The following is a 60,948-nucleotide window of genomic DNA, read 5'->3' on the forward strand; positions in this document are numbered from 1 at the left end:
GGAAGCAAACCGCTCAGGTGCTCCATTTGTTTTGCAGCCGTGCCCCTGAAGCGAGCACGCAGAGAGCGCCTCCTGGGTACCTGTCCCACTCCGGACGGGACTGGGGGCTCGGGCCTACGTGAGCAGAGGCACCCGGGGAGGATCATCCTGCTAAGCACCAGCAACGCCCCGCTCTCCCTTCCCGCAACCGAGCCGGTGCAAGCAACCCCGGGCGCCAGCGCGCGCACGGGCCACTGGACACCCTCGGAGGCCCAGACCCGGAGGCGGCAGAGGGGCGTGGGCGAGGGGGCGTGGCTTGGGGCCGGGCCCACCCCATCGAACCCCGGGGCGGGTTCCTCCCCCGCCCGCCTCACTGCGCCTGCGCCCGACGGCGAGGGGCAGGCCGGCAGGTGTGTCGCCGTGGGGGTCGGTGGTTGGATGTCCCCAGGTGCCCTGCTGGGTTGTTTCCCGCGCTGCTCCTCTGAGCCCTGCAGCCTTCACGGCGCGCCTCCGCCCGCCTGCGTCGGGTCCCAGCGGTCAGACTGGCTCTACCTGCTGGTTCGGAGAACGCCCTGACGCCTACTCTCCTGTGTACCTGGCGCCGCACTGGTTACACGCATTGTGTCATTTACTCGCCTCTGCAACTGAGGCAGCGGGACGAAGAAGTTAAGGAACTTGCTTAAAGTCACAGATCCAAAATGCGCTAGAGCTGGAAGTTGACTGCAGGCCGCCTGCCGCCCTTCCGCCTCGCGTGGCCCTCCAAAATGGAACTGCTAGCCAAGTGCCATGGGCCTTACCTGAATTCTCACTGTCTTTTAAGCTCTGCGAGGGCGGTATTCTCTCTACAGAGAATTCGAAGTGACTTGCCCAAAAACAGTAGCCCGGCTTTGTCTGATGGTAAAACCTGGGCCATTTACAGCACTACATGTGGCCTCTGTGTTTCTCCACACCTTCTTTTTTAAGTGGCTTTATTGAGGTGACGTACAAAAACCCGTACATAAGGTGTACAATTTTATTTTTACATAAGTATGTATACGCCCCTGAAACCATCACCACAATCAAGAGAGTGAACGTATCCATCACCCCCAAAATTTTCTGCCCATTCGCAATCCCTCCTCCCAAAGTCTACCATGACTACTCCTCAGATAACCATAGATCTGCATTTGGTCACTATAGATCAGTTTGCATTTTATAGAATTGTATTATGAATATATACTATGTGCTTTTTTGGCAGGGGAAGCGTCAAGCTTAATTATTTTGAGATTCGTCCATATTGCCCAGTGTATCAATAGTTCATTCCTTTTTATCACTGAGTAGTGGTCCTTTACGTGGATGTACCACAAGTTGTTTATCCGTTCACACATTGTTGGACTTTTAGGTTGTTTCCAGTTTCTGGTTTTTAGGAACAAAGCAATTAACATCGATGTACAAGTCTTTGCATGGACTTATGCTTTTATTTGGATCAATACCTAAGAGTGAAATGGCTGTCATACAGTAGGTGTATATTTAATTTTTAAGAAACTGCCAAATTATTTTTCAAAGTGGTCGTTGCATTCTACATTCCCTCCAGCAGTGAATGAGAGTCCTAGATCCTCCATATTCTCACCAACACTCATTAGACTTTCTGAAAGATGTGCAGTGGTGTCTCATTGTAGGTTTAATTTGCATTTATCTAATGCTAACGATTTTGAGCATCATTTCTTGAGCTTATTTGTCATTCATATATCTTTTTTGGTGCAGTGGTAATTCAAATCTTTCACTCATTTTTTTAAGACTAGGTTCTTCATTCTCTTACTATTCAGTTTTGAAAGTTCTTTACATTATCTGGATATATCTTTTCAGACATCTGACTCAATATTTTCTTCCAGTCTGTGGTTTGTCCTTTCATTCTCTTAAAAGCATGCTTCAAAAGTAGACTTTTTAAATTTTGATAAAGTTTATCCGTTTTTATTTATAGATTGTGCTTTTGGTGTCATATCTAAGAGATCTTTTCCTAAACCAAGGCCCCAAAGATTTTGTGTGCTTTTTCTCAAGAAGTTTTATAGCTCTAAATTTTAAACTTGTGTCTGTAAACTATGCTACATTAACTTTTATATATTGTGTGAGATATGGGTAGAAGTAACTTTTTTGCATGTAGATATCCAGTTGTTTCAACTGTTTGTTGAAAAGATTATTCTTTCTCTACTGAATTGCCTTCGCCACTTTGTTGAATATCAACTGATCATATAAATGTGTGTTTATTTATGGGATCTCTATTCTGTTCATTGACTTATTTGTCCATCTTGGCATTGATACCACATGTGCTTGATTACCATAGCTTTACACTAAGTCTTGAAATCTGGTCATTTAAATCTTCCAATTTTGTTCTTTTTTCTCAAAGTTGTCTTGGCTATCCTTATGCCCTTTGCATTTCCAAATGAATTTTGGAATCAGTTTGTCAGTTTTAACAAAAAAATTGCAGGGATTTTGATTGGGATTGCAATGAATCCATAGATCAATCTAGGGCAAATTGACCCCTTAAAACTATTGTCTTCTGACCTATGAATAAGATATATATCTGCATTTACTTAAGTACTATGTAGTTTCTCTCAGAAATTTTTTGTAGTTTTCAGCGTACAGGCCTTGCACATTTATCCCTAAGTTTTTCATACTTTTTATGCTATTGCAAATAGCATTATTTCTAAATTTTTAATAGTTTATTGCTAATATAAATACAATTGATTTTTGTATATTGATCTTATATCCTGAAAACTCACTAAACTCACTTATTAGTTTGAGTAGCTTTTTATACATTCTATAGGATTTTCTTCATAAACAATCATGTTGTCAGTGAATAAAGACCATTTTCATCTTCCTATCCAATCTGGATGCCTTTTATTTCTTTTTCTCACCTTAATTGTACTGACTGGAACCTCCAGTACAATTCAGTGGGGAATTGATGGCCTTTCCAGTAAATGAGACTGGGTCAATTGCATATTCATATGAGAAAACACAAACCTTGACCCCCTACTTCACACCGTGCACAAAAATTAATTTGAGGGGCTGGCCCCGTGGCCAAGTGGTTAAGTTCTTGCGCTCCGCTGCAGGCGGCCCAGTGTTTCCTTGGTTCGAATCCTGGGTGCCGAGATGGTGATGAGGATTTTTAGGCTGCTTAATTTTAAAACGGTTTATGACAAGGATTTTTAGGCTGGTTACTTTTAAAACTACAGATAAGAAGCAGACTCCGAGGAGTGGAATTTGCTTGTCCTTTGATCAGAGACAGTTGCATTTGTGAAGGAAATCTCCATGCCTCCCTCTCTGCGCCAGGAGGAAGGGGGAATGGCCTTATCTCTGGAAACTCTTAATGGGGAAGGCAAGAACTTAAGTTGTTTACTGTCTGGCAACCTCATGTAACTGACCCCCCACCCCAAAATCCTCCTTTGTCTTTAGTTGAAGATAATATTTGAGTGGTGACTTCTGCCATTTACTCAATCCGGTTTGATTCTTATCTAAAAGTTGTGGGACCGCCCAATGGCCAGACCCTACCGGCACTGGTACCATTTTAACGTTTTTTTCTTTGTCTTGTAAAGAGATAACTCACATACCTACGCCTTAAATTTAGCCTTACTCTCCACCCAACTTTGCAGCAGAAGCAGCAGCGGCAGCAGAAGCAGCAGCAGGAGCTCTGACTGCCCGTGGGTCCTGTCCCCACGCACCAGCTCTGCCTGCCCATGGGTCCTGTCCCCATGGCAGCGGAGGCAGCAGAAGCGGCGGCAGCAGAAGCTCTGACTGCCCATGGGTCCTGTCCCCATGCTATTCTATACTCTTCTCTAAATAAAAGAGCACTACTGCCAGATCTTAAGAGTCTAAGAAAGCTTTCTTTCGACTCCTCGGCTCACCAACCCCGCATCAATGGCACTGCTCATCAAACCACACTGGGGCGGCGTCCCACATGCCACAGCTAGAAGGACCCACAACGAAGAATATACAACTATGTACTGGGGGATTTTGGGGAGAAAAAGGAAAAAAATAAAATCTTAAAAAAAAATTAATTTGAGAAGTTTCATAGACCTAAATGTGAATGGTAAGACAATAATACTATTAAAGAAAACATAAGACAATGTTAATGGGTCAGGGCAGGCAAAGAGTTCTCAAATGGGGCACAAATAACAGTAACTATAAAAGGTTAATAAATTAATTCAATTTAATTTATAAATTAAGATTAACATATATTAATTAAATTAATAAAATTTCTATTCATCAAGATACCATTAAGAAAGTTAAAAGATAAGTGACAGGCCAGGAGAAGATACTTCAAAACATATATCTGACAAAAGATTCTATTGATAAGAAAACGTGAATCAATTTTGCAGAGGAGGAGAGGGGCAGAAGACTTGCACTGACCTTTACGGAAGAGGATACCCAGATGGCCAAGGAGTGACGGAAGGCATTCAGCATCATTAGTCATCGATTAAAACCACAACTGAGATACCACTACAAAGCAACACTCTCTGCCCCACCGTGGTATAACCACTTTGGAAAACTGGCAGTGTCTACTACAGCAATATTATATATCCTCTGACCAAGCAGTGCCATTTCTCACTCATTTCAATATAAATCAGTGCTTATGTCCACCAAAAGACACACCTGTATGACAATATCCATAGCAGTTTTATTCGTAATGACCCCAAAATGAAAACAACCCCAATGTCCGTCAGCAATAGAATGGATAACTATGTTGGGTTATACTCACAGAATACTATTGTATGGAATGGAATACTACAACAGTGAAAAAGAACTACTGCTCCATGCAGGCGCTTAGATCAATGTCACAAACGTAATATTGACCAAAATAAGCCAACCACGAAAGATTACATCTGCATGATTCTATTTATATAAAGTTTGTAAACATGCAGAACTAACCCACGGAGGGCGTGATAATGACTGAGAAAGAGCACAAGCAAACCTATTGGGTTACCAGAAACAATCTATATCTTGATCTGTGTGGTGGCTAAGGAGATGTATACATGTGAAAAACTTCACTGCTGTCCACCTAAGGTTTATGTGTTCTATGTATGGACATTGTGTCAACATAAAAGAAAACTAAAATGTTTGTTTCTGAACATGATTATTCGATTTACTGATATATATACATATTTCTGAATCAAAGTTGCACACTTGATCACTATAACTTTCTAGTAGATTTGATATCTACAAAATAAGTTTACTTCTTTTCTTCCAAAATTTTCTTGTACATATATGCTTCCAAGGTAAACTGTAGGATCAGTTTTTCATATTCATTATAAAAATGCTATTGGGTTCTTTATTGGGATTATGCTGTATCTGTAGTTTATTTGGAGAGCACTTACATCTCTAAATACTGACTGTTTCCATCCAATTGACTTGGTTCATTTATTCAGAAATTTTCAATCAAGTTTTAAAGTATTCTTTATGAAAGTCTCGAACGTGTTCTGATATATCATGTATATTAAGTCATTATAGTTTATGTTCCTATTATAGAATAAATGGCTGTCCCGTTACTTCTCTAATCAGTGCTCATGTATAAAAAGGATTTTTTTTTTTTCTGTCTGGCCACCTTGCTGATCTCCTTCATTCATTTTAGGAGTTTTTCATTTGATTCTTTTCATTTCTAGGTTGTGGGTAAAGTATTAAAATCTTTTCTCCTCTATATGAGAATCTGACTTTTGATTAGTTTTCTAACTATATTTTCCTGGAAACCGATAAAGGTGGTATGTGTCAACTATGTTACTAGGCAACTTTGTTTATAATAAAAATGACTCCTGGTTTGCAACTTTTATATGCACTGGGAGTCACCATAGCATTGGGTTCCTTTCCTAACCTGCAAGATCCTTGCGGGGACCCTGGAAACCATGTCTATGGAGTTGTTACCAAAGATTTGCTGCTGGGCAGGGCGGGGGCAGGGCATGAAGTCTAAAACTCAGGACAACTTGTGCGCCTGCCCAACGTAGATCTTGCCTTCCTGCATCTGAGCCGTCTGCCGAGCAAACTGCAACAAAGATTGCCACTGCTCAGAACATCTGAGGCTGTCTTGCTAGCAGGTGCAGTTCCTGTCCTTTGGCTTTCCAAACAGGCCAGTATCGCACGTGGCCTGCAGTAGTCTTGTGAATCTGAATTAGTTGAATGAAAGAAGACCTGCCCTACTGTGGGCCTTGCAGAGTGGCGGAGCAGTAGGCTAGACTTTCAGACCTTGATGCAATTTGACCAATGGACTATGAGATAAAGGAATGGGGAAGGAAAGCTGACAAGACACTGAATGCCTGGGTGGGAGAGTCCATCCGCCCATTCTCTGAAGTCAAAAACTCTACGGCATATGACAAGGGAGTGGGGCAGATGTGGGTCGGAGTAAAACCAAATTCATACTGAGTGGAGAAACTGCTCACCATTGATGAAAGGAACCTGGTCCAAAACTCACTGCAGCTGGGCTACTGGGGTAGAGTAAGGTCTGGCTGGGAGGGTGAGGGAGGGGGTCCTCAAAGACGAGAGAATGAACTTGAAGACCCCATGATTGTGATGGGCCTGCCGCCTGATAAAGCAGGTGGAACTACCAAGTTAACTCCAATTCCATTCACACTTTAATCTACACAGAGAAATGTTTGAGAGCACCCAACCAGACAAATGGCTGTGTGGTGGCCAGCAGGTCCAAGCAGAGCTACAATGACAACAGTTTAATATGGTTTGCAGGCGTAGGGGAGGAAGACATATCCTCTACCCTCTGGGTCCTTCTGGCTGGGCTATGAATTAAATTCACATGAGACAGAATAACAGGAGAAAATCAAACAAAGCTTTATAACATGTGTACATGGGAGAGACCCAGGAAAACTGAGCAACTCACCAAAATGGCAGAGGCTCTCATCTTAAATGCCATCTTCAGCTAAAGACGAAGGAGGATGTTGGGGGCAGCAGTTTGGGACTTCAAAGGGGAGGAAGGCAATTCACATGGAAATGGAAAAGCAAATGTTTGGTAGATAGAACTTTGAGAAGAGTGGGCTTAGCAAGGACCCTCCCAGTCTACTGGCACCCAGAGTTATCTATGGTGACGGCCTGTCCTGGGGACAGGGATTTATCGTAAATTTCTTTTAGGCAGTTAGGGGGAAGGTCAAAGTTTCTTTCAGAGTCTTTTGTTCTTAAAGATAATCAAGGCAAGGCAAAGAGACACATTTTGGGGTGGCCACTTCTGACCCCCACAGAGTCACCAATAAAAAGTTAAAGAAAGCTCTCCGAGTGTGGGAGAGGGTAGCCCCAGGCCACCTAAACAGCATCCTGGAGTTTGAGAAAAGCTCAGGACTGAGCGTGCTTGAGTCAATTTAAGGCTACACTGGAGCCTGACCAGTGTCCTCTGCCGCCATCTAGTGAAAATTGATGGGAATGCAAACATTTTCTAAAGTGACAGACTAGATTTTTAAAGCAATTAATTGGTTCTTATAAAGGCTTAAGCTGTACTTTCAGACTGGATAAAACTCTTGATTTGCACTAAGTATACAGGAAAAAAAGATACTTTTTATAAAATGGTTAAATAAATTTCACTATAGTATGTTTGTTTTCTAGAAACCTTTGTGTGATATCATTTGACATAAAATGGCTAGAATTCCCAGAATAAAAGGGGTATTGTAGGCACTATAAAGACAGATGGCCAAAGACTATTCCAGTTGCACAGGACACAGAGGGGACATCCTTACCCCACTGAATAATACAAATCCTGATCACAAAATGTGCTAACTTGTCCTTTTCTGTGTTAAAAATGTTACCCAAAGTCGTGGAGGTGGACTGTGGGCAAAGGGTTAACAAACACTTCTGCAAGAGAATCTAACCTTAGGTGGTTTGTCTCCATGAAATTATGTGTCAGCTATGTTGCTAGGTAACATTGCTTATAGTAAAAACGATTATTAGTAAATTGCATCTGGACTGACAGAGCTGTAACTACTGATGGGGAAACCACTGTTTTGGGCTTCCTGAGTGGAACTCTTGTAACTGGGCACGTCCCTTGCAGCGACCCTGGAAGCTATGCCTATGGAATTGTCGTGAGATTCTCTTGTGAGGCATGGGGCTTTTAGATCAAAGCAGCTCTCACAAAGGCCCAATGTGGATCTCGCCTCCTTGCATCTACGGAATGAGCTGAAGCAAGAACACTCACTGCAAAGAACACGCGAAGCTGCCCTGCTCATGGTTCCTGCCCCGTAGCCTCCTCACTACACTGAGGGTGGCCTGGGTCATCCTGTGAACCTGAAAAGCCTAAGGAGATCACGGGTGCACCTTGCATAGGTAATTACATTAGCTGCCAAAAATGACTTTCTTTCCTTTTCCTTTCCATAGTTGTACTCATGTCCTTTTCATCTGCTATTTGTTATAATTTGTTGAATTATAATGAGCACATTGGTGGCAGGAGGAGTGCAGGGAGTGAAGAGGGGAGACAGAATGCCTTGTCCCTACATTTTATTTTCCACTTTTTATTATGAAATAATTTCAAACTTACAGAAAAGTTGCAAAACGAATATAAAGAACTAGAAAAACTTCACAGAGATTCACTAATTGTTAACATTTTGCCACACTTGCTTTATTTTCATTTTCTCTCTACATATATGTATTTTTATTACTATTATTTGAGAGTAAGTCTCAGCCATCATATCCCTTTATCCTTAATATTTTATTGTGTATTTCCTAAAAACCATCTACTTACATTATCACAGTAGAATTCTCAAATTGGGAATTAACATGAATCCAGTGCTCTTACCTAATTAACAAACCTGTGCGAATTTTACCGGTTGTCCCGATATTGTTTCTTAGAGCATATTTTTTTCCTGGTCCAGGTCCAATCTTTCAGTCGTCTGATTGCTTTTACTTGTCATGTCCCTTTAGTCTTCCTTCCTCAGGAATAGCTCTTTAGCTCTTTCTCGTCTGTGCTGACGTGGGCATTTTGAAGAGTCCAGGCCTATTGTTTTAGAAGAATGTCCTTCGATTTGGATTTGCCTGGTGTTTCCTCCTGGTCGGGTTCAGGTTTGGCCCTCCACACCTTACGGACTCCACTCTGGCCCCTCCTCTAGCTGCACCTCTCAAGTCTGGAGCCAAGGAGACAAGCCCACTGGAGCCGGCCCACTCCCCCTTCCAGACCAGAGGTTGGCAAACTTTTTCTTTAAAGGGCCAGAGAGTAAATATTTCAGGCTTTGCAGGCCATAGGATCTCAGTGCTGCCACTGTAGCAAGAAGGCTGCCATACATCATATGTAAATGAATGAGCACGGCTATATTCAAATAAAACTTTATTTATAAAAACAGGAGGAGGGCCCATATTTGGCCCATGAGGCAGTTTGCTGACCCCTGTTCTAATCCGTGCCCCAGCTACCAGGAACTCCAGAATTCCATGCCTGCACAGCCTGAAGCCCATCCCCAGGGTAGGCCTGTGTGGGCCTCTCTTCCCCACATCCACCATCCTGAGGCATTGCATACCACCACCAGGGTGTGCATTTCTCTAGGCTTGAGTGTGATCCGAAGGTGGCTATTTTGAGGAATGCAGACAGATTTGAACGCAGAGGTGGGGCCTTCACAGTGTGGGAAAGAGCTGAGAGTGAGAAGAAAAGGGGCCGATTCTCCTCATCTCGCCACATCTGGTGTGGAACTCCAAGGAATCTGAGAATTCTACATTTGAACCTGACCTTCCTGGTCAGTTTGAAGGTATAGTTTGTCCAGAAAAAAAAATAAATAACATATTTTATTTAACCGTTTATTGCTTGAATTATAATTTTTAAGCTTTTAGTGTGTGGTCTCTCTTTGTACTTTGCCCCAGCCCCATGATGCAAAGGTCTGCCTGTGTGAAAGCACAAACACTTCTCAGAACAGTCTCAGCCAGGCTGAACTGGTCCCCACAGTTGTTCATCTGCAAGCTGGCTCCTAGCTCCACCTGGCCCCTGGGAGGATCAGGAGCAATCTGTGGCACTGCCTCCCAGCCTCCCTTGCCTACAGCCACTTAACTTGGCAAAAGGCCCCAGGCTCAGTGCTCAGCTTCTAAACGGCAGAACAGGAAAGATCCCAAATGGGCCAATTCTTCATTCTTCCCACCTTCTACCTCTAGAATGTCTTGTCTTCCAAGTTTATCTAACTAATTTCTTTGAACCTCTTAATATTTGAACAACCAGTTCCCCTGTGACAGACTTAAGACTCTTGAGGTTTTTTGTCTCCCTCTCTCATTCAACACACTACCACCACTCCACCACCATCCCCACCCTCCAGGACTACCGCCACCTCTGCCATCGCCACACTGCCATCACTGCCTCCGGTCAGCAAGGGGCTTAAGGCACATTTCCTTTACCCAGAACACTCCAAACCGGGAATATGTTGTAGGGGGTTGCCACCTTACCGACACTAATGTATACTCATGTTCAGACACTTTGGAATTCCAGCTAAGTAAATAACACACCAACGTGGTGCCCAGATCCTGTAAGTAGTAAGGTGTACCTGGAACGATCAGAAATTCTTTAAAATGTTACCCCATGAAATACCTCTAACTTTTAATATTTTTTAGAGGTAAGTGATGGGTATTAGTCTAAATTTCACTTCCAATAATGTAATACTTTTGGTAAGGCATCCAATAACATCCAAATTTAAGAATTACTGCTATGTAATTTATATAATTCCTATAATATAGTAACAAATATTTTACTATTATATGATTTATTATTCTTTTCATTATTTTGCTCAACTTTCATCCTAAAATTGTTTTCTATAAACTCTAAAAGTTCTTCCATTGTAACTTGTTTTTTATAATGCTTTGAATCTCTAGAAAAAGGCATTTTTATGAGACTGTTTTGCAATAATATATTGATTAGTTACTCTATCATTCTTATTTGCCAATAGTTAAGCCTATTACTTATTATAATTTACTTATTTATATCTTCAATAACTCAGGTCACCATCAGAACATATAATTAATCAAGATATGAAGCAGAGCAAAAACAGGAATTTTGCACCCTAAGAAGTGGAGCTGAATCAGTGATTGGGTAGATTGTTTTATCCTCCAGCTGGGGACTGTAGTAGAAAGAGCTGAGGTTTGCACTGAAAAGACTTGAATGCAAGTCTTGGCTCAGGCACAGACCACCTGCAGTCAAACCCATCACCTTCCCTGGCCCTTAGCGTTCACGCTGTAAAGAGAGGAGCGTGATAACACTGGTTCTCTGCTCTACAACGCAGGGCGTGTGAAGCTCAAATGATAAAATGCTGTGTTAACGGTACATTCATGTGCTGGTTATCACCTCACAGCATACAAAATCTGTTCAATGATCATGATCCCTAATGCTGTAGCGACATTGCTCTCCTTTGACAGATATTATCTGGACTTCCTTGCACAGGTGGCAATGTGCTGGAGCCGTCCTCTCTCTCTTTATTGGAATTATACCTTGAGAATGAGTGCCTCCTTCAGTACTGCACCCTACGCGCCTCCCTTGCCTCACCCTAGCTCCGGCCCTGGTACCTTGGAAAGATGCTTCCAAAGCTTGCAGATGCAGGAATAAGCCGTTGTAATTTTTTCCTGGCCTATTGTGCTCCGGTTACTGAAGTTCCATCGCGGAGGGGCGGCCCTCTACCTTCCTCCGCACTGGCTGACAGCGGTCCTCGAAGTCATTGGATTTTAACTTCGGGCGCCATCTTGTGGCCTCCCACGGAGACGAAGTCTCCCCCGTCTGCAAACTTTCCATCTGCACTTACACTTCAGGAACAAAAGCACAAGAGCAGCTAGGAAGCTCTGTTAGATTCTCTTTTGAATCTTGGATCTGGGGGTTGATGAATCTCACTGAATTGGGGGACTTTCGAAACATTGGTCTTTGAAATATTTTTTCTACACCATTCTTTTTCTCCTCTTCTTTTGGGCCACCAAATACACATATATTAGACCACTTGATATTGTCCCACAGGTCACCGAGACTGTGTTCATCTTTTTCAATCACTTTCTCCCTATACTTCATTTGAATAATTCCTACTGTTGTCTTCAAGCTGACGCTCCTGTATTTTTGGCAGTTCCAGTCTGCGATTAAGTGTGACTCATGGATATTTCTGATTTCTGATAACCCTTAACCCTAGGCTTACTGGTAAGACATGGTCCTTTTGGGTTTCAACAGAAAGCTTCAACAACTACCTAGAGTAGTTAAATTCATAGAGACAGAAAGTAGAATGGCGGTTGCCAGGGGCTTGGGGGAGGGGACAATGGGGAGCTAGTGTTTAATGGGTACAGAGTTTCAGTTTGAATAGAAGGAAAGTTTTGGAGATGGATAGTGGTGACGGTTGCACAAAAATGTGACTGCAGTTCATGCCACTGAACTGTACACTTAAAAATGGTGAAAATGGAGCCAGCCCTGATGGCCTAGTGGTCAAAGTTCGGTGCTCACTGCTTCAGTGGCCCTGGTTCGCTTCCCGGTTACGGAACCACACCACCCATCTGTCAGTTGCCATACCGTGGTGGTGGCTCACACAGAAGAAGTAGAACGACTTACAACTAGGATATACAACCATGCACTGGGACTTTGGGGAGGAAAACAAAAAAAGAGGTGTTTTGGCAACAGAAGTTAGCTTAGGGCAAGTCTTTTCCTGCAAAAAAAAAAAAATGGTGGAAATGGTAAATTTTGGGTTATGTATATTTCAACACACACACACAAAAGTAGAGAGTGGAGGTAACTGATGAAGCGACGCAGAACAGGCCAGTGACTGGAATGCACATGGTAGGGTGTGGGGAGGGGAATAGCAGCCAAACTGGGAGCAAACCATCCCTTGGATCCCCAAGTGGCTTGCGTCTTGTAACTGACTAGTACTGCGAAGGGGAGGAGTAAGACACGGGGCTGAAGCTTACTGCCTTCACCACCACTCTCACATAGCAGCCATGTGGTGGCCTGACTTGCAACCCCCAGAAAAATTGCAGGAGTTCTTCAAAGGAACTGAATGCCTCAAAACGTCCACAGTCTGTCCTGTAGAGGCCAGTTAAACGTCTAGAGAGCAGCTTCCCACCCGATCACCCTAAATGAAGCCCTTCAGGCAGCGAGTCCGCTACGAAGACAGAGGCCCCATCACAGAGGGTTCACATTCTCCTACTTTCATACTCCAGTGGTCACCAGACTTTGGCGAAAGGCTCCAACACAGACAGCGCACTCTAAGAGAAGCAAACAGAAACATAACCGAGAGGCAAGAAGCGTCTTCACATTACGGAGCTGTCAGCACAGCAAACACCCGTCAGAAGGGCACTCCTGAGACATAACAGGCCCACCTTACACTGTATACAGCCTGGACCTCAATGCCGCATGGAGGAAATAACTCAGGAACGGGAAAGAACTTTAAAATATCTCTACGTACTTGCCCTGTGAGATGAACCTTTATTTAGCATAGCTGGAAATTGATAAGGTCTAAAATAGATGAATCAAGAACTGCTGACGTAAGCATTCTATGGAGAACAAAGATAACGACTAGGAGAAACAGCTGAAAGAGTTAACAGTGGTTGCTTCCTTAAAACCGCAGCTGGGGAAGCGGCTGGGGAGATGGCCGTGCTTCCTGAGCCCTCCTGCGTGATTTGATGGTTAACCATGTGCATGCATTAGTGCTACTAAGACTTCTTTTTTTTTTTTTAATTTTCAAAGAAAATGACTGGAAGGTTTTTTTCTCCTGTAGCATTTTTTCATTCCGGAATTTTCCAATTAAGCTTTTGGCTAAACACATACATATGATAATGATAATTATTCAGGAATCCGGAGGCTTCTAAAAACATTGTGTGCCATTAGAGTAATCAAGCTCAGCTCTAACACATCTTGGCTTTTCAGGATAATTACACGACACTGGAGGCCCAGATGGGGTGAATGAGAAAGCCATGGGTGTCTGCCATATAGTAACAAGAAAACATCACACAGAACTACTCAACTGGCAATTGAAATTTGGGTGTTAACTTAGCACACAACAAGAAATATATCAAAATGCTTGGATTTGGCGCAAAAGGTTTCACTTTAAAAACGAAAAATAAAACACAGGGGTAGCTGTGAAGTCCTCCAAAACTCATTTTAGGCCTTCATGTACTAAAATAGAAACCCTAACGCAGAGTAGTTCCCGCTATAACTTCACTTATTTTAAATGATCACCTCAGATTGAGAGCACGTTTGTTTAAAATTCACGAAATATTTAAAAAAACACTTCCCCATCAGTTTACCTGACACAGAAGTGCTGCATGTCTACTCTGTGCGAGGACCTGACGGTGCCGAGAAGGCAATACTGGAAAGGCACGCAGTCCCTGATCTCAGCAGACCTGAGACTAGCACAGAATAGGACCTGAGAGGAAAAGGCGGTTCGGGGTGGGGCGACTGGCAGGGACAGACGGTGCCTTTCAACACACTCCTCCAAGGCCCTGGGAGAGGCAGGGACCCCTGGGCTGTGGCACCGGGGCATGGGCCTCCTCTGCCCACGTCTTCGGGAAGGCACCGGTCCCGGGGTCGGTAGATTTGCAGTTGACCTGACCGTCCTTGGAGCGGGACTCGGAGGAGCTTCATCGCCACCCCCCCCCCCCCACACACACACACCGCATTTCCTGAGATCCCTTCCGCCCCCCAACCTGACCCGGTTCCCACCCACCGCGGTCCAGACACACATCCACAGACGCGTCCACCGACGCGGTCCAGACACGCGTCTCACCACCCGGGAAGGCTGCCACCGGGCTGGCTGTGATGGTGGCAGTTGGGGTGGAGGCTGGGGCGGCGGCGGAGGCAGCCACCCAGAGATCTGGGATCTCCAGGACCATTGGAGGGGAAGGTGGGGACGCCCTGCACGCCTGGTCCCCTCGCCCTTCCTTCCTTCCTCCTCTCCCCAGGCCCCGACCCCCACGGACCACCTCTCCCGGAGCCCAGCTTCCCAGCCTTGAAGCCGGCCAATCAACTGCGCACGCGCAGGCCGTCGGCCCCTTCAGCTCACAATGCCCACCGCGTTGCTAAGTGACGTGAGCACGAGGCTCTGAGGGAGCGGGCGCGCCCTCTGGTGGTGCCTAGGCACAGGCACAGGCTGTGGCCAGTGCTTCCTCAAGGCGGCTCTGGCCCCTGTTTTCTCGTGGGTCCTTCAGACCGTTGGACGGATGGAAGGAGCAAGGCAAGAAGGGAACAAAGACAGAAGGAAGATAGGAAGGTAAGAAGGATGGAATGTAGGAAGTTAGCTAAAAAAGAAGAAGGGAAAGATGGATAGAGAGATGAATGGGTGTTGGGGCTCGCAAGAGTAGGGGAAAGCCGGGCAGGGGCCTGGCTGACGAAGCAGCATCCCGAGCCAGGCGGTGGGATCCCTTCCTCAACTCGGCTTGGAGGCTGTGCCTGGGACTGACTGCCACACCCTCCAAGGGGTCTGCCTTGTGAACCCAAGAGGGGACTGCCTGTGTGCCTCTGGGTGGCTTTGCTGGCTCAGGGGCTTTGGTGCCTGGAGCCACAGGCCGAGCCCAGGGAGCTGCCCGTCCCCGTGGAGGGATGAAACTTGCCCGCTGGGCCTGGGCGCCCTGCCATCCCCATTCCTCCCAGTGAATTTGTGCCTGAATTGCTGTGTTTGTGTCGTTGAGTGTAATTTTTTTTTCTTTTTTCTTTTTTTTGGTCCAGGTGATATATTTTAGTACGGTTTTCCAGCGTGTTACTTAAATCTAGAACGAAGTTTAGGAAAACACAGGAATGGACATGTGACACTTTACTGGTAAAATCTGTCGCGTTTGGATTCCTATTCATCTCCTATATTTTCATTGTTCTTTAGGGAATCAAATAGAGACCTCTATGTTTCACTGCGAACTCCCGAGTTGAATATCCTTTGTCATAGTTAGAAAGCGCAATATTTAAATGTTTTGTGTACACCTTGTACCAGTTACCAGTTTGTTTCCTCACTGCCCTAACTCCATCTTTCCTTGTTCTGCTTTGCGATATGGAAGGTAACCCTGTAGGTGTTTCTTTGTTGACAGCTGGGTCAACGGGCGCTTTTCAGTAGATGGGATTGGAGAGCGAGTGCGTGGAGAAGGGGTCTTCCTCCAGTTTCTGAAATGCTTTTCCATTCTTACTCTGATGGTGGTCTGCAGCCAGTGGCCTGCTGGCTACACAGGGTCATATGGTCTCCTGTGAGTTTGACAGCACTTACAGACAGCTGGGTCTGTCAACGGACTAACCTTCCAGAGATTTCACTAGCACACTCCCAACGCTCCTTCCCCCTTTCAAGAGGCTTCCTTGCACGTTCTGTAGATCTTTTGTCTTCTTGAACATAGGAAGTTTTATTTGTAACAGCTTATTTAACAACCTTTTCTATGAATTCTATCAACTGTATAATTTCTTGGAATTCTAGCCACTTTGGCTTTCCTAAGTTCTCAACTCTTCAATTCAGGGCAGCTAGCTTACCCTTTTCTCTCCTGTGCTGTGGCCCGAAAAGTGTCTGCAGGCAGGACACCAGGGCAATCCCAGGACTCACTTCTTTTCTCCTCCTCTCATGAATCCTCCTTCTGATTGGCCTGTTTTCAACTGTTGTTTTATTTGTTTTTTCCAGTTTTTTCTTTGTTGAAGGCAGCAAAGGTAAATCTGGTCCTTGTTACTCCATCGTGGTTGGAGTGGCAGTCCACTTCTTCTTTTTTAATACTACCAATTAGATAGTATTATGATAATTAATATTTTTAAGAAGTGCTCGTTTGCCCTCACAGACATGTTTCCCATTGTTGGTCACCATTCTTTGTTGCTCATTGGGTTGTCCTTCTAGGATAATTTTCATTCTTCCTGAAGAGCATCCGTTTGAGGTTCGTTTAGTGAAGTCTTGGTGGTGAACTCTTGTTTTTATTGGTAAATATTTTATCATCATTCTGAAAGATACATTTCCTAGATGCCAAGTTCTGGGTTTTCACCTCAACCCTGTAAAGACATTACCTTGCTGCCTTCTGGCTTCCATTTGTTGCCGTTGAGCCGTCTGCTTCCCAAAGTCTAGGCTATTTTGGAGCCGAAAGGGACTCTGGGTATTGATGGGCCAGGTTCCTCATGTTAACGCCCATGCTGAAGATTAGAACCTCTAGGCTCAGAACTGCCCCCAGGTCACACAATCTGACAGTTGGGGACTGGGACCCGCGCCCCAGTGCTCTGAGTTTCAGGCCTCCGCTAGCCCAGTTTCTTAACCAAATTTGCGTGTCTTTGGCCCGGAGAGGTAGGGAGGGGTCCTGGAGCTTCTGTCTCCTCATCTGTGAAACAGGGTCAAACACAGACCCTCCCTGTATAGCTGGAGGTTACATAGATATGGCCCAAGCCACGGGATGCCACCCACTGGTAGGGATGTGAGCATGGGAGGTGGAGGGAGGGCTAGACCATTGAGAGTCCCCAGAGGCAGGGGTGAGAGGCGAAGGGCGCAGAGGCGGAGCTTCAGACGCCAGAGGAGGGAATTCAAGAATTTGGGGCGGGGCTTGAAGTTTGAAGCGTTTAGATGTGCAGCTGGCAGTTGCCTGGGCCCGGAGAAGCCGCGAACGGGATTGTGCGAGAAGCTGGCCCCACCTTGGCAGCCCTGGTTGGATGCAGCGAGTCACGGAGGCGGGGCCGGGGCTCGGGGGCGGGGCCTGGGAGGGGCGGGGCCCGAGAGGGGCGGGGCTGGGCTCTGGGCGGGGTCTGAGAGGGGCGGGGCTAGCGGCTGCCGGCGCCCCTCCCGCACTGGTGCTGAGTGCGGGGCAGGAGGTAGTGGCGGTTGGCGGTGTCCTGGGGCGGAGGGGGCTTGGAGGAGGTGGCCTCGACTCAAGTGCTGCAACCCTGGTAGGTTTCTTAGTCGCTCTAAAATATTGCATCCCACTGTTCTCATCTGGCAGAACTTTCTCCTGACACCTGAGCCTGCTGGAATAGACAGAGACATGACTGAACATAAGCGGTTGCTTTGTACCGTCCGTTCAACTCTGAAGGCTAGTAGACACCTGTTCAATATTAATTCACTTTCTGCATCCCCTGCAAAACTAAAGAAATGAGAAAAATCTGTTTTGGACTTGATTTTGCATGTTTAAGAAGACATTTAAAGAAACCGGCGTTCACCAGCATCTCTTGTGTGCCACACGCTGCTCTGGGCTCCCAGGGACGCTGGTGAACGAGACGCATCTCTGTAAGAAAAAAAAAAAAAAGAAACTGGGATTTGTTTGTTTGGCTGGTCGTAGTTATATCATTTGGACATGAAGCCTAATAGTGACGTTGGATCTGAGAAATTGCATAAATAAGTAGAAAAAACGTGAAATAAAATGGAGAGTTGTGTTGTCTGTTAGGCCTCAAAGTGCAGTATTTTGTGGCAGGTTATGGTCATTTATACTGAGGATTGAGCAGTTTGGTATAAAAAGATTTTTTTTAGAAAGATTTTATTTTTCCTTTTCCGCCCCAAAGCCCCCGGGGTACATAGTTGTGTATTTTTAGATTTTTTAATTTTTTTCCTTTTTTTCCCCAAAGCCCCCCAGTACATAGTTGTATATTCTTAGTTGTGGGTCCTTCTAGTTGTGGCATGTGGGATGCCGCCTCAGCGAGGCTCAATGAGCAGTGCCATGTCCGCGCCCAGGATTATGAACCTACGAAACACTGGGCCGCCTGCAGCAGAGCGCACGACCTTAACCACTTGGCCACCGGGCTGGCCCCCATGGTTGTGTATTTTCAGTTGTGAGTCCTTCTAGTTGTGGTATGTGGGATGCCGCCTCAGCCTCGCCTGATGTGTGGTGCCATGCAGGCGCCCAGGATTCGAACCGGGGAAACCCTGGGCTGCCTAAACAGAGTGTGCGAACTTAACCACTCGGCTACGGGGCCGGCCCCCTAAAAAGATTTTTTTTTGACAAATCCAGAATGTACTTTGTATTTATTTTTAATTATTTGCGGAAGGAACATTGCTGCCTGATGAATTTGAGTATTAGAACATTTTCTTCACTGGGACATGCCAGTGAACTATCACTGCAGACCCAATGTTGATCTTCTGTTACTTTGCCTGCAGATTGCTGTAATCAGCGTTTATGTCTTTATATGTCTCCGTAGTTTATATGGAGTTTATGAAGAGATTCAGGGTAGGCAAATAGCCTTTTTCAAAACACTGTTGGCTTTTTGGAATTTAAATGTTTTGCTTCGTGCATCTCTGATCCACTCTAACCATCAGAGGAGTTACTTTAATGCCTATGAAATAGAGTGTTCAGATAAACGATCAGTTCTCAGTTATATACCTGGGAATGTGCAAACTTCAATTCTTAATCATTGCAAAATAGTTATTTCTTAATATCTTGATTTGTCACAACTGGTGCTTTAGAAATAGGTATTGTTAAGTGGGCCATTGAACCTTTGACTCTATTCAATATTCCTTTCTGAGAGCTTAGTTTGTATTTCCATCATGCATAATAGACGTGTTTTTAAATTATAACAGCTTTATTAGCATGTAATTCACATACCATAAAATTCACCCATTAAGTGTACAGTTCAATGATTTTTAGTATATTCACAGACTTGTGTACCATTACCACAATCAGTTTTAGAACATTTTAATCATCTCCCCCAAAGAAATCCCAAACCTATTAGTGCTCCCTATTTCCTCCCAAATCCTTCTTCCTTAGGCAACCACCAACTTACTTTCTGCCTCTAAGGATTTACTTATTTTGGCATTTTATATAAACTGAATCATACAACACGTGGTCTTTTGTGACTGGCTTTTTCATTTAGCATAATGTTCTCAGGATTCATCCGTCTTGTAGCATGTATCAGTATTTCGTTCCTGTTTATTGCCAAATACTCCGTTGTATGGCTATACCACATTTTATCCATTCCAGTTGATGAGCATTTGAGCTGTTTCTACTTTTGGCTATCACAAATAGTGCCGCTGTGAACATGCATGTACAAGTTTTTGCATGGACCTGTGTTTTTGTTTCTTTTGGGTATCTACCTAGAGTTGAATTGTTGGGTCATACAGTAACTCTGTGGTTGAGCTTTTGAAGAACTACTAAACTGTTTTCCACAGCACCCACACTTCTCTTACATTTCCACCTGTAGTGTATGGGGGTCCAATTTCTCCACCTCCTCGTCAGTACTGGTTATCGTCTGTCCTTTTGTTTGTAGCTGTCCTATTGTGTGTGAAGTGGTATCTCATTGTGGTTTTGGTTTGCCTCTTCCTGATGGCTAATGACATTCATGAGCTGGTGGACTGGTTATATATCTTTTTTTTTTTTTTAAAGATTTTATTTTTTTTCCTTTTTCTCCCCAAAGCCCCCCCGTACATGGTTGTGTATTCTTCGTTGTGGGTCCTTCTAGTTGTGGCATGTGGGACGCTGCCTCAGCGTGGTCTGATGAGCAGTGCCATGTCCGCGCCCAGGATTCGAACCAACGAAACACTGGGCCGCCTGCAGCGGAGCGCACGAACTTAACCACTCGGCCACGGGGCCAGCCCCTGGTTATATATCTTTTTGAGGCGATATCTAGCAAGCTTCTTTGCCCATTTTTAATTGGGTTATTTGTCTTTTTGTTATTGAATAGTAATAGTTCTATGTGTATTATAGGTAAAAGTTTCTTATTGGATATATGCTTGGCAAAAATCCTTTCCCATTCAGTAGGTTGTCTTTTCCACTTTCTTCAAGGTGTCCTTTGAAGCACAAAGGTTTTTAATTTTGATGGTGTTCAGCGTATGCATGATGGAGTTGTCTTGGGGCTGCTGTAACAAAATCCCATAGATCAAACATGTGTGGCTTACAAACAGCGTAAATTTATTTCTTACAGTTCTGGAGGCTGGAAGTCCAAGGTCAGGGTGCCAGCAGGGTCAGGTTCTGGGGAAGGCCCTCTTTCAGGTTGCAGACTGCCAACTTCTCGCTGTGCCCTCACATGGCAGGAGGGGTGAGGGAGCTCTCTGGGGCCTTCTTTATGACAACACTAATCCTATTCACGAGGGCTCCCAATACCACCACATTGGGGATTAGGATTTCAAAATATGGGTTATGGGGACTCACAAACATTCAGACCATAGCAAAAGTCTTACTAGTTAGAAATCAGTGAGGTCTTAAATCACATCCTCATCAATATTTTTGTTATATAAATTAAAAGCCAAACATAAAAGAGAAAGTTAGGGAAATATTTGAATTAGTTCCTTTTAAGATGTGCTATAGATCCAAAATGGGCTCATTGGGGAACATATTATTCCCCTGTTCAGATCGTTTGATGATTCCCCACCTCACTGCCCACAGAAGAAGGTTCAGACTTCTTAATACAGATCAAGACAGTCTCTGATTTTGGCCTACCTTACCTCTTACTACTCTCCTTTCTGTGTCTTCATTTCCAGTGTGTTTCGCTGAAAACCTCCCAGTCCTCAAAGCCTTCAGATCTCCCTGTGATGCTGCTGTTCCTCCAACCTCTTTCTATTTGCTGAATCCCACTTGTCGTTTGGGATCTAGGTCATGAGGCATTTCCTGCATGAACCTTCCTTTCCACACAGGCAGACATTGTCCCTGCTCTCACACAGCATACATCCATCGCTACTGTCTCCTACAAGGAACTGGACCTGGACCTGACCTCACAGTCCGATAGGCAGAAGGCAGACACCTACAAGGCAGAATATCAGAGAGAGAAACTCACATAGTAGGCAGACCATGCCGACAGTTCCCTCCCTAGTTCTTAGTGGACATTTGTTTAATGAATAATTATTTAATAAATTAACTAGAAAGATGCTGAGGTCAGTGTGTTTCTCTGATTACCGTTCACATCTTGGTTGCCTATGTTAAAATTACATGAAGTACGGGAGTAATCCCCCTCTGCCTTTCTGGCATCCAAGGCCAGGTCTTGCCAAAAAATTACTCAAGTGTGAAACTGAGTGTTTTTCCTAAAGGAGAACATCCTTGTCCAGGTTCTTTTCTGCTGATGAACAATAACAACTGACACACACACTTGTCAGTAGGGCATATGGCCAGAAAACACACAACTAGCACATTTTACCCACACAAAATGCACCCAGGGTACTCTAAAAGTAATGTGTCTGTCAGTACTGAAACTACCCGTGCGCTCCTGATAACGAGTGTGGCTTGGATTTTAGCAGCATGTGCTTTCTCACTTTTCATTCTTGGTTCATGCTCTCTTGTTTCTCTCAGAGAATCTGAGTATTCTTTAGTTATATTTTGTGTTCATGTGTTCATTTTTAATAATTTAATTAAAATATTTCATTTAGCATCTTCCTGAGAGTTAGGAGAAACCAGTCCGCCATTTGGGGGTACGTTTTCTTCTTTTGTATTCATTGAAGTGTTGGATTGTGGCAAGTTAGTACAGAAGGGAAGAAGGGAAATAAACTTCGTATTTCTTGTCATATTAGGCTGAACAAGTTTTTGATAACGCACCTTATATCGTTTCCTGCTCTAAGGTAGTTTCATATTTAGAGAAGCCGGGGCCGTGGGCAGCTCAGGTCTTAGAGCTGGACTGAGCTATGTTTCATTCCACTTCTCCACTTCTTACTAGCTGTGGCTGTGGTAAGTTCCCTCTCATCCCTGAGCCTCAGTTTCCTCTTCTGTAGTATGGTGATACTAAGGGCTGCCTTGTGGGGTTATGTCAAGATAGAATGAGGGAAAGTATGCACAGTGCCTAATACAGAGTAGACACTGAAAAAATGTGTTCCTCCCTGTTCGTTCTTAAATGTCTGTTAATGAAGGGAACTGTATGGAATCAAGTGGACTAAGTTAAATATATTTTATTTCTGATGCTAAGCTATTAAGGTATGAAGTTCCATTCCAACCTCAGCATTTTAGACTTTGAATCAAAGTTGAATCACTGAAGGGGAAAAAAAGGTCTCTCTAATTCTAAGATAGTGTTAAAAATTAGGCCGATTTTTCATTTATCCAGATTTAAAAAGTAGGTTCAGACAAGCTTTCCTTACTCTTCTGTCTGTCTGTATTCTGTCTGTCTGTCTATTTTACAGAAAAGGGTTACATTCCTGACAAAGGATCTCTTCAAGGTTTGGAAGGAAACTACACTGCAGTGCCCAAGATACTCATCTGGAGATGCTGTGAATGGAAGCATCGTGATAACGTGTAATGTTCTGTGTGGGAAAAACCTCAGTAGTTTATGGGAGGTTAAAGTAAGCCTGTCATTTGAATCTTATATTAGTACATAAATGATTCTTCTGTTTTCTTCTCATTCAGTAATAAGACATTTAATCAAAATAACTTAAAGATCAGAGTGAGAGAAGAAACTGGAATATAAATTGGAGTAGAAAGCCCTGTTTTTTTTATGACTGTGAAGACAGTTATTTCACAATACATATTTTTTCCCCTTTGGTCATTCAGTCACCTATATTTCTTGTTTAAAAATTATGCTTAATGAATCATATGTAGCACCCAGCATCTCACCACCTTTTTGTGAATATATAATTTTAGGGGCACTTGGGAGACTTATTTCTCAGGGTGGCAGGTCCTTGTTTATGAGGTCCACCACAGAGCTTTACAAATACAGTTGCCCGGGCTGGAGCTCACCGGTGACAAGGAATCACAGTCCCGGTGGGAAGCACCGAGCTGGCCTGCCCATTGCTTTATGGAGCGACTAGAGTCACAGGAACTGGAGAGACTTGCCCGAGATCAGGAACCTACCTGCACCCAGCTATCGCCTTCCGTGTGTAGTGTGAATGCATGTTTATAGTTGATAGTGTGAACTTATAGTGTGGATTTGTTTGCTACAGTGTGAGCCTGACATGGCATTCCCTTCTTTAGTCTTTGCCCCAAAGTAACATTTCTATTCCCTTCCACCAGGTCTGGCCAACTGAGCCTACTCACATCGTTTATCTCTTTGGTTCATCACTACTCTTGGTAGCTAGTACCTATATTCTTTTATATGTATTCAGGCTTTATGTGTATTAAACTATGAAACTTAGTCCAGGTTTTCAGAGAACTTAAAGTTTTTCTAGATGCATTTTTGGGAAACTTGCATAGTCTTGAAAATAGGTCTCGCATGTAATCTTTGGATAAACCTTTTGTAGATTTGATTTCCTAGTTTGGATGAAAACTTCCTTGACAGCATTTCAGAGATCCCCTTTTTACTTCCTCAATCTTATAAAGTGACCTATAAAGTGGTAGTTGTAAGGTTTTATCTCAGACGTTTGAAAGACCAACTATCATTGCAAAAGTGACCTTGGAGTGTGTCTTGCCAGAATAATTGGCACTATTAGGCCATCTATACATGAAAACTCTCAGTTTGGACAAGGACAACACAAGTCCAGGGCTAGAACTGCACAGGTTGTAATGGGCATAACTAAAGCCCGTTAGAATTAGTAGAATTTGGTCATTGCTTCACAATGTGGTCATTCTGTTGCTGAGGAACAAAGAAAGACTGGGACACTGGGCTCCCCGTTTGGTATACGAGCCTCTCTTTCCCCATCGTGGAAGTGGATGTGTGTCCCCATGTTCCAACAACTGCTGAGGCCTTAATCCTGGAGGAGCAAGTGCACGTGGGAGAGAAAGGTCAGCAGAGCGCAGCCTTTGGGTGCGTTGTCCAGTAGGGACTCTTGACAGAATTCACAAGTCCTCTCTCCTTAGGACAAACGTCCAGTCACCATTATTTAACTCCTTCACATGAAAGATTCTTAAATTGCTCCTTATATGGTCAAGCATCCTTTTCTAATTCCTTTCATACTTAGGATCTTCAAGAATGCAGACTGATTTATTAATATATAAAAAAAACCAAATACTTCCTGAGTGTTTGGGCACTGAGTCTGAGAAACACGTGGGAACTTGAGCTCTCATCTCTATTAGGCAGAGAGATTTACTAGGAGCCTAGTTACTTTAAAAGCTGGATGGTGAATCCATTTCGTGGTTAGTGGTATCTTTAGGTTAACATTGTCATGCTTGTCATTCTTGACAAGCGAGAAAGAGGCTGGAGCCACAGTTCTTTGGGATGGCATTTAATAAGATGTGTTGTCTATTTTAGAAATAGAGTAACCATTCCATAAACTCTCTTACATGGGCCACTGTTACTTTATGGTGCTATCACAGGTGACAGTAATCCAGCAGTCTTCTTTCCCCCCACGATTGCAAGTTTGATCTTCTTATGCAGGAGAGAGATGTCTTAGGTACACTAGGCTGAGTTACATTATCAAGTGGAACAAAATGATGCATCTCACCTGCAAAGGATGGTTGTGAACCATGTGGTTCTAGGAAATGCAAGTGTCTGAAAGCCCAGACACAGTTTCTATTGTGGAGGGAGTATGTATATTTGATCCCCAACTCAGGACTGGATTGCATTCAAAGTTTGACTCGGTTATTTGGAACTCAGATGGCATTTTTCATATAGATTCAGCATTATTATAAGTGGTGGGTAAGTTTCTAAGTTAGCCTACAGAAATCTGTTTAAATTACAGCATAGTTTGTTAAACTAGTCATGACAATAAATCTAATTCTGGATCTTGGAGTCATGTGAAACAGAAGTAAGGAATGAGTCATCCCCACCCCCCACCCCAACCTCCACAAGTGCCTCTCTATGCAGGCTCTGTGGGATTCAGAGACCCCTCCAGACCTGCCCTAGCCCTCCACTTCTACTCCTTCATCTCACTCTCAATTTGAAGCTTCCAATCCCCTGGTTAAGCTGATTTCCTTTAAATATTGGTAGCAAAGCAAATGGTTCAAATTAACTCCCACTAACGTATTAATGGGTAATCAAAGCTATTACTAGATTACCACTGTTATGCTAGACTCCCTTCATTATTGAGTGCTAGGACTACTCCAGGCTTTATTTATATTATCTTATTTGACTCATGTCATTAATATTTTTTAAAAGGAGACTCCTTGTTGATAAACAGATTGTCTCTTTGACATTTTCCCACTCAGTCAGTGTAACAAGGGCAAGGGAGAAGTCCGGTGAAGGCATTTGAGGTCAGGAAGGCCCATACAAGCAAGCTCAGGAATCAGGAAGAAGGTGCCCTGCTTCTGAAAGTTTCTTCCCATTGCCTCTAAAACCATGAATCTCAGCCCAGGAAATTGGAGGGAGATTAGAGTCATCTGGGAAGTCTTTTTCAAGCTACTCATTATCCCTTTTTATATCTTTTCATTTGGGAACCACAGCTTGAAGGTTCTTAGGTTTTGCAAAGTGGCTTGGTTTCTATGACTTTTGGGAAATGGATCAGGGCAGTGCAATGATTGCAAATTGGGGCAGCTTGCACCGACCAGAGCCAGACACTGGTCTTCTCCCTGTATTTCTGGTCCTTAATAAACTCTTACCCAAAAGCCTTACCTTTCCTCAAGCAACAGGAAGCAACTGACCTCTCTTTTTTGGTTGTTGCTTCTTTTCTTCAGAAAATTAACTTTTTATAATCCCTCCTAATCCTGTCACTAATCAGATCTGACAAGTGCGTTAGGGTCTGTCTGTCCAGAATCTTTCATTATATTGCAACCACTGCTCTTGCAAGACAAATGCATGCCTCAGTGTCCGTATCTGTACAATGAAGGATTCAGACTACATGGTTTCCAAGAACTCTTCTCACTCGAACACTTTATGATGTGAATGAAGTGTAATAGGGATTAGGGACTTGATTTTCCAGGGCAGTTTTTTAAAAATCTTCTTTACAAGGTCTGTTAGGCAAATTTAATGTTTTGACTTACTTTAAAATGTGTAAAAGTTTAAAAAAAAACATTAAAAGCTCCTATATAGGCCTAAAATGTCTGATTCTTTGATGCTAAATTATACAGTGTGGACCGTGAGTTCTGCAGTTCAAAGGACAGGGCATCGGAGAGTCAGTGTCTGTGGGACACTGAGGGTCAAGCTGTCCCCATGCATATACTTCCAGGGGACGTGCTCAGAACAGGTGTAATCGGGGAAGAATAGTGTAAGACGGATAGGTAGGATGGAACCACCTTGTGCAAAGTCACAATAATAGGAAATACATTTGTACAATGTATTTGAGTAGATGTGGATATAGCTTGAGTGCTAAGTTATAAAGGGAGATGAAATCTAATTACATTTTGGGTTAAATGAGTGGAAATTTTTTTGTTAGTCTATTATTTTATTTTTCCCATGTGTGCTAACATATTATGACAACTGTAGTCTTTTTTTTAATTATGGTAAAATGCACATAACATAAAATTTACCACCAGTCATTTTTAATCGTAAATTTCAGTGTTATTAAGGACATTCACATTGTTGTGTAACCATTACCACCATCCATTTCTAGAACTCTTTTCATCTCACAAAACTGAATCTCTGTACCCATTAAACAGTAACTCCTGTTCACCCTGCCCCACCCCTGGGGACACCATTCTACTTTCTGTCTCTATGAATTTGACTTTCTAAAACAAGCAGAAACTTAAAAATAAATCAAGTGTGGAATTATTTTCCAGCTTACTGGAAACTCCTGTCAGACGCATGAACTGGTACCACTGTGTTCCATGTTTCCTGAAAGCAGAGAATATCTTATATTTTTGCGCCTCCAGTTTCTAGAATGTTGCCTGGAACACAGTAGATGCCAATAAATATCAGTTGGATAACTGAATTTCAGTTTTACCTGAGAAATTTGTGATAGAGAGTGTCTTCCTGTTCTCTTAGACGACAAAAGAACAAATAAAAAGGAAGTTTCCTGTTTGGTGTAGAAGGGCGGCTAATGTAAATTTTTGCTTACTAAATTATCCTGCGATAAGCAAACCTCATAATTTTCATTCTAAATAAATATAGCAAAGTACACGTGTTCATTAAAGCTCATTTTATTTGTAAAGAAAATTTTGGAGTTCTGGTTATTTAAAGCATGAATTCTGATGAAAAATAGGGTGATAAATGACATTACATTTTATACATTTATTGCAAATCCACTTAATGGACTTCCTGAATAGATTGAAAACATTTGTAGTATGAAGTCCTCTGGCCTTGTTTTGTAGCCCCGCTTAGCAACTTTGACTTTACCAACTCATGACGAAGTAACTTCCATAATGGGAGCATGCTTTCATCTTGAGAGTCTTTGTCAAAATAAATATGGTAAGAACCATAATTTGTATCAGGGTGAGGATTTAGAGTTAAAGTAGCCAGTTGAAAAAGCTGAGTTTCCCTTCAGAATGTGAGTTTCTTATCATTTGATAACGTTGAATAGAAAGTGTTACCACCGTGAGTTCTCCACTGGAGCGGGATGTGGAGGATTTGTCTGCAGTGGCCCCTGAGGGGACCACTGGGCCCAGCACCAAAGGAATCATGAGGGCAAGACCCTAGAGCATTTGAGTGTCTCCTGGAGCCAAAAGGATTTGATGTATTTGAGTAATTTTGACTTGAGAATAGGACAAAAACTGAGTAAGTTAAAGGAGGGTAAGTTGTGCACTATTTCAACTATTTAATGGTCTCGTCATTTGCAAGTTCATTTGCATAATATTAAAATTTGAAAAACTGCAGACTTTGGGTTTTTTTTTTTTAAAGATTGGCACCTGAGCTAACATCTGTTGCCAGTCTTCTTTTTTTCTTCTTCTCCTTCTCCCCAAAGCTCCCCAGTACATAGTTGTGTATTCTAGTTGTGAGTGCCTCTGCTTGTGCTGTGTGGGATGCCACCTCAGCATGGTTTGATGAGCGGTGTCATGTCCGTGCCCAGGATCCAAAGCAGCAAAACCCTGGGCCGCCAAAGCTGGGCGCTCAAACTTAACTACTTGGCCACGGGGCAAGCCCCCTGGTTTATTATTTTTTATTAGTGACTATGCTATACCAATTGGTCACAAAAATTGTTTTGTAGTTGCATTTCTGTGGGAATGTGTTATTTCTGGCAGTTTTGAGAAACGATTACAAACCATAAATGTAGTTCTTTAACAGAGTATTACGTTAATATCATTGAACTATACACTTAAAATGGTTAAGATGGTAAGTTTTATGTTACATGTATTTTATCATGATTAAAAAATACTAGGCAAAAAAGACTATTAGAATCCTCAATTTTTCTGTTATCATTCTACTCAAGATACATTTAAATGATTCTTCTGCGCTCAAAATAGCCAAAACAATTTTGAATAAGAAGAGCAAAGTTGTTAGACTCACAATTCCCAATTTCAGAACTTGCCACAGAACTAGAGTCATCAGGACAGTGTGGCACTGGCGTTAGCGTAGACATGTAGATCAATGGAATAGAATCTAAACTAGAGAAAAAAACCCTCCCATTTATGGTCAAGTGATTTTCAACAATCCCATGGGAAAAATAGTCTTTTCAACAAATGGTACTGGGATAACTGGATATCCACATGCAAAAGAATGAATTTGAACCCTTCACACCAAATATAAAAATTAACTCAAAATGGATCAAAGACCCCCTGAAAAACTCATACATTTCAATATCTTGAGTTAGGCAGGGGTTTCATAAGTATGACAACAGGGACACAAGCGACAACAAAAAATTAGATAAATTGGGCACCATTAATATGAAAAATCTTTGTGCTTCAAAGGACACCATGAAGAAAGTGGAAAGACAGCCCGTCAAATGGGAGAGAATTTTTGTAAATCATATATCTGATAAGAAACTTTTATCTATAATACATTAAGAACTCTCACAACAATAACAAAAAAAGCCCAACATTTAAAGTGGGCAAAACATTTCTTGAAAGAAGATATACAGAAGATCAATAAGTACTTTAAAACGTGTTCAAGTTCATTAGCTAGCAGGGAAATTCTTATCAAAATCACAATGAGGAACCACTTCACACACAGTGGGATGACTATAATCAAAAAGACGGATCATAAATGTTGGTGAGGATGTGAAGAAATTGGAACCCTCATACGCTACTGGTGGAAATGTAAAATGTTGTTGCTGCTTTGGAAAACAAGCTGGGCAGTTCCTCAAAAGCTCAAACATAGAGTTACCACATGATCCAGCAGTTCTATTCCTAGCTATGTTCCCAAGAGAAGTGAAAACGTGTCCATGCAAACACTTGTACATGAATGTCCATAGCAGCATTATTTATAATAAACAAAAAGCGGAACAGCTCAAATGTCCATCAACTGATGAATGGACAAATGTATATTCATATGATGGAATATTGACAATAAAAAGGAAGGAAGTACTAACACATGCAACATCATGGATGAACCTTGAAAACATTATGCAAAGTGAAAAAGCCCATCACAAAAGGCGACGTATTGTTTGATTCCATTTATATGAAATATCCAGAATAGCCAAATCTGTAGGAACAGAAAGTAGGTTAGTGGTTGCCAAGGGTTGGGTGGATGGGGGGGTGAGGGCGATGGCTAGTGGGTATGGGATTTCTTCTGGGGTGATGTTCTAAAACTGTGGTCATGGTCGCTCAACTCTGAATATACTAAGAGCCATTGACTTGTACACTTTAAGTGGGTGAATTGAGTGATGTGTACCTTATATCTCCATAAAGCTGTCCAAAAGAGGTTCTCCCTGCTTTCCTCTGAGGCACAGAGAATTTATTTTTCAGTTACTATTATGCAGTCAAATTAATTTAACATGAAGAATTAAGGACTGTAATTTTCTTTTCAAATCTTTATATTTTTGGAAGGAAAATGGACTTGGAGTAGTAAGCTAAAGCTCATAAGACTGGTATAAGCTTCTTCAAACAAGGTATTCCCCAGAATACTTATTCCAAATGTTTCCTCTTGAAAGTTGGCTTTATTTTTCTATCCACTCCTAGAGGTTTTTTCCTTTAATGGTGAAATTGATCTATGGAGTTTTGTTTTTTAAAGAGCTGAGACCTTCAGAAGTTATTGGGTGGTAGCAAAGTAAACTAAACTAAATTTTCCTCTGTGAGTTACATTCTTACAATTTCCTGTGCTCTGTTGTAGATACTGATTCTGTTTGGTTTTGTTTTCCTTTCTTCTCTTTAGAAGAGTTGTGCTGATAAGGAAATGGTTTTACCAAAAAAGATCAGGCAGACAAAATGCTTTGTCCTAAGGTGTAATACGGTTTTAAGAGGCAAAATTTCTGTTTCTATAGAGCATCTGAAAATTCTGGAAACATTGGGAGATTTTTATTTTAAACATTGTTAGTTTCATTTTCAAATAATATATTCAATATCTTTTCCTTCAAGTTCCAGGAGCTTTTGCAGGCAAAGTACCTCAAATTTAAATCCATAGATCCAGTTATTAATCTGAAAAAATACAATAAGTAATCTAAATATTTCCCTGTGTTTTCAGTCTTTTCATGCACCCTGTCTTGTAACGTGAAGGCTCTTTGGAGCTTCTTCTGAGAGGTGATGAATCTTTTCAGCACTGAAGCGCTCAGGGAATGGCGCCACCAGATGGCTGCAGGAGCCACCACCACGCTTCATGGTTTCCTCCTCCACATCCCAACAGTTTAAATCCAGGTGATTTAATATCTTTCTTTTCCGTTTCACTGTGATTCATCTCTGGTCTGGGCAACTGCAATAACTTCTTAACTTGCTTCCCTGAGTCCTCTGGGCTGCTCCAACCGCCGCATGCATTCTCCAGCAGCAGTCAATGATCTTTTTAAAATGCAAATCTGATTATGTCACACACGCAATTAAAAATTTTCAATGGCTTCTACAACTTTGCAGATGAAAATAAAACTCTTTAATATGGCTTTCAAGGTCCTGTGTCATCCAGCCTCTGCCAACCTCCCAGCCTCTTCTCAGCCTTGCCCTCTGCGCTTGAGCTGCCCCAGGCTTCTTTCGGTAGTCAAGGTTCTGAGTGTTGCTTCCTCCCGCTGCAGGCCCTTCACACCTGTTGTTCCTCTTCCTTAGAACTCTTTTCCTCCCTTTTTGCCCAGTTAGCTTCTACTCATTCTCTCAATTTCAGCTTAAGCATCGCTTCCCTAAGTCCTCTGATTGGTTCTGTTCCCCCAATTATTGACTCCCCGAATCCTGCGTACCTCCTTCCCCTTCCCAATACTTGTCAGAGCAGCGTATTTGCATTTGTGGATTATTTGATTACTCTGTGTCTCCTCAGTAGACAGCAAGCTCTGTGGGAGCAGGGGCCAGATCTGCTTGTTCACCATTGTGTCCCCAGTGCCCAGCATGGCGCCAGCTACATAGTAACAGCTCCCCAAATTGTTGTTGAATCAATTGATTGATTAATGACTAGAATTAAGGACTCACTCAACATTCACAGTTGAGTTATGTATTATATGTTTAAATCTGTGGATGCTAATGGCTAATTCAATTCTCAGTGAATGATGTGTGTTTTATTTGGAAAGGCGAGGGCTGGATCCCAGTGAAAGAAATGATTTTTATGTGCTTTAGATTGTGAAGGAATTCTAGAAATCGTTTATGTTAGTTCCCCTGTTTTATAGATGAAGGAACCAACAACCAGAGGACCAAGATGACTTAGGTGGGTAGGTGGCTGTGTCAGCATGAACTTAGGTGTCACATATCTGACTTTCTGCTATGGTTTATACAAATGTTGCATGTGGTCTCTTTTCTTTTTTAAACAGTTTCCATTAAAGTAATTAAGTTAGGCATTTTTTGCTATTGAAATGTCACATGTATGAATCTGTTAAGGAGTTAGGTGCAGTAAAAATTTGTGATTTGGTAGGTGAACTATTCGAGTATCACTGGTGGGTTTTTATTTAAGAAAACATGAAAAAGTTTAGCCATTTCATCCCCAGAAATGATGAATGTTGAATTTTGGGTATTTAGTTAGAGTACCTGCTGTGCTTGCTTTGGGTATTTACCCTCTTATGAATATATATTCTATGTAGTCTTCTTACATTTCCAACTTTAAAATAAAATTTTTGTTGGCGCTATCATTAAATAGCTGATTTTAGAACATTTGTCTCCTGGTATGCTGTCTTACTTGCCGTTTTTCTTTTAAATAATGCATCAGATTTCTTCCACATTAAAAAGTGCCTGCCATAAAAGCAGCCCCTTAAAGGGAGTCCTTTTCCTAGTGAGACGTTTTGGACCCCTCCTGCTCTGGCTGCTGGCTGAGAGAATGCTCTACGTGGCTGAGTACTTGAGCAATCAGTGCTCTGGAATAGTCTAAGCAACTGTGCCAGGCAGGATTTTGCTACTAGTAGCACTTTTCCTGTACGTGTTCCTAGCAGGATGTGTTTTCTTTCATGTGAACTGACTCAAAGTTCTCTGAAGCATAGAAGTGTATCTGCTGGAAACTTTAAACAGCTAACTTCATCATAAACAGGAAAATGGCCAAATTTCATTTGTTTTTTATGAGATTTATGGAAGTAGACAGAGAGAATACAGACAACGTAGTGACGTTTACTCAGGTGTTTTGAGTGTATTTTATTGGCACCATTACAATAAAAGCACCCTTATTTTGCCTATATATTTTTTCCTCCTAACAAGCAACACATTTCTTGTATGGCTTGTGAAATAAGTTTTCTATACATAACTTTCATGCCTTTCAGCTCTCCTCGAAGGGTTGAGAACTGTCAACTATGAGAGATGTTTTTCTGGGAAGGATTTTAGCAAACTTTTATCTTTCACTTGTAAAACCAGTCCTCAAACCTTAAGAGGTAGACCTTATTTTTATTGGCTGTTTTGGGTTAAGATGTTCACCTACCTGTAAAGAAAGTTTTAATCTTTTTCGTTTCCTTAGATGAACTGTTAAAGTATTATGGGTAACGCTAGTCAGAATTTAGATTTTCTTTATCTGAATTTGAAAAAAGAAATATATATATCTGAAGATTCAAAATTTATAATGGTAGTTGCTGGATATTAAGACCTAATCCTTAATCCTCTTTCTTGGCTTTTAGTATCATCTGGAATTAAAACAAGTACATGCAAACAAAAAAGCCTGACAATTTTCTTTTTAGTTGTCTTAGCTGTGTTAATGGTTAATAATTTTTCACTTTTCATTTCTCCTAGAGCCTTCTTTTTTGGAAAATGCCTTTTTGAATAAAAGCCAAATGAGGAGAACCAGAGCCAAATCTCACTACCTGTGCTATGGAAATGGGTCTCAACGTAAAGACTCCTATGCAGAATTAAGTAGTGTAAGGGACCTTGTGCAAAATTCAAAAGGAATTTGACTTTTGCGTCATTTTTGTTAATTAAAATTAGAGTGATTTTTAAATTTCTCTTCTGAAAATGGAGAACAGGAATTGCCTCAAAAAATACAGCAGTAGACAAAAAAGAGAAGTTAAAATTGGGGATGGTTTTGGGGAGGTCAGTGCTAATTAAAGGAGAGTTATCAGTGTGTAATGGATCATCCATGTTCTGGGCTGGTCCTCACTGTTGGAGTACCTGTGCAGCCTAAGGGGAAAGTTGGGCAAGGTGGAGACAACCGTGCATCTTTCTCAGAAGTTTCAACCAATCCCATGAGAGAGCGTTTCAGGTTGAATCTGTGCTTTCAACCTGTTCTCACAATGTTGTTGTTTTCTTTTGCAGGGAAAGGTTGGCCCAGAGCTAACATCTGTTGCCAATCTTCCTCTTTTTTTCCCTCCCCAAAGCCCCCGTGCATGGTTGTATATCCTAGTTGTAAGTCCTTCTGGTTCTTTTATGTGAGCTGCTGCCACAGCATGGCTACTGGCAGATGGGTGGTGTGGTTCCTCGAATGGGAAACAAACCTGAGCCATCGAAGCAGTGAGAGCACCAAACTTTAACCACTAAACCATCAGGGCTGGTTCTGTCATCCTTTTTTTGTCCATTTTATTGAGGTATAATTGACATATAAAATTGTATATATTTAAAGTGTACAATGTGATGATTTGATATCTGTACACAATGTGAAATATTTACCACAATCAGGTTAATTACCACATCCGTCATCTCACATTACTTTTCTTGTGTGGTGAGAATGCTTAAGATCTACTCTCCTAGCAAATTTCAAGGATACCATACGGTGTTATAAACTATAGTCACCATGCTGTACATTAGATTCTCACAACTCATTCTTCTCACAAGTTATTCTTATAACTGAAAGTTTGTACTCTTTCACCAACATCTCCCTATTTCTCCTCCCCCCCAGCCCCTGGTAACCACCATTCTACTCTCTGCTTCTATGAGTTTCACTTTTTTTTTGTTTTTAAGATTCCACATATAAGTAGTGCCATACAGTATTTGTCATTCTCTGTCTGGTTTATTTCACTTTGTATAATGCCTTGCAGGTTCATCCATGTTATCTCAGGATGGCAGGATTTCCTTCTTTTTTATGGCTTAATAATATTTGTGTGTATATATATTTATGATATTTATATCACAAATTTATATAATTATAATATTGATAATATTATAATTTACTATATATATATGTGATGATATATAACATTTTCTTTGTCCATTCATCTGTCAATGAACACATGGGTTGTTTCCATATCTTAGCTCTTGAGAATAACAGTAGTGGAGATATCTCTCGAGATACTGATTTTGTTTCCTTCAGAGATACACTCAGAAGTGGGATTGCTAGATCATATGGTAGTTCTATTTTTAGTTTTTTGAGGAACCTCCATACTGTTGTCCATAATGGCTGTACCAATTTACATTTCACCAACAGTGTACAAGGGTTCCCTTTTCCCCACATCCTCGCCAACACTTATCTCTTTTTTTGTTGTTATTACTCATCCTAACAGGTGAAAGGTGATATCTCATTGTGGTTTTGAGTTTCATTTCTGATGATTAGTGATATTGAGTACTTTTTCATTCACCTGTTGACTATTTGTACATCTACTTTTGAGAGATGTCTATTCATATCCTTTGTCAGCTTTTAAATTGGACTATTTGGATTTTTGCTATTGAGTTCTGTGAATTCCTTACATATTTTAGATATCAACCCCTTATTGGATATATGGTTTGCAAATATTTTCTCCCATTCCATAGGTTGCTTTTTCATTTTGTTGTCGGTTTCCTTTCTTCTGCGGAATCTTTTTAGTTTGATGTAGTCTTACTTGCTTATTTTTGGTTTTGTGGCCTATACTTTTGGTGTCATGACCAAAATATCATTGCCAAGAACAATGTCAAGGAGCTTTTCCCTATTTTCTTATAGGAGCATGATGGTTTAAGGTCTTACATTTAAATCTTTGATCAATTTTGAGTTAATTTTTGTGCGTGGTGTGATGTAGGATCCAGGTTCAGTCTTTTGCATGTCAATAACCAGATTTCCCAGCACCATTTATTAAAGAAACTGTCTTTTCCCCATTGTTTGCCTTTGGCATCCTTGTCAAAGATCAGTTGACCATATATGGATGGGTTTATTTCCCGGCTCTCTATTCTGTTTTGTTGATCTGTGGTCTGTTTTTATGCCAGTACCATACTGTTTTGATTACTATAGCTTCGTAATGTAATTTGAAATGAGGCAGTGTGATACTTCCAGCTTTGTTGTTCTTTTTCAAGATTGCTTGGCTCTTTGGGATCTTTTGCGGTTCCATATGAATTTTAGGATTTTTTTATATTTCTGTGAAAAATGCCTTTAGAATTTTGATAGGGGTTGCATTAAATCTGTAGATTGCTTTGGATAGTATGGAAATTTTAATAATATTAACTCTTCCATCCCAGGAACATGGGTTATCTATCCATTTATTAGTGTCTTCAATTTTGTTCATCAGTGTCTTATAGTTTTCAGTATCCAGATCTTTCACCTCCTTAGTTAAATTTAGTCCTGAGTATTTTATCCTTTTTGATGCAGTTGTAAATGGAATTGCTTTCTTAATTTCTCTTTCCAATAGTTCATGATACCGTATAAAAATGCAAATGATTTTAGTATGTTGATTTAGTATCCTGCAACTTTACTCCTTTAGTTCTTTAGTTCTAAGAGCTTTTTGGTGGTGGCTTTAGAGTTTTCTATATATATGATCTTGTCATCTGCAAACAGAGACAATTTTACATCTTCCTTTCAGATTTGGATGACTTTTATGTCTTTCTCTTGCCTAATTGCTCTGGCTAGGACTTCCAAAACTTTATTGAATAAAAGTGGTTATAGTGTGCATCCTTGTCTTGTTCCTGATCATAGAGGAAAAGGTTTTAGCTTTTGACTGTGATATTAGCTGTGGGCTTCTCTTATATGGCTTTTATGTTGAGGTGCATGCCTTCTATACCTAATTTGTTGAGAGTGTCTATCATGAAAGCATGTTAAACTTTGTCAAATGCTATTTCTGCTTCTATTGAGATGATCATATGTTTTTTATTCTGTATTCTGTTAATGTGGCTTACCATATTTATTGCTTTGTATATGTTGAACCATCCTTGCATCCCAGGGATAAATCCCACTTGATCATGGTGTATGATCTTTTTAATATGCTATTGAAATCTGTTTGCTAGTATTTTGTTGAGGTTCTTTGCATCAGTGCTCATGAAAGAATTGGCCGATGATTTTCTTTTCCTGTAGTATACTTATCTGGCATTGATATCAGGGTGATACTGGCCTCAGAGAATGAGTTTGGAAGTGCTCCTTCCTCTTCAGTTTCTTGGAAGAGTTTGAGAAGGATTGGCGTTAATTCTTCTTTTAAGAATTTTGGTAGAATTCACTAGTGAAGCCATCTTGTCCTAGGCTTTTCTTTGTTGTGAGATTTTTGGTAATTGATTCAATCTCCTTACTCTCATTATAGATCTATTCAGATATTCCATTTTTTTATGATTCAGTCTTTGTGGGGTATATTTTTCTAGGAACTTACCCGTTTCTTTTCATTATCCATCCAATTTATTGGCACTTAATTATTCATAGTAGTCTCTTATGATCCTTTATATTTTTATGGTATCAGATGTAATATCTCCTCTTTCCTTTCCAATGTTATTTATTTGGTGCTTCTTTTTTTCTTCTTAGTTAGTCTTGGTAAGTATTTGTCAATTTTGTTTCTCTTTTCAAAAAACCAGCTCTTAGTTTTGTTGGTCTTTCCTCTGTTTTTCTGGTCTGTATTTAATCTATTTCTGCTGTGCCGTTTCTTCTCTCCTTCCTTTGCTAACTTTGTGCTTAATTTGTTCTTTTCTAGTTCCTTGAAGTGAGAAGTTAGGTTATTTATTTGAGATCTTTATTTTCTCTCAATGTAGGTTTTTATTTCTATGAACGTCCCTCTTAGAACTGCTTTTGCAGTATCCCATTAATTTTGGTCTATTGTGTTTCCATTTTTGTTTGTCTCAAGATATTTTTTATTTCATCTCTGACCCATTGGTTCTTCAGGAGTGTATTGTTTAATTACTACATAATTGTGAATATTCTGATTTTCTTTCTATTATTGATTTCTATTTTCAAACCATTGTGGTTGGAAAAGATGTTTGATATGATTTCAATCTTCTTAAGTTTGTTAAGACTTGTTCTGTGACCTAACATATGATCTCTCTTGGAGAATGTTCTCTTTGCACTTAGTAAGAATGTTTATTCTACTGACATTGGATAAAATGTTCTGTACATGTCTCTTGGGTTCATTTGGTCTAAAATGTAGTTCAAATCTATTATTTTCTTATTGCTTTTCTGTCTTAATGATCTATCCATTATTGAAAGTGGAGTATTTAAGTACCCTACTGCTATTGAATTGCTATCTCTTTGTGCCTACATATATTTTAATATTTGCTTAATATATTTAGATATTCCAATGTTGGGTGCATATGTGTTTAAAATTGTTATATATTCTTCATAAATTGACCCCTTTATCATTATTTAGTGACCTTCTTTGTCTCTAATACTTTATGTTTGACATAAAGTCTATTTTGTCGGACATAGTATAGCTACCTGCTCTCTGTTGTTTGCATGAAATATCTTTTTCCATCTCTTCAGTTTGAGCCTATATGTGTCATTAAAGCTGAAGTGAGTCTCTTGTAAGCAACGTAGAGTTGGGTCTTGTTTTTTTATCCGTTCAGCCACCCTCTGTCTTTTTATTGGAGCATTTAGTCCATTTACATTTAGAGTATTGATAAGTATGTACTTATTGCCATTTTGTTACCTTTTTTTCTGGATGTTTTTGTAATTCTCTGTTGCTTTCTTCTTCTCTTGCTCTTTTCTCTTGTGATTTTATGGCTTTCCTTAGTGTTATGTTTGAGTTCCTTTCTCTTTTTTTGTGTATGTTGTTATAGGTTTTTGTTTTTTGGTTACCATCAGGTTCATATATAATAATCTATGTAAATAGCAATCTATATTAAATTGATGATCTCTTAAGTTCGACCTCTTGCTAAAAGCCCTACACTTTTACTCTCCCCCCACCATGTATTATGTTTTTGAAATCATATGTTACCTCCTTTATTTTTGTATATCCATTAACCTCTTCTCAAAGATATAGGTGATTTTAGTACTTTTGTCTTTTGACCTTCATACTAGCTTTGTACATGGTTGATCCACTACTTTTACTGTGTAAATATACAGCCTTTACCAGTGATATTTTTCTTTGATAATTTTCTTGGTTCTATTTGTGGCCTTTCCTTTTCTACTTAAATAAGTCCCTTTAAGATTTCTTGTAAGGCTGATTTAGTGATGATGAACTCCTCTAGTTTGTGCTTGTCTGGAAAATTCTCTCTCTTTCCATTCTGAATGATAACCTTGCCAAGTAGAGTATTCTTGGTTGTAGGTTTTTCCCTTTAAGCTCTTTGAAAATATGCCACTCCCTTCTAGCCTGTGAGGTTTCTGGTGAAAAGTCAGCTGATAGCTTTATGGGGTTTCCTTTGTATGTAACTTGTTGCTTTTCTCTTGCAGCTTTTAGGATTCTCTCTTTATCTTTAATTCTTGAGTTTTTAATTATACTGTGTCTTGGTGTGGGCCTCTTTGGGTTCATCTTGTTTCATGCTCTCTGTGCTTCCTGTACCTGGATGTTGGTTTCCTTCCCTAGGTTAAAGAAGTTTTCAGCATTTAGTTCTTCAAATAAGTTATCTGCTCTTTTGTCTCTCTCTTCTCCTTCTGGGACACCTATAATGTGAATGTCAGTATGCTTGATGTTGTCCCAGAGGTCTCTAAGACTGTCCTTGTTCTTTTTAATTCTTTTTTCTCTTCAGTTTGGATGATTTCCTCTACTCTTTTGTCCAGATCACTGATCTGTTCTTCTGTGTCATCTACTCTGCTGTTGATTCCCTCTAGTGAATTTTTCGTTTCCATTACTGTATTCTTCTGCTCTGATTGGTTCTTTTTTATATTTTCTAATTCTTTGTTGAAGCTCTCACTGTGCTCATCCATTCTCCCCAGTTCAGTGAGAACCCTATGACCATTAGTTTGTACTCTTTCTCAAATAGATGGTTTATCTCTGTTTCTTTAGTTCTTCTTCTGAGGATTTGTCCTGTTCTTTTATTTGAAATGTATTTCTTTGTCTCCTCATCTTGCCTACCTTTCTGTGCATATTTCTGTTTAATAGGTAGTTGAGCTACATCTCCTGATCTTGGAAATGTGGCCTTATGTCGGATATGTCTTATGGGGCCCAGTATCATGATCGCCTCTTGTCACCCATGCCAAATGCTCCAGGGGTATCCCCTGTGTGGGCTGCATGTGCTTTTCTGTTGTGGTGGGGTTGCCATTGCTGCAGGCACATGAGCAGTCTGGGTTGGCCCCTGGGCCATATGGTTGTGAGGACTAGGCTTGTGCAGTTGCTACTGGCACATTGTTAGGGGGTCAAGCCCCCAGCATAGCTGTTTGCAAGGTCTGGTAGTATACAACTACTGAAGTTTTCCTGGTGAGGGAGTCAGGCCCCCAGCATGGCTGGTTGATAGGCATGGGGCACACAACTGCTGCAGAGCCCTGCTGTGCTTGGCTACCTCAGATGTTTTGGTGGGCGGGGAAGTCTTCTGGTGAGGATAGCTGCATGGCACATGGCTGTTGCCAGCTTGCTTTTGGGTGGGGCAGGCCTCTGATGCCAACTGGCTACACGGCTCCATGGTGCACAGATCCCTCAAGAGCGCTGGTGGGTGGGGCATGCCCCAGGCTTGGCAGCATGCAACCATTTCAGGCGTTGGTAAGCAGGGCAGATCCCCTGTGTGGCTGTTTGTGAGACCCAGTGGCATAAGTCAGCTGCAGGCTTGCTGGTGGGCAGGGCAATTGCAATTTACCTGCTTTTTAGGACAGCAAACAGAAATCCATGCCTTTCTGCTATTCCTACTTTCAGCTTTTCATTTGTGAAAGTAAAGCTTTCAGTTCTATGGAGTTCTAGCATAATTCTTACTCTTGTTCTGCAGACATGATGAGGTGAATGGCACAACAGAGCAAGTTTCAGCATGGATTTGGGCAAGCAGTAATTAAAGACCTGTGTTATGATGACATCCACATTTCCCTTGTGACTTGGAAATGTTCCTTTTCCTCTGTCAATGCCAGCTTTGATGCCATAATTGTTGAATATAGAAGGGGAGACGCGCTCCTTGTGCTTCTTTTGCATGAGGTAAGTAATTAACCTTCCATTCTGTTAGACATCCTGCAGTAATCTCCATATTTTTTTCATAATATGTTGACTTTGCAGGTTTATCTTTCACTAAGAACTGTGTGATTGCTGAGACCATCAGACTCTCACGTAATTGAAGTTAGGTTCCATGTGCCTTGCTGGCCACACCAGTTTTTCCTCTAACACAAAATCACTAAACATAATGATGAACTCTTCTCTGGGCATGCTGTCTATGGATTAAAAAGATTATTATAATGATGCTGTGAGTTTTGGAAGTTATATGAATTTTATGATTTGGATAGTAATCATCCACTTTTCATAAAAGTCTTTCGTTTGGAGTGCAGTTTTTAAAACAATCATGTTTTAAAATCAACAGAAATTGTTAAGACAATGTTCTCTTTTTCTGCCAAGTCATGGTGACTGAGATTTATTTGTTTTTTGAAAGGTAAATGGTAGAAGAGCTCAAGAATATTTTCCAAAACAATACAAATTTCAACTCTGGGCAATAATAAGTTTCAGCATAGGATTTAAACCATCAGCAGGTGATACAAATAAAGGCTCTTTACTGAGCCCAGTGACGATGTGTGGTATCGGTCCCCTCTACACAGTGCTGTCCCTGAGGAATTCTCAGGAGGACCAGCTGCATCAGCAAGACCCAACGAGTAAGCCCTGGAGCGTCAGGTGACTCCCCTTTCCTTCCCAAGATGCTGTTTCTTGGCTATTTACTAACTAGGCCGAGCATTAGAAGCTGATAGAAAATAGAGCCACCTCTCATCTGGTCAGAAAACCTACATGTCTGTGTCATAGAGCTGGCTGCCTGATTGATATTATAAGTTATAATTTTGGTATAATCACTAATATTTCAAATTTTAAATTTTTACAGATATGTTATAGTTGTGCTTATTATATTACAATTTTATAGGAGCTGGCCTGATGGCATAGTGGTGAAGTTCGCATGCTCCAGTTTGACAGCCCGGGGTTCACAAGTTCAGATCCCAGGCACGGACCTATGCACTGCTTATCAAGCTATGCTGTGGCAGGCATCCCCCATGTTAGATAGAGGAAGATGGGCACAGAGGTTAGCTCAGGGCCAATCTTCCTCAGCAAAAATAGGAGGATTGGTGGTGAATGTTAGCTCAGGGCTAATCTTCCTCACCAAAAAAATTAAAAATTGTGAATGACATCAGATGGCAAACTAGGAAGCTCCAAGCCCTTTATCCCCCATGGAAACATTAAAAGAAACAGCTAGAGAGTGGCTAAAATAACTTAATAGGAACTCTGGAAAACAGTTAAAGGTCTACAGCAACTAAGTAAGTGCCTAAAGAAGAAAAAGCCACATTTAAAATGGTAGGAAATTTTCAGTTGTTTTTCCTCACCCTTCCCAGTATAGCACATTTTGGCATGGTTGGGACAAAGAAGCAGCCCATTCCCTTCCTCAAACCAGAGTGAGGGGGTGGGGGAAAGCAGACCTTAATTGCAACATTCTAGTCTGTCTGCCTGCTGCCTGAGACACTGGTCTCTGTTTCATCTAACTTGAAGCTCAGACAGAGAAAAGTGATGTTTCTTGGATTTCAGGCTGGGAAAAACTCTGGGAAGCAACAGGCGTTGCTTTGGAAAGTTGCAGGGGAGCTACAGGTCCACACATGCCTAAGGCAAGAGATTACAGGTAGAGGAACACAATAGAACATCTAAGGCCCTAAGAAGAAGCTGGTATGAGGCTCTTTGGGAAACTAAGACATTTAAAAGTAGCTTTGTATATGGGGGAATCAAAAAAAAAAAGCACACACGTAGTTCCAGGCAAGACATATGCCCAGAAAACCCCTGAGAAGACATTATCCCTTTACCTTGGGCTGATCCTAAGGCTCAGAAGATGCTCTGCTAATTAGTGGAGTCCCTTCCTAGCAAAAAAGCCAGTCTCCAAACACTGGGGGAGAGAGCTGTGTTTTCAAAAGCCCAATTTTCAACAAAATAAGTCACAAGGCAGACAAAGAAACAGGAAAACATGGCCCATTCAAGAGAAGAAAATGAAGTCACAGAAGCCATCTCTGAAGAAATACAGGCATCAAACATCCTAGACAAAGACTTTAAAACAACTGTCTTAAATATACTGAGAGAATGAAAAGAAAGTACAAACAGCTAAAGAAAATTATGAAAACTATATATATAAACAAAGTGAGAATATCAGTGACGAGATAGAAATTATAAAAAGGAACCAAACAGAAATGCTAGCTCTAAATATCCAATAACCGAATTGAAAAATTTGCTAGAGGGGTTCATCAACCAGCTCAAGCTGGCAGAAGAAAGAATCAGAGAACTTGAAGAGAGGTCATTTGAAATCACCAGTCTGAGGAGAAAAAAGAATTAAGAAAATTGAACAGAGCCTAAGGGGCTCATGGGACATCATCAAGTTAACCAAGATAGGCATTATCAGAGTCCAAAAGAAGAAAAGGGGGCAAAGAGATTATTTAAAGAAATAATGGCCAAAAACTGAACAAATTTGAGGAAAGATATGTATCTACAAATCCAAAAATCTCACCAAACTCCAAGGAGGATAAACCCAAAGAGATCCACACCAGGACACATTGTAATCAAACTGTCGGAATACAAAGAGAATATTGAAAATGGCAGGAGAGAAGTTAAGCTTATGTAAAAAGGATCCTCAGTTAGATTATTAGTGGCGTTCTTATCAGAAACCTTGGAGGCCAGAATGTGGCAGGATTCCATATTTAAAGTGCTAAAATAAAAAACAGTCAACTGAGAATTCCACATCTGGCAAAATTGTCTTTTAAAAATGAGGGAGAAAGACGTTGCCGGTAAACAAAAGCTGAGGGAGTTTGATACCACTAGACCTGCCCTACAAGAAATGCTAAAAAAAGTCGTTCACATTGAAGTGGTAGGACACTAGAGAGTAATTTGAAGCCATATGAAAATGTAAAGTTCTCTAATACAAGTGAATACATAAACAAATATAAAAACTAGTGTTATTGTAATTTTGTTTTTTAACACCACTTTTTATTTTCTACAAAATTTAAAAGAAAATTTCATAAAATAATTATAAATCTATGTTAATGGACACACAATATATAAAAAATAATTGGTAATATAAATAAAAAAGTGAGGGGGTGGAGCTGTAAAGGAGTAGAGTTTTTGTGTGAGACTGAAGTTAAGTCGAAATCAGTTGAGATAGATTGTTGTGTTTTGGGATGTTATACGTACTGTCCGTGGTAACCACAATGAGTATACACAAAAGGAAATGAGGAGTGAATCAAAACATGTTACTGCAAAAAATCAACTAAGCACAGAGGAAGGCGGTAATGGAGGAAATGAGGAACAAAAAATATAAGACATACAGAAAAAAGCAAATAACAAAATGTCAATAATTACTTTAAATGTAAATAAATTAAATTCCCAATCAAAAGATATAGATTAGCAAAAGAGATTTTAAAAAACAGGATTCTGATGATTATAGTTGATAGCACTGTATTGTATAGTTGAAATTTGCTAAGAGAGTAGAATTTAAATGTCCTCACCAAAAAAAAAAAAAGGTAAATATGTGAAGTGATGGATGTGTTAATTAACTAGATGGGGAGAATCCTTTCACATTGTATACATATGTCAAATACTACAATGTACACTTTAAATAACCTACAATTTTGTATGTCAATTATACCTCAATAAAGCTGCAATAAAAAAATAAGATCCAACTCTATGCTGTCTATAAGAGACTCACTTTAGATCTAAGGACATACATGGGTTGAAAGTGAAAGAAAGGTAAAAAATATTCCACGCAAATAGTAACAAAAAATATCAGAGGTAGCTATAGTAATAGCAAACAAAACAGACTTTAAGTCAAAAACTGTTAGTAGGAATAAAGAAGAACATTATATGTTGATAAAGGAGTCCATTAAGCAAGAATACATCACAGTTGTAAACACATATGCACTAAATAGCAGAGCTCCAAAATAGATGAGGCAAACACTAACAGAATTGAAGGGAGAAATAGACAGCTCTATAATAATAGCGGGAGACATCAATACTCCGTTTTCAAAAATGGATAGAACAAGCAAACAGAAAATCAATAAGGAAATAGGGGATCTGAACAACACTATAGACCAATTGGAGCTGATAGACATGTACAGAACACTCTACCTAACAATAACAGACTACACATTTTTCTCAAGTGCACATGGAACATTCTCAAAGATGCACCATATATTAGGCCACAAAACAAGTCTTAATAAATTTTTAAAAGTTTAAAATTAAACAAGGTATCATTTTGAATCACAATGGAATGAAATTAGAAATGAATAACAGAAATTATTCTGTTAAGAAGGAAATTTGGAAATTAACAAACATGGAAATTAAACAACACATTCTTAAACAACCAATGGGTCAAAGAGAAATTAGAAAATATCTTGAGGAAAATGAAAATGAAAACACAACATACCAAAACTATGAGATGCAGTAAAAATAGTGCTAAGAGAGAAATGTATAGCTGTAAATGCTTACATTAAAAAAGAAGATTTCAAATCAACAGCCTAACTTTAAACCTTAAAAAACTAGAAAAAGAACAAACTAAGTGTAAAGTTAGCAGAAGGAAGGAAATAATAAAGATTAACATAGAGAATAGAAAAGGAGTGGAGAAAAATCAACAAAACTAAGAGCTGATTCTTTGAAAAAACATCAACAAAATTAACAAACTTTTGGCTACATTGACCAAGAAAGAAAGAGAGAAGACTCAATTAACTAAAATCAGAAATGAAAGTGATGATATTACTACTGAAGATACAGAAATTAAAAGTATTGTAAGAGCATACTGTGAACAATTGTATGTCAACAAATTAGATAACCTAGATGAAATGGACAAATTCCTATAAGCGCACAACCAACCAAGACTGATAATAAAGGAATATAAAACCTGAACAGATCTATAACTAGTAAGGAGAATGAATCAGCAATCAAAAACCTCCCAACAAGAAAAGCCAAGGACCAGATGGTTTCACTGGTGAATTCTACAAGACATTGAAAGAAGAATTAGCACCAATATATCTCAAACTCTCCCAAAACATTAAAGAAGAGGGGATGCTTCCAAGCTCATTGTATGAGACCAGCATTACCCTGATAACAAAGCCATACAAAGACACTAAAGAAAGGAAAACTATAGACCAATATCTCTGATGACTATATTGATACAGTTATTCTCAAAAACAATACTAGCAAACAGAATTCAACACCCTACTAAAAGAACTGTACACCATGACCAAGTAGGATTTATTCCTGGAGTTCAAGATAGTTCAACCTATGAAAATTCATCAATGTAATACACCACTTTTAATTTTGTTAAATTAATATTTGTTAATTGAAGCACAAGATGCCAGATTGTAGCTGTGGTTCAACAAAAGACCACGAGAGAAACTGAAAGAGAAGTTTGTTATTCATGAGTCCTGGAGAAAGTACACAGCACGCCTTGAGGGGCCACACAGGGAAGTCAAGGCAGTGCGCAGGCAGAGAGAGAGATGGACTTGGGGCACATGCCTTTTTTAGGATCCATGTGTGGAGTGCTTTGGGATTCCTGGACTAAGGCTGAATTGATCAATTCAAATCAAAAAGAACAGTTTTGGTAAGCTATGCAGAGGTCTTATCTAAAAAAGAAAAACAAATTAAGCCAGAAGCTAGCAGACAGAAGGAAATAAGAAAGATTAGAGTGGAAATAAATGAGGTAGAGACTAGGAAAACAATAGAAAAGATCAACAAAACTAAAAGCTGATTTTTTAAAAGATAACAAAATTGACAAACCTTTAGCTAGACTAAGAAAAACAGAGAGAAAACTAAAATAAAATTATCAGTGAAGGAGAAGACATTAGAACTGATACCACAAGACTATGTGAAGGATCATAAGAGACTACTATGGAGCATTATATGCCAATAAATTGAATAACCTAAAAGAAATAGAAAAAATCCTAGAAACATACAACCTACAAGACTGAATCATGAAGAAATAGTATATCTGAACAGACCAATAACAAGTAAAGAGATTGAATCAGTGATCCAAATCCTCCCAAGAAAGAAAAGCCCAAGACAAAATGGCTTCACTAGTGAATTCTACCAAACATTGAAAGGAGAATGCCAGTCCTTCTCAAACTCTTCCAAAAACTTGAAAAGGAAGGAACACTTCCAAACTCATTCTGTGAGGCCAGCATTCCCCTAATACCAAAGCCTGACAAAGACTACAAGAAGGAAAACAACAAACCAATATCCCTGATGAACATAGATGCAAAAATCCTTAACAAAATACTAGCAAACCAAATTCAACAGCACATGAAAAGGATCATACACCATAATCAAGTGGGATTTATCCCTAGAATGCAAGGATGGTTCAACATATGCAAATCAGGAAATGTGATACACTACATTAACAGAATAAAGAAAAAAGTCATATGATCATCTCAATATATGCAGAAAAACCATTTGACAAAATTCAACACTCTTCCTGATAACAACTCTCAACAAGTTAGGTATGGAAGACATGCACCTCAACATAAAGACCATACATGACAAGCTCACAGGTAATATCATATTCAGTGATGAAAAGCTAAAAGCTTTTCCTGTAAGATCAGGAATAAGACATGGATGCTCACTCTTGCAACTTCTATTCAACATTGTACTGGAAGTCCTAGCCAGAGAAGTTAGGCAAAAAAGGAAATAAAAGTCATACAAATCTGAAAGGAGGAAGTAAACTTATCTTTCTTTGCAGACAACATGATATTATATATTGCAAACCCTAAAGACTCCACCAAAAAACTGTTAGAACAAATGAATAATTTCAGCAAAGTTGCAGGATATAAAATCAACATATGAAAGTCAATTGTATTTCTACACACTAACAATGAACTATCTGAAAAAGAAATTAATAAGACAATCCCATTTACAAGAGCATCAAAAAGAATGAAATACTTAGGAATAAATTTAACCAAGGAGATGAAAGATTTGAACACTGAAAACTATAAGACATTGATGAACAAAATCAAAGAAGATACAAATAAATGGAAAGATACACTGTGTTCATGGATTGGAAGAATTAATATTGTTAAAATGTCTATACTACCCAAAGCTATCTCTAGTTTCAATGCAAACCTTATTAAAATTCCAATGGTGTTTTTCACAGACATAGAAAAAGCAATCCTAAAATTCATATGGAACTACAAAAGACCCTGAATACCGAAAGCAATCCTGAGAAAGAACAAAGCTAGAGGCACCACACTTCCTGATTTCAAACTATGTTAGAAAGCTATAGTAAACAAAACAGTTTGGTACTGGCATGAAAACAGACACATTGACTAGTGGAACAGAATTGAGAGCCCAGAAGTAAATCCATGGATTTATGGTCACTTGATCTTCAACAGAGATGCCAAGGAACAAACAATGGAAAAAGGACAGTCTCTTCAATAAACAATGTTAGGAAAACTGGATATCCACATCCAGAAGAATGAAATTGGACCATTGTCTCACACCATATAGAAAAATCAACTGAAAATTGATTAAAGACTTAAGTGTAAGACCTGAAACTGTAAAACTACTAAAAGAGAACATAGAGAAAAAGCTCTTGACATTAGTCTGGGCAATGATTTTTTTGGCTATGACCCTCAAAGCACAGGCAACAAAAGCAAAAATAGACAAATTGGATTGTAACAAACTGAAAACCTTCTGTACAGTGAAGGAAACAATCTATAAAGTGAAGAGACAACCTATAGAATGGGAGAAAATATTTGCAAACCATACATCTGATAAGGGGTTTATATCCAAAATATACGGGAACTGAAACAATTCAATAGTAAGAAAACCAATAATCTAATGTAAATTGGTCAAAGGACCTGAATAGACATTTCTCAAAAGAAGACATACAGACATCCAACAAGTACATGAAAAGGTGCTCAACATCACTAATCATCAGGGAAATACAAATCAAAACCACAGTAAGATATCATCTCACACCTGTTAGAATGGCTGTTATCAAAAAGACAAACGATAACAAGTGTTGGTTCGGATGTGTAGAAAAGGGAGCCCTTGCCCTCTGTTGGTGGGAATGTAAAGTGGTACAGCCATTATGGAAAACATTATGGAGTTCCCTCAAGAAATCAAAAATAGAACTTCCATATGATCCAGCAATCTCACTTCTGCGTATATATCTGAAGGAAATGAAATCGGTATCTTGAAGAGATATCTGCACTCTCGTGTACATTGCAGCATTATTCACAATAGCCAAGGTATGAAAATGACTTACATGCCTATCAATGGATGAATGGATAAAAAAAATGTGATACACACACACAGTGGAATATTATTGAGCCATAAATAGGAAGGAAATTCTGCCATTTGAGACAACATGGATGAACCTGGAGGGCAGTATGAAATAAGCCAGAAAGAGAAAGACAAATACTATATGGTATCACTTATATGTGAAATCTAAAAAAAAAAAAAGTTGAACTCATAAGAGTGGAGAATAGAATGGTGCTTGCCGGGGACTGGAGGGTGAGGGAAATGGGGAAATATTGGTTAAAGGGCACAAAGTTTCAGTTATGCAGGATGAGTAAGTTCAAGGATCTAATGTAAGCAGTGTGACTATAATTAATAATACAGTATTATATACTTGAAATTTGCTAAGACAGTAGATCTTAAGCATTCTCATCACAAAAAAGGTACTATACTGTTAATTGGCTTGATTGTGGTAATCTTTTCACACTGTATACGTATATAAAAACATCACGTTGTACACCTTGAACATACACAGTTTTTGTGTATTATATCTCACTAAAGCTGAGGAAAAAAAGAAAGAGTAACAAGAGTGATGAGCTTTAACACTATAAAAGTTTGGGTTCATATCCCAGCTCCTATCTGTTAGTGAATCGATGCTGGGAAAGTTACTTAAATCTCGTTGTACCTTAGTTTCCCTGTTTATAAAGTCAGCATATTATTATCATATTTGTAGGATTGCCTTAAAATTAAGTTAGTAAATGTAAATGGAACACAGTCACATAGTAACTCAACAAATATTCATAAAAATGGATTCCTACACAGTCTACCTGCCTGCATTTACCTACAGGTTCGCAGAGTTCAAATACGCCCACTACCAAACCCATCTTTCAAAGATACTGTGCCCCTGTTCAAAACCTTCCTATTGTTTCCTATTTCCTATATTGCCTATTTCCCAACTTAGTGGGAACTGGGTGGATGGTGGTGGCAAGGTTAGAGTTTTAGAACTTATGTGTTAAATCTTGTTATCCATAAGTCTAATGCTGTGAGGGAAGGGGTAGCCGAGGGTGATACCGTGAGACGCCAGGAAAGGACTGTCCTTGTACCACAGGTTTAAATCATAGATTTGGCTACTGGAACACCTGTCCCTCTTCTATAGTATGAGGAGTGGCTTGAGATGTCACCAGTGATGCTTGAGTCACTAACCATTGACAAATGTTTAGTGACTCAAGGCCATTGTTGTCAACTTCCTTTTATAAACCTTTAGCACTAGGTAAACTGATTTTGTTATCATCCTCTCTGTAAGAACCTTAAGATTTCCTAGGTCTGTGACTTTCCTGGAGATAGTCTACACTTGGAATGTCTTGTCTTCTTGTCCCCAATTTCAATATTATCCATTCCTTAGAGACGAGCTAAAACCCCAACTTCTGTATAAAACTTCCTTAGATCACCCCAACTTTTGAGTAATTTCTCCTTTCAAGGTGACCACATTTATTTGGCATTATGTACTGCCTTCTCATAAGTTTGGGTCATCTACACAACCTGAATTATATCTATATTGAGTGTATAGACTTTTATTTTTATGGTATCTTTGATTATGCCTAAACAGTGACTTGTACATAGTAAACCCTCAAAAAACATTGTTTAATGAAAAGTCAGTTCAGTAGTATAAAATATCATGTTCAGGTGAGCTAATTGAGGACTAACATGTCAACTTATTCAGTCAGTCAGAAGAGGGTGGGCAGAAGTAATAACTGTCATATCTGTGAGACAATAAATTTGTTCTTTTGGAAAAAAAGAAATAATAGTTCTCAGTCTCCCAAACTCAAAATCTGATTGACTTTGTACAGCTAATGGATTGATTCTATCCTGGGTCAAATGATCATCCCTCGTCAAATCAGCTGTGGCCAGAGGGGTGGATTTATTTGGTCTGAACAGTATTACTGAAGGATTGGAAAAGGCTAAGAGGATGATGAGGCTAGAGCTTAGGGTTTGTAATTATGGGAGAGGCCCAGAGAAGGTGGCAAAGAAAAGTCTTCCTTCCGGATGATCTATGAGATGCTCCAGGATGCCCCTGCTGAGGCTGTCATGGTTCCTCTTCCATGTTTATTGCCCTCTGAACATCAGTCATTATCCTCTAAGCCTCCATTTTCTCATCTGTAAAATGGAGGAGGGGTGTTAATTCCACTTGTCTATCTAACTTCCAGTGCAGCTGGGAGAATAAGAATCAAATGACACCATGTCTATGGAGACTCTTGGTGTAAATGCCATATAAATGTATAGGATATTAATTTACGAAGGAAGACAAAACAATTTCATCAAGCTACTGAAACAGATTTTAGTCAAGGCTCTTGGGTCAGAATAGAGACCCACTCTGACTCACACAATGAATGAAAACCCACTCAAGTTGAAGAAAAGATACAGAGGGAATTCTATGGAGAAAAGGTAAAACGGTCAGCATCCTGTAGCTTTTCTGTCTGTCTCTCTGGAACTTTACGAAGGCTATTGATCCTGTCTCTTGCTGTGTGTGGCTGCTTTCTCTAAGCTGATGGGTCTCTCACTTTACTAATCTATAAGCTAGGCTGGAGATCTGTCTCAAGCTGCTCAGCCCACTCCAGTCCTGATTGCATTCCTGTTTAGACACTCACCCTCATTTAATTGTATATGGAGCTCCCTGTTCTAGTTCCTACTCCCTAGACTCAAAATCTGATTGTCTAAAAATCTGAACACCTGAGAGATCCACACAGCCATGCATCTGAAGGTGAGTGGCCTGGATCCCCAGGAAGCAGTGGAACTGGGTGAGCAGACCCTTCCCCCACCCCAGCGGCAGCATTGCAGGTTGTGGGTCTCAAAGTCTGATTGTTTGCCAAAAGATGGATTCCATCCCAGGTCACGTGATCACTTTTGTTCCAATAAGCTGCAGACAGAGGTTAAAGTTACTGGATATGAGCATGGCCAACCAGGTCTTCCTCTCCAGTATGGTAGGTGAATGGGGGTAATTAAAAGAATGAGACATAGGCTGGTGGGGGAGCACCCCAAAAAATGTCTACTCAGAACAGCTTTGGGCTGAGACTCTCAAGAAGATAATAATTAAAGATTCAAAGCCATTCTTTGGTTTATTTGTTTATTCAACAAGTATCTGCCAAGCATTTGCTCTGGGTAGGTATGATTCCAGGCCATGGGGACACAAGGAATAAGCGACAATTCCTGCCCAGTCTAATTAAACCAGAAAGACAGATGATCCAACAAAGGAACAAATGAGGGTCCCAGGTGCTCTCATAGAAATTTGCACCAGGTCTGGGGTCTGGGCACAGAGAATTATTTGGTCAGCCGTATGAGGTTCATGGGAGTCAGGTCCAAAAGATTTCCTATAGCAGTGGTTGTCAGCCTTGAGCATGCATCAGAACCATTTGGAAGGTTTGTTAAAGCATTAGATTGCCAGGCCCTGCCAACAATCTGATTCAGTAGGTCTACTTTAGGAGCTAACAGTTTTTCATTTCTAAATGTTTCCAGATGATGATGATTCTCCTGGTCTGGGACTCATACTTTGAGAACCAATGACTTGGAGTTTTGGGCGTTGAAAGATGAAAACATGGGGGAAATGATTGTTGACTCAGTGTCATGGAGCTGTGATGATTCAGCATTTGGGGAACTGAAAGTGTTTGGGCATGACTAGTGTAGGATGTGTTTTGAGAGTCGTGAGGGGAACTAGAGAGATAAGCAAGGGCTAGATTGTCAAGAACCTAGAATGCCAAGCACAGGAACTTGAACTTTATTCTGTAGGTAATGAGGAGCCATTACAGAATTTTAAGCAGGACAAGGATATGTTCATATTTATGCTTCAGAAAGATCACAATACTCTGGATAGGCAGGGGTGGGAAGGAGAAGCAGGACCATCAGGAAGACTGTCTAGATCATGGTTAGCCTGGGCATGGCTACCCCTGAGGACTTACAGGACCTTGTCAGTCTTAAGGAACATGATGGTATCACTGTTCTTGATCTGCAGGTCTCTGACTCTGCAAAAGTTCCACCAGTTCTGACCCTGGAACTTTAGGATATGATCCACCACTCAAGGCCCTCCAGCTGCATTGATCTTCTCTTACAAGACTCAGATGGAGTATCAAGTTTGATGATGTAAGCATTGGTCTTGCTACTTGATTCCTTCAAGGAGATAAGATTCCCAGCACCAGGATGCCACCTTAGAGAAGATCCAGTAATCCACCAGGGTCTGCTGGCTGCTGACCATTCACTGTTCCACTTGGCTCTTGGAAGGAAAAATGCTGCTTTCCACGGAGACTTCATGTCCCTTTGATCTCCATTTCATCTTCCAGATGGGACTGCAGGCATTTGCTGATTGTCTAGGCTTCTTCCCTGATCTGTCTCACCCCAACCTGGATGTTCCTTGCTCACTGGAAGGAAGGGATGGGCTGATGAAGATATCTGGGTGGCTATCCATAACTGTGTGTTGTCTCCAAAGCTTCCACCTTCTGGCAACTGACCACTTACTGTATCGCCCTACTGAGGTACTTTGGAAAGTAAAAAGAAGGAGTGACATCAGCAGCATGCCAGAGTGAATTGTTCCCTTTGTCTCTCCCCTCTAATTTACAACTTAAAGGACATGTGTTAACCAACAGAGGATTCTCTACACAGCACCACAGAACACCTGAGAGATCCACACAGCCACGCATCTGAAGGTGAGTGGCCTGGATCCCCAGGAAGCAGTGGAACTGGGTGAGCAGACCCTTCCCCCACCCCAGCAGCAGCATTGCAGGTTGTGGGTCCTCACACAGCAGCTGGCATGGCTGTGAGAGAAGGTGGAGGCAGCCCAGCCTGCATGCAAACACTTTCAGAGTGGTAGCCCAGACTTTGGGAGCACCCACCGTGCTGTGGCTGCCCCACTCATGGGGGCACTTCCCACCAGGTGGTGGTGGCTCAGCCCCTGTGAAAGAGCCCTGCCCACCAAGTGCAGCAGCTCAGCTGAACCCCCCATGAGTGCAGAGCTGGCCCACATGAAAGAAAGTGCCCTTCCCACCTAGCACAGAAGCTTGGCCAGTCCCCTACTGAGCACAGTGGCCCTGCCAACACAAGAGTGAACCATGGGCGGAACACAGAGGCCCAGCCTGCATGTGCATGCCCAACCCAGTAAGCAGCTGGGGCCAGCCTGCACAAAAGCAGAACAGCCCTACCAGCACAACTTCCAGCAGATGGAGCAAGATCAGAAAACACAGCTTCTGCCCACCCCCACAGTGGTGGCAGGTGGAATCTGCGACTTGATACTACCACAAATGCACTGGCAAAGGATCAATTCATCAAACACCATGAAGAACTACAGTAACATTTCAGAGCAGAAAGAAAATGACAAGTCTCCAGAAACCAATCCTGAAGTCTCAGAAATTTACAATCTAAATGATGGAGAACTCAAAATACTTGGCATAAAGAAACCCATGGCTGGGTGGTTAAAGTTCCATGCACTCCGCTTCAGTGGCATGGGTTTACAGACTTGGATTCTGGGTGCAGAACCTACTCTACTCATCAGCCATGCTATGGAGGCATCCCACATACAAAGTAGTGGAAGATTGGCACAGATGTTAGCTCAGGGCTAATCTTCCTCAAGCTAAAAAAGAAGAGGATTGGCAACAGATGCTAGCTCAGGGAAAGTCTTCCTCACAAAACAAAACAAAACAAAAAACTCAATGAGTTACAAGAAAACTCAGAAAGACAGTTCAGTGAGCTCAGAAATAAAGTTAATGAGCAGAAGGAACACTTCACCAAAGAGGTTGAAGCCCTTAAAAAATTATACAGAAATTCTGGATGTGAAGAACACAATTAATGAGATAAAAAATAATCTAAAAGCCATAAAAAATAGAGCTGACCTTATGGAGGAGAGAATAAGTGACCTAGAAGATAGAAACCTAGAAATGCTTCAGATGGAAGAGGAGAGAGAACTAAGATTTTTAAAAAATGAAGAAATTCTTCAAGAAATATGTGACTTAATTAGGAAAAGCAACATAAGGATAATAGGTATTCGAGAGGGAGAAGAGAGAGAGAAAGGAGCAGAGAGCTTGTTCAAAGAAATTATAGCTGAGAACTTCCCAAACCTGGGGAAGGAACTGGACTTACAAATACATCAAAACAATAGAATTCCTAATTACATCAATGCAAAAAGACCTTCTCCAAGGCATATAATATTAAAACTGGCAAAAGTAAAACACAAAGGAAAAATATTAAGGGCAGGAAGGCAGAAGAAAATAACCTACAAAGGAACTCCTATCAGGCTTTCAATGGATTTCTCAGCAGAAACCTTACAAGCTAAGAGAGTGGAATGATATATTCAAAATACTGAAAAACAAAAACTTTCAGCAAAGAATACCCTATCCAGTGAAACTATCCTTCAGATATGATGGAGAAATAAAAGCATCCCTAGAAAAACAAAAGCTGAGGGAGGTCATCAGCACTAGGGCTGCCTTACCAAAAACATTGAAAGGTGCCGTCCCATCTGAAACTAAAAAGCAGAGGTTTACAAAACCTTGAACAAGGAACTAAACAGACTGATAGAATCAGAAAAGTGCAGCTCTGTATCAGAATGGGTTAGTAAAGACTTAATTATAACATTAAAGATGAAGGGAAGGAAGGCATCAAAAATAGCTATAAACACTTCAATTTAGTCACAAACTCACAACACAAAAAAAAGTAATTTGTGACAATAATTCAGAATGAGAAGAGGTAAGATATGAAAGCTACTTAGGCTAATGGAGGTACGAGGCTATCAGAAAATGGACTATCTTATCTATGAGATCTTTTATACAAACCTCATGGCAACCACTAAACAAAAAAATCAGAGGAGAACCACAAATCATAAAGAAAGAGAAAACTGAGAAAACCATCACAGAAAACCACCAAACTGAAATGACAGAAATACAAGGAAAAAGAAACAATGGAAATATAGAACAACCAGAAAACAAGAGATAAAATGGCAGTATTAAGCCCTCATATATCAATACTTGCTCTAAATGTAAATGGATTGAACACTCCAGTCAAAAGACATAAAGTGGCAGGTGGATTAAAAAACAAGACTCAACAATACGCTGCCTCCAGCAAACGCGTGTCAACTCTACAGACAAACATAGGCTCAGGGTGAAGGCATGGAAGACAATACCCCAAACAAATGGCAAACAAAAGAAAGCAGGTGTTGCTGTACTTATATCAGAAAAGCAGACTTAAAGATAAAAGAAGACAATGAGAGACAAAGTGGAGCAGTATAAAATGATAAAACAGACATTCCACCAAGAGGACAAAACACTTATGAATATATATGCGCTTAACACAGGAGCACCAAAGTATATAAAGCAACTATTAACAAACCTAAAGGGAGAAATTGACAGCAACACAGTAATAGGGAACCTCAGCATCAAACTTAAATCAATGGATAGATCATCCAGATAGAAAATCAACAAGGAAACCGTAGCCTTAAATGCAATACTAGACCAGATGGACTTAAATATATATATGTAGAACGTTCCATCCAACTACAACAGAATATACATTCTTCTCACATGCACATGGAACATTCTCAAAGATAGACCATATGTTGGAAAACAACGCAAGCCTCAATAAACTTAAGAAGACTGAAATCATATCAACTATCTTTTCCTACCACAATGCTATAAAACCAGAAATCAACTACAAGAAAAAGGCTGGGAAAGTCACAAATATGTGGAGACTGAACAACCATTGGCCCAATTAAGAAATCAAAGGAGAAATCAAAAATACCTGGAGATAAATGGAAATGAAAACACAACATACCAACTCTTATGGGATGCAGCAAAAGCAGTATTAAGAGGGAAATTTATAGCCATACAGGCCTACCTCAACAAACAAGAAAAATCTGAAATAAGTAATCTTAAACTACACCTAATAGAAGTAGAAAAAGGAGAACAAAGCCTAAAATCAGCAGAAGGAGAGAAATAACAAAAATCAGAGCAGAAATAAATAAAGTAGAGACTAAAAAAAAAAACAACAGAAAGGATCAATGAAGCTAATAGCTGGTTCTTTGAGAAGATAAACAAAATTGACAAACCCTTAGCCAGACCCACTACAAAAAGAGAGAGAAGTCTCAAATAAATAAAATTAAGAATGAAAGAGGAGAAATTACAATGGGTGCCACAGAAATACAAAGAATTATAAGAGAATACTATGAAAAACTATATGCCAACAAATTGGATAACCTAGAAGAAATGGACAAATTCTTAAGAGTCATACAACCTCCCAAAACTGAATCAAGAAGAAATAGAGAATCTGAAAAGACCAATCACAAGTAAAGAGATTGAAACAGTAATCAAAAACCTCCCAAAAAACATAAGTCCAAGACCAGATGGCTTCTCTGGAGAATTCTACCAAACATTCAAGGAAGATTTAATACCTATCCTTCTCAAACTGTTCTGAAAAACTGATGAAGATGAAACACTTCCTAACTCATTCTATAAGGCCAACACTGAAACCAGATAAGGCCACACAAAGAAGGAAAATTACAAGCCAATATTGCTGATGAAGATAGATGCAAAAATCTTCAACAAAATATCAGCAAATCAAATACAGCAATACATTTTAAGGATAATACACCATGATCAAGTGGGATTTATACCAGGGACATAGGAATGGTTCAAATGTGATACACCACACTAACAAAATAAGGAATGAAAATCACATGATCATCTCAGTAGACGCAGAGAAAGCATTTAACAAGATTCAACATCTATTTGTGATTTTAAAAACTCTTAATAAAATGGTTATAGAAGGAAAGCACCTCAACATAATAAAGGCCATATATGACAAACCCACAGCCAACATCATACTCAGTGGAGAAAAACTGGAAGACATCCCTCTGAGACTAGGAGCAAGACAAGCATGCCCACTCTCACCACTCCTATTCAACATAGTACTGGAGGTTTTGGCCAGAGCAATTAGGCAAGAAAAAGAAATAAAAGGAATCCAAATTGGAAAGGAAGAAGTAAAACTCTTGCTGTTTGCAGAAAACATGATTCTATATACAGAAACCCTAAAGAACCTACCACAAAACTCTTAGAAATAATCAACAACTACAGCAAAGTTGCTGGGTACAAAATCAACTTAGAAAAATCAGTTGCATTTCTATACTCTAATAATGAGCTAGCAGAAAGAGAAGTCAAGAATACAATCCCATTTACAATCACAACAAAAGAATAAAATATCTAGGAATAAATTTAACCAAGGAGGTGAAAGACCTATACACTGAAAACTATAAGACATTATTGAAAGAAATTGAAGACGACGTAAAAAAATGGAAAGATATTCCATGCTCATAGTTTGGAAGAATAAACATAGTTAAAATGTCCATGTTACCTAAAGCAGGTTACAGATTCCATGCAATCCCAATGAGAATCCCAATAACATTATTCACAGAAATAGAACAAAGAATCCTAAAATTTGTGTGAAACAACAATAGACCTCAAATAGGCAAAGCAATCTTGAGAAAAAAGAACAAAGCTGGAGGCATCTCAATCCCTGACTTCAAAATATACTACAAAGGTATACACTGCTGGTGGGAATGCAAACTAGTGCAGCCACTGTGGAAAACAGTATGGAGATTTCTCAAAAAATTAAAAATAGAAATGCCATGTGATCCAGCTATCCCTCTATTTGGTATTTATCCAAAGAACGTGAAATCAACAATACAAAGAGACTTACGCACCCGCTATGTTCACTGCAGCGTTAGTCACAATAGCCAAGACGTGGAAGCAACCCAAGTGCCCATTAACTGGTGACTGGATAAAGAAAATATGGTATATATATACAATGGAATACTACTCAGCCATAAAAAAGACAAAATCCTCCCATTCACAACAACAAGCAAAATAAGCCAGACGGAGAAAGACAAACACTGTATGATTTCACTCATATGTGGAATATAAACAAACACATGGACAAAGAGAACAGGTTAGTGGTTACCAGAGGGGAAGGGGACTGGGGCGGGGGGGGGGGGGGGGAAGGGGTAAAGGGCACATATGTATGGTGATGGATAAAAGCTAGACTATTGGTGGTGAGCACCATGCAGTCTATACAGAAACTGATAGATAATGTACTCCTGAAATTATACAATGTTATAAAACAATATGCCCTTAGTAAGATAATTTTTAAAAGTTAAAAGTAAAAGGAGATGCTTTCAGCAATTATGTGAGACAACAGGCGTGATCCTGACTGTCCCAGGCAAAGTCATCCGAGGCTTGCAGGACCATTGAGTCATCCTCTATCCTCTGACTCACCCCAACCATAATAGCAACTTGAAACAGTTCTCCAAATAACCACTCCTCCTATTTGGAAATATTCAGAGACCTCACCTGTCATGTAGGGCTAATATTAGTGCCTATTGCATAGATACAGCATAGGGCTGTTGTGAGGTTAAATGATTTAGCATATGTCTGACACAGGGAACAGTATGCAAAGATATACATTCAAGGATATTCATTGCAATAGCAGAAGTCTGAAAGCAGCCTAAAAATCTATCAGTGGGTCACTGGTTATGTAATTGAGATACTTTTGTGCGTTGGATTATGATACAGCTGTCACAGAGATTGATTGGGTCTAGGATGACTGTGTGTTTCTGCTTGTCGAGGACAGTCCTGGTTTGTGTCCTTGTCCTGGCATAAGTGATATCACCCTCGAGAGTTTCCTCCTTTGAACTTCATGTCATGCTTGCTCCTTAGGTCTATATATGTGGCTATGAAATTGTCCCCAAGAAAATTTAATTTAAGAATTGAATAACTTGACAACTGAAATAAACTAGAACCGTGGAAAAAATAGGAAGTACAATTCGATGCACGCATCTGCTTGAGTGTGGATGGCATATCCATGGAAGGAGGGCGAGAAATGACAAATGCATGTCTGGGCACCACGCAGAACTGAGGGCTGGGTGGTCAGGATGGGAGGAAGGCCTACCCTTAATTGGACATTCTTTCAACAGCTTGATTTGTTTTCTTTTTTAAAAAAAACTATGAGCATGTGTTACCTTTTCACAAAACGTAAAAGTACTATTATTGTTTAAAGATTATGGGGAGGGGTCTTGACAGGAATTCGAAGTACTATCCTGTTCCGTGAGTTTTGCCTCCCAGCAGCCCCACGGCCACTGGACATTCCCAGTCAGTGGGAGATGGTGGGTGTCCAGTCTCTCTGATAGCTTGCTCCAATTACTGCAGGGTTGCCTTTGAGGCCACACTCAGAATTTCCATGCAGGATATGAAAAGCAGGCCTGGCAACACGCTTTCTCTGGGAGTAGCAGATTGAGGAAATTAGATCTCTCAGTGATCCGTTAAGCAGAGTGCTGGTCAATGAATCCTGGGTCCTGACATAGCATTCAGCCCCAGGACCGCTGTGATCCATGCGGGAAAAGACGTGCATTAACTATAGGCCATAATTTATTCAAGTTTTCTTTGTTTCTACCTACTGTTTTCTGTCCCATGATCCCATCCAGTGTGTCATTATATCTAGTTGTCATGTCTCCTTGGGTTCCTCTTGAGTGATAGTTTCTGACTTTCATTGAATTTGATGACCTTAAGAGTTT

General features: G+C 40.4%; 1 long non-coding RNA gene across 4 annotated transcripts; it reads left to right on the top strand.

Moving 5' to 3' along the window:
* The first annotated feature begins 14,940 nt into the window (after positions 1-14,940).
* On the top strand, positions 14,941-57,095 carry LOC111775179 (uncharacterized). 4 transcript variants are annotated; one of them, XR_011422283.1, is made up of 5 exons: positions 14,984-15,125; positions 22,875-23,033; positions 31,052-31,221; positions 40,906-41,105; positions 53,362-57,095. It is a non-coding gene; the product is annotated as an uncharacterized lncRNA (long non-coding RNA). The 4 variants fall into 4 exon arrangements; XR_011422285.1 differs by having other exon boundaries at positions 14,986-15,125; positions 22,875-22,986; XR_011422284.1 differs by lacking the exon at positions 31,052-31,221 and having other exon boundaries at positions 14,941-15,125; positions 22,875-22,986.
* The last annotated feature ends 3,853 nt before the right edge of the window (positions 57,096-60,948 follow it).

This window comes from Equus caballus, chromosome 10 (genome assembly GCF_041296265.1).
Source record: "Equus caballus isolate H_3958 breed thoroughbred chromosome 10, TB-T2T, whole genome shotgun sequence".
NCBI lineage: Eukaryota > Metazoa > Chordata > Mammalia > Perissodactyla > Equidae > Equus > Equus caballus.